Consider the following 72,089-nt stretch of genomic DNA (forward strand, 5'->3'; position numbering starts at 1 on the left):
CTGATATCTATAATTATTATCCAAGCAATGAGAGTCTTGCTTTCTCCAAAGCAAATTATCTTAGTGGACAATGGATCTATTGAACACAAAAATATTAAATTGTCTACAAATTGTTTTTATTAGATCTGCAGCAATTAATTAAGCATAGGTGTCTCACAAGAAGATGAAATAAAATGCATTCAGGGAATAGGATAAGGAATAATGACATCCTGAAATGCAGCACATCAAATGACAAAAATAATGTAAAATAAGGTCTGTGCATGTTCTGCCTTGCACAGATGCTTTGGGAGAGCATGTGGACCTTCAAGGCAGGTTGTTCATCTAGTATTCAAATCTGTACAATGCTGCTCCACAGATGCTCCACAACCTCTAAGGAGAGCACATTCAGTTGATTTGGAAGAATTGTATGTGCTGAGAGGTACAGCATGTGCAAGCTGGAAACATTCAGGATTTTTCATTTTTCCTAGTTGTTAAGAATTTCCCAGTAACTTCAGAGGAAGTCCTACAACATTTTAAAGGAATATTCAGGCACTCATTTCTTCTAATTGTGCCACTCTATTTCTTCACCAATTGGAAGCCACACAATAGGCCAATGGTAATCAGGCCATACCTTTACCACTGTACACATAGTGGGCATGCAGAACATGCAAATAGCTGACATTCCTTTAGCTTGGAGTCTCCTTCACAATCCCAGCTGTTGCGGAATTTAATCAAAATCAAGGCAGAACTGAAGTATAGAAATAAGTTTTCTCATTTAACTTTAATGAGTCATAGATAAATACAGAATATTAGACTGACAAATGGTTATTTTTTATGTGAAAGAAGTAATAAATTCAGCATGCCTCTAGTATCCTTAGGATTAAATGAAGTCTAGTGTAAGATTGTTAGTGAAATGAAGTGGGACAAGGATTCCAAAACAATTATGACCTCCATCAGAGCATATAGTAGTTACAGAGATATTTCTTTCTGCCCTATGAGCATTGACCCAGGAGTTGCAGACACTGCATATTGTATTACTAAGGACTGATTGAGAGTCTAATTATATCAACTGATAATAGTGCTTCTGTTAGACTGCTACCAGAAATACAGATAATAGCTGTACATGTAATATTAGTCAGTATTTTCTTTGCATTGGGGGTTTTTGGTACCAGCTTAGGACGGAGTCTAATTAACTGATGATTGCAAAAATGTATTTGGACATAAACAAAAATGTAAATGGAGACAGAAGAAGAATCATATAAAATACGGATATTAAATGACTGTAGAGTTCATATTATGTTGTAAATAATAAATGCAAAATCTTTACATTTCCACGGTGCACTGAAAACAATGGATTTATAGCAATAGAAATGTGCATACGTTATTTTAAGAAATATCATCCTGCTGTTCAGAATGTTGCCTGTACTTCCAAGTAGTTGTTCAGCGTGTAATAAGAACAAGAAAGATGTTAAGCTTCTGTTGAAACTTGAAATTTTTGGAAAAAAAAATAGTTCCCTTGCACTAGAAAATGAAATTTCACTACTCATTTTTGATCCAAGGAATGAGAATGTTTTGATCTAGAAAATGATCAGAATAATCTCAAAGAAGAGAAAGATTTTACCATTATTAAAAGTAAATTGTTCGGTCTTCCACCACCCCACCCCAGCACTGATCTATAAATAAACGTATTATTATTCCACTAAAGGTGGAAAAGGGTAAAGAATGTACAAGAAAAACTGTCAGTTAATAAAACTACTTTGTCATTGGATGAGACAGGAGTGGAAGGAGCAAAAAACAAGGCTGGGAAGAGAGAAAAAGGGAAAAGATAAAAGAAAGGCAATGCAAGGAGTGGAATAAATATTACAGTATTTATACAGTATTTATGGAGGAAGACAGACTTAGTTGCATGATGTCGAAATAGGTGGTCACATGCACTAAGGGCAGAAGTTGCCATACAGATGTTTTTGGTCTAATGGTCTCAAACAGCATGTGACACTGTTAGTGCATGAGTGATGGTCCACTGTCTCAAAGCATGACAAACAGTACTGCTATAACGTTAGCTTTTTTAATGATCCTAATGTCTCATTCCTACAGAGTTTATCCCCATCATCCTGCAGTTGTCACCTTTGTAACTTTGTACTGGGAATGGAACTGTATTTGGAGAAATTTTCTTCTGGACAAAGAAGATGAATAATTTTTTTTCTATATTACTGACAGAGGTAGGATCATAAAAGAGTATTTATATTTAATTATGTTTCCTATGAAAATGAGAAAATGGTCTGTCTCTGTGTTTCTATGAAATACTCTCATTATTTTTTGCCAATCAGTTTCAACTATACAGGGGTAGAAGTCTTAAATAAACGAAGTTTCTGCATGTTGTTTAACAAAAGGCAACTGGCTGAAGGGGAGAGACTGAAATTGGTGATCCTTGGGACAGATAGTTACAGGGGTAACTTAGGTCTGTTTGGAATCATAGTACCCAGTTATGTCCAAATGCAATCTCATTATTGCTCAGCAAGCTTTTTTGTTCTTCGTTTTCATGAAAACATTAATCTGGATGAACCCCTCTTGTTTCTGTGGATACATATACCAGCTCTTCATGTCTTCATGCCTGTATTGTCCGTGTTCTTATGCCACATGTTTGTGTGGTGCTCAGAATATCACAGTATTCAATGCTTTAGAGACCGGAGTGTGGACACATCCCAACATTAAAAGGTATGGAATAATTGAATCATAGTATGTAACTCTACACAGGCTTCTCCCATTTTTAGCTATGGGAGGGAAGCAGAGCAGGTGAGGAAAAAAGCCACTGAGGATCCATTGGACCGTTTCCCTCTACTTACACCAATAAATCTATTATCTGCTTTAGTACATTAGTACATTTATTACATATTTAACTTTTGTACATTATCTGCTATAGTTGTCTCATAGAGATGAAGATGTTGTAGTTGTTGTCGTTAGAGAATAATGAATAAATGATTCCAGAAAACCTACGAAGAGCTGGACTCTGCCTGCTTCTTCATATAGGGGGAAGACAGAGGAAGCGGTATTATTATCAGTGAGGGAGCAGTGAGAGCAGTGATGGAATGTTACTCTTATGTGAATACTACAAAAGACATAGATAGTTTTACATAGTTTAAAGAGCAGATTCAGCAGAACCAGAACAAGACAGAGTGACTCCATTTTCTTCCATTGTTCTTTTGTTCCATTTTGTTAATGATGCCATTTCACAGCCCTGCAATCACAGCCCCGGTTTCAACCCTTCTGACTCAAGAGCACCACTCCCTTCTGTCACATCAATGACCTCACAAAGAGTAGCCAACCCATTCAGTGACAGAAACTATAGACAGCATGACTGGACAAACCTATAAATAAAGGGGTTTGAAATGAAATTGCATCAAAATGAAAAAAATTAGTCAAAACAAAATGTTCTGTTACATGGTTGGACTCAATGATCCTGAGAGTCTCTTCCAACTGAAATAATTCTATGATTTTTAATGGATTCTTTTCTGTTTCTAAATTTTATAGTAGTTTTTTTTAAATTTTCTCTTAACAGAATTCTCATTAACTATTTTGAATGAGATGAAACTGAATTTCTAAGAGAAAAAGTAGTTCATCAGAAATATTTATACTTGATAGTTATGACAACTTGTTCACAGTAGTTTTCAAGGTATTTTACAATTGTCATTAAATATTGAAATATAATAGTGTTATAAGTTTGAAAATTCATTAATCGCAGTAGTATAATTCAGCATACACAAGCAATAGATCTGGTTCTCATATGCTGTGATTTTATGAATTGTACAATCCAAAAAATACTATAGGAAGACACTTCACACTGGCTTAATAACAGCTCAAAAGCTGGTGTACAGGGTTGTCAAAGTTCCCTGGAGAAACCAATCTATTACCAGCTGCTGATTGCTGAATCTGGAAAATAATGTTACAGGTTCATAATGCTGATTTTTTGGAAGTAATTGATTACAGATTACTCTTTCTTTGCTCAGTACAGCTGTGCCATGCTGGCTACTATGACCAAGTACAATGATATTGCACACAATCAAGACAGGAGTGGAAAGATTGCCAAGAAAAGTAACAGTAATTAGAGTTGTTTTTTCACTTGAAAAGTGCACAGATAACATTTTAAAGCAGCATTTCTCTTACTGTTCTCTATTTTGTCAAAGCTCCTCTAAGTAGTAGTCTACCTTCTTCATGTCTACTATTTTGGTGCTTTGGAAGGATTGCTGTTGTAAAACTGAGTAATGTAGGTACCCTATTAGACAGTCGTATCCATGTATTCATTCTTTTGTGATCTACCGCAACTTATACAGTCTTTTCAGTTATTTCTGTCTCCCAGGATTATCATATTTATCGATTCTGCAAGACTGAGTCTAGCCATATTGAAGAAGAGATATGTGTGATATGACACAGTACAGCTTCTCTCCTATGAAATTATGTGCAACATGTGACGCTCTGCACAGCATTGATGAGGGAACCACAGCATCCTGAATCACCTCCACTGATCATTATGTCTTCCACATCCCTTCCATCTCAACTTTTCTCTCTCAAACATTTATTAGTAGATGCCTGCATAACCATATGACCTCTAACTTAAGAAAGCTTGTTTTTGTAGGAAGATCTTGTGCTAAATGAACAAAAGATGACCTGATCTTAATTTATGTGAATGATCACAATAAGTTATGAATAAAGATTGCCCTTGCTATCTCCTCAGTCTGATGAAATTGCTCACTGAAAAAGACAAGTCAGACTGTCCAAGGACATGCCGGTTCTATTGCTTTTGCCTCGCTGATTTCCAAATGCTTGCTTTCTATCACCTGTAGAAATCTCTTAGCATTGTCAATAGTAATTTATCACATAAAGAGAAAAGATACCAAGATAAGATTATTAAGACTGAAATGGAACAGACTAAACTGTGTACCTCCCCTCAGCAAAAGCTTGGTCTATACTATGTATAGACTCAGAGAAGAGTGTAGTTGGAGCTTACTTTATACATTGGCTCAAAGAACCTTTTTTTCCGGTTCTGCTCCACAGAATCAATTCACCAGGACTTCTGTCTTGCTTTCGTTCTTATTCCAAAACTCCATCAGAACTGGTTTTGCAAAAGAACCAACAATACTATGCTGGAAAAACTATACAAATCAAGAACTCCAACCTCATCCACACTACCTTGATGTATATCTGTCTCTTCTGTACCTTCAACAATGAACCTGCTCACACTCAAAATGTCCAAAAGGAGTCTAACATAAGGCATATGAAACTGCAGGGGGATTGGACTAGATGGTCTTTCGAGGTCCCTTCCAATCCCTAACATTCCGTGATTCTGTGATTCTGTGACTCATATCCCACCTGGCTGGTGAAAGGTATATTATATAGTGTATTATAAATTAGTATGTTCATACAACTAACTTTAAACTTAATGTAGAACGTATTTCCAGCATAACTTAGATAACTTTATTACACTTGATTCTTACATTGAAAAAACCCACAATTTAACTGCTTATGTTTCACCTTAACAAATAAAGCAAAATGAAGTTCCTACCAATAATGGCAGCTAAGTTTAGGAAAAAAAAAAAAGAAATACAGAAATAAAGAAAAACTTTCTGAATAATGGTTTAGTATTTCTGGAGTAGAAGAAAGGGAGGACTAAATTGCTATTTGTCAAATTTCTAAAATGCCATCTTAATTAGCATGCAGTAACTAATACAGTTTTTCAGTACATTACAAGCTGGCAACGTCCTCTTTCACTGCTTTTTCTTTTCTTTTTTTTTTTTTATAATTTTTTCATGTGAATTATTTTAAAATAAATTTATTTTAAAAGACCCAGAAATTGTGTAAATGAATTCAGCTTTGGCACAAGGATGATGTATCCTTTTCAACAAAGAAAATACTTGAAAATAAGCCTTTATTGCACCTTACATTTGATGCAGAGGAGGCTTGCTTTTCTAATAGGCTTATTCATTTTAATATATGCTCACTTAGCTGGACCACACTTTCCATCAGTATATTATAAAGCATACAAGGTTATAGAAGTTGGCAACATAGCATAAACATATTTTTCTTAATGTTAACTATGAACTGGTGGCAAATTCATGCAGTAAAACTTGTGACTTCATCCTAGATAGTGTTATATAAAGAAATGTCTGTGAATGTGTTATTTGCTTTGTATTTCATTCTGCATGATAGATTCAGCCAAGGACTGCTATATTGTGTGATAAAAAAAGAGACATTAAATAAATGTCATTAACAATAGTTTACCACAGAATGGAATGATTGCTACAGAAAAAAGCAGTAGCAGATAATGCAGACAGTAATTGGTACAGGGTTTCAACACAGATAACAGTTACTAGTACTTTTAACACTGTTTTCATTGACCGCTAACAGCAAAACCAGTTCCTTGCTGTGGTGACACACATAAAGACAGGTGTAATGAGGTCCATTGTATCTAGGAATACAAATTTAGTGAATGGTGGTCAAAGTTAGCATATGATATTAAACCCATGCAATAAGATATTAAGCAAGTAATATTAAGAAATAATGTCTATGAATTGCAATATCTGATTGATTAGTCATCATTATCTTCTGAGGAAAGTACCTCAGGAAAGGGAATGAAGCAGCATAAGTAATAATTTTGTAGAGATAAAGCAGAGGTCACTAATGATATGGCTAAAGGCCAGTCCAGTGACAGCCAAAATGTAAGAACCTGGAATGAAAAGGAGATGATAACTTCTCCACCCAACACTATTGCCACTGTTCTTCAAGACTTTCAAGGTAGACTTATAAAATATAATTTTTTTCTTTTGTATGAAGATTCTATTGGGCCTTCCCAACCTGTGAACCTCATGCGTTCAATGTTGCAACTAATTGTATCTATCACTTAGGAAATTTGAGTTCATGGGAAGGGAGTATTTAGAAGACTGATAAATCAGATCTAATCTTTAAAATTAAACTTAACTAGGCTGGTATACATTAATGGCACACCACATGCTTATAGGTCTTCCATATTATTTATCATTATCATTACTTATTCCAAGAGTCAGTTTATAATAATAAATTCCTACATTAGTTGTGAACATGCAACGGTACACATAGCTAATGGCTACAGCCCCTCATAAATCCTAGTTGTCAAGATAGTCAACCTTCAGAGCTTGTTGATAAGTGAAGCTGGAAGTGAAGTAGTTGTTGGGGTTTTTTTGTTTCTTTGTGGTGGTTTGTTTGTTTCTTGTTTGTGGTGGGGTTTTATTATTATTTTTGTTGTGATTGTCTTTTTTTATTTTTTTTTTCTTCATCTTTCCCCCCAGCTCTCCAAATTTGGTATCTTTTCCTTTTGTAAGACAGTTGAGTTTCTAGATAACTGCTAACCCTTGGCCTCCACTCCCTCTAGACCAGGGGTGTCAAATTCATTTTGACCAGGGGCCACATCAGCCTGTGAATGCCTTCAAAGAGATGAATGTAATTTTAGGACTGTATAAACGTAGGAGTAGTTACATGCTCTAGACCATGCAGTCTACAGCACTGAGGCAGGATTATTTTCCCAGGACATGGAATGTGGTTTCTCCTGCTGCTCTTTTTTAACTTTGCTCGGTTGCTGCTCCTCTGAAAGCAAAACCTGTCTTCACTCAGCCCTCAAGGCTGCATTTTCTCAGAGATCAATAATTGACCATCAGTGAATTGTTTATCATTGTGGGGCCTCTGCTTTCAACCTGTGCTCATATTTTCAAAGTCTTTGTTGTTATCCCATGATAAAATTGTACATCATAAGAACAGGCAGCAGATACCAAGCTCTGGTTCGCACAGTAAGTTCTCACAACTAGTTGGTAACAGGTCTAATAGCCATGACTAGAGCCTTGCACAAAAGGTACAGTTAGCTTGAGGTCTCTGTCCTGCAACAAAGAATGGAAATTCTATTTTTACTGGACCACTGGGTACAAAAAGGTTTATACAATTGTAATATATTAGTGCGCTTAATGCTTAAGTGCAAAACGAGCTAGTGTTAAAGTCTGTTTAACATAATTCTAGTTTTACAGATGCATGTTGCCTCTGTTTTAGCTACACACATTTAAACTTTCCAAGTACCAGCCATTTACTACTGGCAATGTCTGTGGCAGTTCCTTATGAAGCATAATGTAAGTTCCTTGTTAGGACATGTTTTACAAACAGAGATCTTTGGACACTTAAATACACAGCTGTGATTCAAAGTGTCTGTTCTGCAGCCATCCAGCTCATCTTGTTTAGGCCAGGTAGTTCCTTGAGCACTTGAAATTCTTTGTAGAACTCATGCCTAGAATTGTACTGACAGAACAGCTGGAGATCTAGGTCCTGCATAACCACACGAGTGTTTAAAGAATAGACAGATTAGTTTATTCAATGGTCTGATCCATTAGCAGTCCAAACTTGTTGTTACACTGGTAGTCTTGTTTGAAATCATGGACTTACCGTTCATACTGCATGTGTATTAGGTAAAATGTGTAATCTGTTCTGGCCTAAACTGAACAATATAACCTGCTTAATATCTTAGTGCATGGCTGTCTTATTATTATTTCATGAAATACGAGCAGGAAATGCATCAACTAATTGTGCTTTAATATTTATTTGATAGAGTATTGTATGAAATCATATTATTCACAAGATCTGTTTACATACAGGGTTGTATCATGTGTTTTAGCCACAATCTAAAGTCACTGAACCTCTTACGATAATGTCGAGGGTTAAGATTGTGGGGTGACAATCAAACCCTGGCAGATGTATTGTTAACCTCCTCCCCCCCCACCACTACCCCCTTTTTGCCCCTCCCTCTCCCCCCTTCCCACTCAGGACAGGCGATCGAGAGGGAAAGAAGGACAGAGAGAAGAGAGTTGGAAAAATTAAAGATGTTTTACTAATGCTACTAGTAAGAATAGAGAAAATAATACAAAATATACAAAACCAATCTTGAAAGTCTCAGCAACTGCAGAGCCAGCACCCAAAGTCCTGGATTAGACTCTGTAGCCAACCGGAGCTGGATTCAGTCTCTCACTAGGCCTCAGTTCGCAGGGACGACCAGCAAGGTCCTCTCCTAATGTCACCCATGAGAAAAAAAAGGAAAAGGAAAAAGGGAAAGGCCAAAAGGAACGAGATCCTTGTGATCTCCCACTTTTATATGAAGTATTCACGTGAATGGGATGTTATACACCATTGGTCAGTCTCTCGGTCATCAGTTTCTCGTTGCCCCTCTTGCAAGATGTCCATCCGTGCTTATCAATACGTTTGCATTCCATTGCTAGGTTTAACCAAAACATGTGTTGGGTTCTCCAGGAAAATGCAGCTAACATGAAGGCTTTAGCTGACAGGCAAATTCACTAAAAGAGAAACTTGTTTTTAACAAAACCAGGACAGATAAGGAGAATGACTATGATATTACTTATGGAAGAAACTGTTCAGTTGCTGATCCAGTGTGTCCAAACAATGAACATTTAATATGAATCTGTCTAGTAAAAGACTGCATATTATCAAGGAGACTTTTACTTCCACTTCTAACTTTGACCATAATTTGAAAGAAAAACATGGTTAATTATTCTCAGAATTATGTCAGTATTCTGATTCTTGCTCTTTAAGGGGCAAAAAGAAACAGGGAAAGAAAAAAAAGATAAACAAAAACAATAGAACAGTAGAAAGCATTCCAACAGTAAATGTCACACAGAAATGCAGTACAATAATGAAAGCACTTTGTAAAATGTACCACCACAGGAAGAAGGAAATAGCTTTTATGTTTACAGTGTTTATGCATTTCTGCTTTCATCTGGTCTCCAGTATTATATTTCTCCAAAGCCTCAGTTTATATGCCCTGCTTTTTCATCTGGTGACAAACTATAAGCTTTCTCAGAATCCTCTCTCATGGAGCTCTGACAACTGCAGGAGACCATGTAATAGCAATCTGAATGGTTTGTTACAAAATATGCTCTCTTTCCATGGAGGGAAATAATGCATTTCTTTTAACGATAGTTTGCTAATTTCCATTTATTTTCTGCATATACTTTCACAGATTACAAGTATTACTGATTAATATTCAATGCTGAATAAAGTCCACATATAACCGTAAAAATAAAAAAATATCTAACGTTACAGATTTTTCCTTCTAAGGTTTCAAAGCAATTTGAGACATCCACCATGATTGTGGCTGTTCCTCATGTTTTCATTGAGTGCAGCTGATGAACTTTGGAGAGAAATTCAAGGCATGAAACAACATATTAAATGATAGCATTACAATAGTTCTCTTGGTAGTTTATTGAAAAACTGAAATAATGAAACCTATCTTCTTAAAAGTTCATACTTCAGAACTGATCTCTTACTCCTTTGAAATCTACTAAATGGTGAGTCCATTCACAGTTTTCCCCTGTGAAATGATCCCATGATCAAGCTCACTCCCTTGCTCTGACTTATTCTGCAGCATAAACATAACTTAATAAACTTTTTCACCTCTAATGTGGCCATCTATTTTAAAATAAGCATATGAAAATCTAATATTTTTGAAACTTCTTGTCCTCTGTCCGTTACAGTGAAAGTTATTTAACAAGCTGTTTAATGATGTTACATCATAGGTTGAATTCAATGTAGTTATGCCATTTTTGTACCAGCTAAGTGTTTGTTTTGCTTTTCCATAGTATGCTGCATTCACTATTGTGCAAACACACCATGCAATATATACTCATGATAACTATTTAAAACTAAAAGTTTTATGCTTTCACCCAAACATACTCACAAAAAATGGTTATGCGGTAGGCTATGCTGATCTAACATCATACTATCACTGAAAAAACCAGCTTTTTTCTTCACGGTATCCTTTTACCTTTCCCATACCCTTGTTATTGCCATTTATGTTGTACTAAAACTGGCCCACAACAGACCTCTTTCATGAATGAGTTTAAACTAATACCTTTCTGTGCTCTCTCCCTACCAAGAATGAATAGCATTCTTCTGAGTCAATGAGTTACCTAGTTATGGTATAAAGAAGAGAAAGAAAACGTACTGTCAGAACTAGAGCAAGAGGAAGGAAGGAGAGGGAGTAGGGGGCAGGGTAGCAATAAGACTCAAGACCTCTTCTTTTGACAGGAGGCTGGCTCAACCACCCTTGTCACTTCAGCCTCAAGTTGAAAGCTCAAATGTCATCTTTAATTCCCTGTATCCTCTTTAACAAAGAAAAAGATCTGGTGACATTTCCATTTAGAGACTTTTCATTTGAAGGTGCACTTCAAAATAATTCTTAATCCTTCCACAACCTGGTATCCAAAACTGACCTGAAACACTCTCAGAACTGAAACAGAAGACATTCCTTTGCATATGCCACTGAACTTGAGGACTGGTTTAGGGAGCAATTAAGAAATCTGGATATCCATAAATCCATGAGTCCTGATGGCAGGCACCCACAAGTGCTGAGGGAGCTCTCTTCATCGTCTCTGCTACGTCACGGGAAATGGGAGAGGTGCCTGAGGACCGGAGGAAAGCAAATGTCACTCCAGTCTTCAAAAAGGGCAAGAAGGAGGACCCGGGTAACTATAGACTGGTCAGCCTCACCTCCATCCCTGGAAAGGTGATGGAACAACTCAACCTTGGTGCCATCTCAAGGCATATCAAGGCAAAGAAGTTCATTAGAGGCAGTCAACATGGCTTCACCAATGGGAAATCATGCTTCACCAACCTTATAGCCTTTTATCAGGACTTAACGAGGTGGATAGATGATAGGAAAGCAGTGGATGTGGTCTACCTTGATTTCAGTAAAGCATTTGACAGAGTCTCCCACAGCATCCTCACAGCTAAACTGAGGAAGTGTGGTCTATGGATGATCAGGTAGTGAGGTAGACTGTGAACTGGCTGAAGGAAAGAAGCCAGAGAGTCATGGTCAATGGGACAGAGTCTAGTGGGAGGCCTGCATCTAGTGCAGTGCCTCAAGGGTCAGTACTGGGACCAGTACTATTCAATATATTCATCAACGACTTGGATGAGGAAATAGATTGCACTGTCAGCGAGTTTGCTGATGACACCAAGCTGGCAGGAGTGGCTGACACGCCAGAAGGCTGTGCTGCCATCCAGCGAGACCTGGACAGGCTGGAGAGTTGGGTGGGGAAAAATTTAATGAAATACAACAAGGGCAAGTGTAGTCTTGCATCTGGGTAGGAACAACCCCAGGTTCCAGTATAAGTTGGGGAACAGTGTTGGAGAGTAGTGTAGGGGAAAGGGACCTGGGGGTCCTGGTGGACAGCAGGATGACCATGAGCCAGCACTGTGCCCTTGTGGCCAAGAAGGCCAATGGCATTCTGGGGTGTATTAGAAGGGGGGTGGTTAGTGTGGAGGGGTTTCGTTAGAAGGAGAGATGTTGTTGAATTAGTTGAGATTCCCAAAGGAATCTCAAGACCACTTCGAGAAGCTGAGAACAGAATCTGTTGTGAGAAAGAGGGGCATTTCATCATTAACAGGGCCTCAGCATGGCTTGAGTCATCAGACCTATCATCGGTGGGGCTCCAGCGTGTGGACTGCCCATGATGTTCATTTAACGAATCCATGTTTGGAGCGTGGATTTGTGATCAGAAAATAGTTGCGTATATAAGGAGACATGTTTCTGTAATAAATGGCTTTGCGTGATTCACATTGAATCGGAGTGCTGAGTCCTTTATCGTTCCAACAGGTTAGTAGGTCGAGAAAGGTTCTCCTCCCCCCTCTACTCTGTCCTGGTAAGATCGCATCTGGAATATTGTGTCACATTCTGGACGCCTCAGTTCAGGAAGGACAGGGAATTGCTGGAGAGAGTCCAGCACAGAGCCACAAAGTTGATTAAAGGAGTGGAGCATCCCCCTTATGAGGGAAGGCTGAAGGAAGCTGGGTCTCTTTAGCCTGGAGAAGAGGAGACTGAGGGGCGACATCATTAATGTTCACAAATATATAAAGGGTGAGTGTCATGAGGATGGAGCCAGGCTCTTCTCAGTGACAACCACTGATAAGACAAGGGGCAATGGGTATATACTGGAACACAGGAGGTTCCGCTTAAATATGAGAAGAAACTTCTTCATTGTGAGAGTAACAGAACACTTGAACAGGCTGCTCAGGGAGGTTGTGGAGTCTCCTACTCTGGAGACATTCAAAACCTGTCTGGACGACTTCCTATGCAACCTCATCTAGGTTTTCCTGCTCTGGCGGGGCGATTGGACTAGGCGATCTTTCAAGGTGCCTTCCAATCCCTAGACTACTGTGATTCTGTGATTCTGTGAACTGGTATCTGGATACTGTACTACTCATCTGCCACAGTGTTTTGGGTTATGATACAGAATGTATTATTTGAAAATGACCCACGTATTTGAGGTGTCTCCTTATTATAGATTAGGCTAAATTTCATATCCAACCTAATGAGTCTGACTTTATGGCCATTTAATTGACAATTATTCAGTATAATGAATAAATATTCCTTAGTTGCAGGTTGAAAAACATTCTCCCTTGCCTAGGGAGCCTAGGCTTAGGTTATGGTATAATGAAGAATATTTAAATCCTTCCCTTGTAGCTACTACTGTTTTCTTTTTCTGTTAGGTTTTATTCTGAAGATGCTCACTCTATATGATCAGGATGATCAATTTCATGGAGCGCTGTCTATGTGAGGAGAGAAAAGTAGATTCCATATGTGAAGAGCTGACTGAAAGGAAATATCATTTTAAAAATCATAAATGGATGGAAAGGAAGTACCATTTCTAAAACCATGAATGAATGTAGACACTTCACATTAACCTGAACAAGTATTACATTCTTTATATGCTTCACTGGTAAAATTTATTATGAAAAAGTCAGCTTTCATTGATACATTTAGCCTATGTTTATATTCATATCGTACAGCTTTCAATTAAAATACCAAAGCTAATAGTTCTGTTTTATGGATTGCTAGAAAGTTAAACTGCAGCTATACCAAAAGCAACTAGAAATGCAGAATTAGAAATATATTCAGATACTCCTATGACTCAAATACAACATTTTTTTTCCTCAGTTTCTTTTGACTTGCACATCTGAAACAGAGATATATGTATATTTTTCCTTACTTCAGAGAGAAATATATAAAACCATGCCAAACCTTCCAGTCTAACACTTCTATTTAGGAGAGATAAGCATTTACTGTCACAGAATTTTGCACGTGTCATTGTCCCACCATCTTCTCCCTCAGTTTTAGAGGTGTTTTGGTGATTTGAAGAACAGCTAACATTTTGTATTTTCACAATGAGCTCAGTAGAGTATGTACTCCTCAACATTTTTAAAAATCCAGTTTTACTGTAGTAATTACAAGTATATCAGTTGTAAAGCATTTAAAATATCGTATGATCTCATGAACCTGTGAAATAGTGATCAATTAGTAAGCTCTTGATCAGCAGCTATTGAAGTTTTTAAAGGTCTATCACTTCCCAGAAGCCTTTGCCTGGCTTTCCAGATCCTGTAAGACAAATGAGAATTTTAAACTAATCAAAAGCAATAAATCATTGGGCTTTCTGCTAATTGGGAATCAAGTCTTCTACTTTTCAGGTTGGTTGTCAGCTAGTATCCTGCTGAAACACATAATGTCTCTCAAGGGGGTTTCTATGAAAAGTGTTGAAAAAAAACATTGTCTGCTGAGGAAAAACAAAACCAACCAAACAAACAAATAAGCAAAAAGAAAACAGATTGACAGTAAGTAATCTGAAAGAGAATTTGTTTAAATGTATCTATGTCCAAATTAGAATAATTTTACTTTGTTTGCTAATACTAATTAATTGAATTAAACCTAGTAAATGAAATGAAAACTATTTATTTTACACTAAAACAGATCTCAGACTTTTGTATGGCCAGACACTAAGTAATTACTGAATTGAATGCAAATTAAAGCCCCAGACATAACCATATTTCAGTATTTAAATATGTATGAAAGATTAGGTGCAGCTTTTAAGGATTTCCTGGTATTACTTAAGCTCCAGACAGTGTCTGACTGCTGAGTTTTTCACATACAATAAACCTATCGTACTGATAGACAAACAAAAGTAATGTGTTATGAAACAGGTGTTAATCTTTAGCAGAAGATATGGATGAGGTAGATATGCTTTGCTGTCAATGAATAATGTTTTATTAAATGATGGTTTTCAAATGTCTAGTATTTGAAATATGTGAAGGAAACTTTCAGATGTAAAAGTGAATCTTTGGAAAGAAGCTGATGAACAGTTCCGGTTTCTATAAGGAACATTAATATAAATAATATCCATTATTTATTTTTACATACTGAAAAGTATGAAGACGACTAAGTTTTCATAGACTATTTAGATCTGTACTGCTCTGATGCTGAATCCTGCTGAATCATATAGTACTATATAAAATGCATTTGCATGGACCTATTACCTTCTCCCACTCACCTCTCTCTTAAATAGAGTGGTGTTCGCTTCTGGCTGGCTGCGCCATTGATCTGAAAGGAAGGAGGAAGCACAAAATATTCTAAAAGAAAGGTGTAATTTGCAGGTTAAAAACATTTTTGATACAGATAAGGTCAGATGATACTATATCAAAAGTAAATAATGACAGTGAAAGTAAGTAGGAATAATAAGTACAGAATATTTTAGTGTTTTACTTTAGATGTTACATAGACATCATTTAGCTATTACACAATTAAAATCTGAGATTCACATCAGCATCCATGACCCTTTTGTCTTGATCTTTCACCCCACTTCTGCAACTTTATATATTGACTGTCCCTAAGTTAAAAGAATATGAACTTAAAGACAAAACATGCAATAAATGGACATAATGCAACATGCATGCATGGAGGGATAAACTTACATGACATGTTTGTTCTTCTTCAAAATGAAAAATCTTCAGAGTCACTCTCATAAATCTAAAATAATCTTTGAGGATGTACACCAAAATTGTTCACATCAAGTGGCTACAAAGTTTTCACTGATTAAGTCTTTTCTTTCTATAGCTACTTCGTAGGATTTTATTCTATGGTATACTTTAATTCGTAACTTTGTTTTTCTGCAGTGAAAAAATTGAAGATTCTAAGGGAAAGAACAAATAGGCACAAATACTTAAAAAAAAAAAAAAAAGACATCTACCTTAAGAAGTTTTATAGAAAACTAATTAACTATATAATCGTATCAATCTTGTCAGTGCTTTCTTTGTCTTTCATTTATTATTGTTTATTATTACTATTATTCCATATTATGGGTATGATTAAAAAAAAAAATGTTTTGCTTGTTTGCTGCATTCAGTATTTCTTTTCAGGTCTCTCCTGACTTCAAGAATTTGATAGACTGGTTTTCTCTCCAACTGCATGTGGGTATGGTCACGGAAATTTTTGTCTCTCTCTTGTACCATTTTGTGTTCCCGGTAAGGAAAACAGATTATTCTTCTTTGAATGGTTATCATTAAATACTTCATATTTCTTATCATGTTATAAGGTATCTTCAGGTTGGCTGTTAGGTATGTTGATATTCTTAAACCGCATGTGACTCTGTCAATACATTTTCTATCTATGAGATATTAAACTGTTTGTGTCCTAGTTGCATTTTGTGGTTCCATGACTCTCTTAATTGATTTATTTAGAATTTTTTAAATACCTGTATCATTGCAGAGAACTAATTCAGGATTATAATAAAATAGATAAAAAGGCCTTGAAGTTCTAAACAGGTTTTCTTCTTTACAGATAAAACATTTTTTTTCATCTCAATTTGTTTAGAAAATAGCAGGCAGTGGTCACAAAAGACCACTGAAAATCAGAAAAGCTTTTTCTAATACATGAATAGAAAGAACATGTCATAAGTAGAGATTAAAAAGGCCAGGAAAATTATACATATTCTAACAAATTTGCTAACCTATACGTGAGTCCTTTATTATAAATCAAGTAGATTTCACTGAAAATCAAGTTCAGATATATCTTTTGTTTTCATAGAATCACAGAATCACAGCAGCCTAGGGATTGGAAGGCACCTTGAAAGATCGCCTAGTCCAATCGCCCCGCCAGAGCAGGAAAACCTAGATGAGGTTGCATAGGAAGTCGTCCAGACAGGTTTTGAATGTCTCCAGAGTAGGAGACTCCACAACCTCCCTGAGCAGCCTGTTCAAGTGTTCTGTTACTCTCACAATGAAGAAGTTTCTTCTCATATTTAAGCGGAACCTCCTGTGTTCCAGTATATACCCATTGCCCCTTGTCTTATCAGTGGTTGTCACTGAGAAGAGCCTGGCTCCATCCTCATGACACTCACCCTTTATATATTTGTGAACATTAATGATGTCGCCCCTCAGTCTCCTCTTCTCCAGGCTAAAGAGACCCAGCTTCCTTTAGCCTTCCCTCATAAGGGGGATGCTCCACTCCCTTAATCAGACCTCCAACTGGACTCTGTCCCATTGACCACGACTCTCTGGCTTCTTTCCTTCAACCAGTTTACAGTCCACCTCAGTACCTGATCGTCCATAGACCGCATTTCCTCAGTTTAGCTGTGAGGATGCTGTTGGTGACTCTGTCAAATGCTTTACTGAAATCAAGGTAGACCACATCCACCATTCTGCCATTATCTAGCCACATTTTCCTAATGTGTCTGAGACATTTTATTTTATTTATCAGAGTGTTATTTTGCCTATTTGTATGTAAATTCCTATTTCCTTTTTAATGAAAGTTTCCAAAATAATGAGGGAAAGTGAACCATCATTTAGGTATAATGGAGATCATTATTCCCTACTTGTAAACAAAACAGAAGTTCAGAAGTATCTGCATAAATGCATATTAAGCTATATAATTGCTTAAAACAAACAAACAGAACAACAACAGCCAAGTATAAAGTATGAAGTTAGTAACAACTTGTGTTGGCTAGTTAGAAACAGCATGTATTTGGGAAATATCTAAATTACAAAGTACAACATTAAAATTAATTATTTAAATCAAGTTTAATTTCTTCTTTACTTAAGTCAGTCCACCCACAATGAGAGACCTCCAGAGAAATTCCTGCCCAATAAATTGTTGAAACCAGTAGCTTCAGGATCAGAAGTGAGTTGCATGAATCTGTATTCATAAACAAATAAAAGATCAGTAAAGCTTTCTGTTGAGAATGTATATTAAGGTATAGAGGAGGAAAGAAAATGTTTTTGCAGCTGTTTTATTTCCTTTATTATTGCCTTGAACAGATATTTTAGAGACAGTGGGAACAGGAGGAATTGGAAAGATTTCTAGGACATGGCCTGCTTTGGCTGCCGTGCCTGACACACGCAATTCATCTCCCCAAAATTGCAATCAGAAATAGATTTCATTGCTATAAATATGCACATTTTCCTTGTGAATACCAGTGAAAACATTAAAGTTATATTGAGTTACAACAGAGTCACTACATATTTACTTGGATCGATATTTACATATTTAAAGATTTATCAAGAAAAATAAATAAGAACTTAAGAGATCTGTTGCTTTATCTATTCTTACTTAAAAAATAGGAACAGAGAAAACTATTGTAGCATAGAATCAATAGATTACTTTTTAAAGTATCAAATGAAGTACATTGTCAAATACTCTGCAGCAGCTGTGGAGTACTTTACTATATGAAAGCATTAAGACAAACAACAAGTGAAAGTTATGAAATTTGTTTACAATTTAACTGGTCCAAAAGAATATTTGTATGTGGTAGACAAAATATTGCTTATATTGTTAAGACAATCTAGAGCGCTAAAGATTAATTGCAAGATAATAATCAAGATTTTGAGTAATTGATGACAAATCTAGTTTTCAGAGGTTCCTTCATTTTTAGGAATGTGATTACTTTAAGAAAGCACAAACAACTAAAACACAGAAACAGTATTTCAGTTTACCTTTTTAAAATAATAAAATACTACAATAAAGGCAATGATTACTTCAAAATTAATAACTATTTAAACTAAAGTAACAAAATCCCTAAGCTTATCTCATTTAAGCATTAGATCAGGATATTAGTAATATTAGTGAGACATCTAGGAAATTTGTAAGATGTATTTCTCAAATTGCAGTCACACCTACAGTAAAACCCAATGAAAGATTTTTACTGTTGTTAATTTCCTCTAAGTCAGTCAAATACAGTTAAATTTCTCATCACAAATAACAAAGTATTATCTAACGCTTGCATCTCAACTCCAATATCAATAATTAAAATGCACCTGGAGATTTAAAAGATTTCCAAATATGCAACTCAAGGTATACCGAAGAAAAAAAAAAAGAAAACGTGTTTTTCTACTGCATGGAAATAATTCAAGGGGGAAAAAAAAAATGGACACTGTGAAATCTTTGTGAAACCCATATCTATATTTAGAGATAGATTTAGAAATTAATATTGGATTTTACTGTTGTGTATAATTTAGTAGTTTTCTATACACAACTGCCATTTTATTGAACAATTTATAATTTAAACAATTTCAATAGTTATACAATTTAACCCACAGTTAAGTATTTGATCTCAAAACTTTTGGTTATATCCTGTACATATATATATATATATTAAAATCCACTTTAAATTTTAATTTCTGTGAGTACAGGACAAAATTTTATGAAAGCACATGAATTTTCTTTTTTCTTTTAACAAAAAAAAAATCAACAGCAACACTTTATTTTTTTTTTTTTCCTTCTTTCTGGGGACTCAGAGAAACAGACTATCAGTAAGTTCTTAGTATCATAACTCGTAATGGACAGAAAAGTTTGACTGTTCCTCTGGAATTAAGTGATGTATATCAGCACACTAACATTTTTATTTTGGGAATGTCCTGATTTGAAACAGCTTCATAAAACACCTAAATGCATGGATGCAGTAAAAGAATTATTATTTCCTGGTCATTAGCCACTTACATTCTGTTATGTGTCATGAATAAACTATGACTTCCAAATAAATATCCATCATGCTCCCCAATATTCACTAAGAGTAGCAGCAAGTGATAAGACTACTCAGTAGCTAAAGGACTAAAAGTCCAGACTAAAGTGAATGAGGAGGTTTTCATTTCTTAGATCGATTTTGATGAAAATGTGTTTTCTTTAAATTTCAGGTTCAAATCAACCAAATATCTCCTAACAAAATCTAGTTGCAGTTAATGGGAGGTTTAAGACATGATCTCAGAAACTTAGATGCTTTTAGCCAATAAATAGTTTACCTTCCTTCCTGTTCATAAAGAAGGTGTCAGAGAAACATGTTTTTGTATATACTAATAAATATAAATATAGTACTTATGATACTTGAGAAAAGTGTTTTAAGTTGCCTGTGAAGAACATGCATCTAAGTAGTAGCACAAATTTGGAGTGCATGTGAACTTTATAACAATGCTTTCCACCCAATTCCTTCTCCAGATTATCAAACAATTACTCACAGATTTACTGAAAAAGACTTATGAATATAATTTCTAGCTTTTCTACTGCTCTGTGGAGTTCTTTAATAAAGAAATAATGTAATAATAATAATCTCTAATCTCAATGTTTCAGGCTTCTATGATTTTTGCCTCAGTTAACAATCACAACTTTGTTAAGGTCCATTAGACACTTTTCACCTCCATTACAACCCAAAGAAAATGAATTTTAGATCATAAAAAAATGCAGTTAAATATGTGCCACTCTGCAAACTATTGAGGAAAAGTAATCAGGCACCAACTTGCTTTATTGCATCTTTCTTCTCTTTCTTCTTCTCACAAAGTCCTTAATATTCTTGATACACTGATGTTTAAATCTACAGTTGGAGTCAATGGTCTTAAAGGTCATTTCCAACCTAAATGATTCTGTGATTATATTTAGTTGTTACTCTTGTAATTGAGATATATCCTGCTCAGCTAGAGCAGTTGCAAACAGCCAGATGGGTGGAAATGTTCTTCATGTTTTGGTTGACACATTTTCAAGCTAAAGGATTCATCTATCTGATCTAATATTAGTTTAGATATTCAAGGCTACAAGCAAGGGGGCTACAACTACCTTTAGTGAGAACTGAGTTTTGATTTAATGAATCTAATTAATGTCTGTGAGTAGCTACATTGAAATTATTCAAGCTGTCAGTGAGAAGGTATCTCTTTGATATATATCTGGTCATCCGTATTTGGAAGCCTTGATTTACAGAATAGGGTCTGCTTTACAGAGGAATATGAAAACCGTTTAACAAAAACTATCCTGTGATCAACCTGCTGCATATATCATACAAGAACGATGTTTTTGGTTAAGCCTTCATGGCACAAAGCAAGGCTTCAGAAAGATGTCCTCCCTGTCTCAGGACAAGCAAGCCAGCATACAAGAGTGAAAGGACAATGTGCTAAACAAACAGAATATTATACAAACATGGAAATATTGCTACTTATAATCAGCATATCTGGCATGGCACAGCATTGAGTGAGGTGAACCTGCTGTTGATTAACTAACAAAATGAATTTTAGTTTCTATTCTTAACTTACTCATGGTCAGATATACTCTGACTTGAATAGAGACAAAATTTCATATTAATGTAATAACATGTAATTCCACTAAATGTGAAGCAGTGAATCTTGATTTCTGCATGGATTATAAAAGCAAAGCCTGTCTTCCTGCTTGGTTTCCTCTAAACATTCTTGTAGATATAGATGGTAGGTACTTTTAATTGTACAATCTAATCTTAGAATGAATTGGTAAAACCAGTTTTGTCCTTTCCATGCAAGGATGTAGGATGTCTGAATCTGCTACCCTAATACAATGTGCAGAGTTTAATCTAGTTTACTCAGATCTATTCACAAAATTGTTCATAAGTACTTAAATAATTCTGAACTTTCAATAGCATCCATTTGAGGAAATTAATTTTAAAATAAAAATTAAATATGAAAGCTGACACAATTCTATAAAAACAACCAATATGCATTAATAGTATCCTCAGCATTTACTTTTTTTTTTTTTTCCTAAGGTGCAAATGGATTTACAATAGCTGTACTTCGGGCTCGATAATGACTAATACTGTCCTTAAAAGAAATCTATATCCGTACATTTTATGGTTCAATAGCTCTTGATTGCAGGGTGACACAGGGATAGAACTAGGAACATAACACATACACCCTGACGACTAACTCGGTGCTAATGAAATTAGCTTTCATTAATAATAAATATTTCTTCAGAGGCTTCTTTTATGACCTCATTTAATGGCTACAAAACCCAAGACATTTCTGTTACTCCAAAGTGTTCTCATCAATCTGTCACCTGTGCATATATTAATGTACTTTATCTTTGTGAATTGATGCTACCTGACTGCACTTTTAGCTCTATGCCGTGATAACCTTTATCACATTGCATCTGCTTCTTATAATTTAAACATGAGTAGATTCTATTTTTCAGAGAATAAAATAAAAATGAATCCACCATTTCTTCAGAACATCATCAGTTTTCAAATGAACAGATGGTTCCTAGATCACCCAAAACACTACACAAGTGATTCTGCCATACTGTATTTCTCTTGCAAATATCTAATCTGCTGTTAGGATGAACCGAAGTCAGAACCCAGACCTCAGTAGTGAAGCTAAATCTATGGTAAATGATTACTGGGAAACTTTCTCCAAAATCCAATTTTCTTAATAGCTGTTGGGCAATATTTATATTTCAGGGCAATCCCAAATAAATAAATTCAGAGAAGAAATATGCTAATTGCCTTCACTTACATAGTTCTAAAAAGTTATAAAAGTTCTAAAAAGGATAACAATAAGAATTTTTGTAAGTGTATCTGTTAGTCTGCATGCACTACTAACAAGCATCACAACGGTGTATAAACACTTATTGTTTAAAAGCCCTCTGCTCCTTCGTGGCTCACACACACACATGATTCCATATAAATAAGATAAATGGTCTTGGTTTATTTCACTCCATTTGAAGTCTCATAAAAAGTGAGTGCTGAGCAAAATAGCAGCAAAAACACTTGAATTGCATAGAAATCATTTATCATTCACACAAAGTAGTTGAAATATGGCTTTGTTACTATTCATTGGCTTGTTTCATAATCTGTCTCTACCACTTTGCATGTAAATATAATAAAAGAAGTAGAGTAAGTAAAACGTTTGTGAATTATAGCATAGTTTTACATGGTGTTTAGGAGCTGTCCCAGTTGTATTCATCAAAACACAGATCTTGCATGTTCCAGTGAAGTCACCCCTTAAGAGCCATTCCTCACAGAACTATCATATTTTTTATACCATAAGGCAAGTCAATATTAAACGCTAGGGGAAAGCAGATCTTAAAGGGTTCCACTCCCTGTGTTCACCCCATTTTAACTCATATTTTAGTAACTTATTTGCTAGGTTCCTTCTTAGTTCTTCAGTCTAGTAGTTTAAATCCTTTTGACAAGTTATTTGAAAATTACTGCCTGGTCAGTAGAAACTTTTAAATGTCAAGCCTCACACAGCACCACCATATAGATTTACTTTTAAATATTCCTTGTTATAGGACTGGCTTCTTTCAAAAAAGCTAGGCTCTTTGCAGCACTAAAACATAAATAAATAAATAAATAAATAAATAAATAAATAAATAAATAAATAAATGGATAGATAGATAGATAGATAGATAGATAGATAGATAGATAGATAAATAAAAATTAGAAAGGTAAAAAGGCAGACTTCTCTAAAAGCTTTCATATATCAAAAAAGAGATACTGTTTGACATATCAATACAGATCACTGCAGTGCAGAAAACATCCTGTTTTCTGTGTGCTCATAGAATGAATCAAGCTGATTGTATATTACATACTACTTAAGTTTTAATTATTTACTGTCTTGCTGGGCTATTGCAAGTGCTTTAAAAAAAAAAAATATATATATATAGTAACCATCATGTTCACAATTTAATGATGGTTCTATGATAGATTTATCCATAAGGTCAATGGTAGAATAAGTGATTTAAAAAGGGATGGAAATGATTCCATTCTACAGTAACACATATATTTAATATCTTAGTTCACTTTAAGATCTTATGTGAATAACATCCATGAAACTAGTTTTTATTATTATTATTTTGATAATATCTTCTGTGAGTGCATGAGAAAGACAAATCTTTCCAAACAACTAATTACGTATAGTTATTGTTCAAAGGCTTTTATAATTTAGACAGGAAAATCTAGAACTACTGGTAAAATCAAACGGGGAATTAAAAAATTAAACCACTGCTTTTAATATTTCCATATTCCTGATTAAAATGCTTAGTGGTGTTCATATTAATTTATTTGCCAGTTTTGAGTGTGCGTGTTGCAGTCTTTGGGCTATCTAGGAGCTGTTGCACTCTTTTTTTCTCAAGAGGAAGGGACATAGCTAGGGTGTAGAGCTCTTATAGCCTGTCTTTCCTGTATTTTTTCTGTATTTTTTTTTTTTTTCACCTCAAGAACAATTTGTTGAAAGACAAAAATATTCCTTTGGTGCAGAGATTGCAGCCGAGGTGTTTAGTTGCATATGTGAGCAGTACTAGAGACCAGACTGATGCTCTTCCAGCTTGTTTGCCATTTTTCTCATCCCACAAGTGTAGAGTTGCTGGCTACAGAGAACTCTCAGCCTGAATCTCCTACGGACATTAATTCCAGAAGTGGGATGGGAGATTAATTCCTTAGTGCTGCGGTGGGAAAGTGTTCCCAGATTTTCTTTGGCATTTCTCTCAGCATTAACCATTCTGCAAAAGCTGAACAGAATCACTACTGGTTTTATGTGGCCTACTTTCCTAAGAAAAAAAAAACAACAAAACCAAAAACAAAATCAAAACCAAAGCCGAAACAATAAGGTTCAAATAGTACAAGTGACACCCATGCACAGCAAAATCATGGATTTGTCAAAGGGATAAAGATCTTAAATGAGAAATTTGTTGCCTTACTCCTGAGTAGTCACGGGAAATAAAGAGTTAGTACACATCTAGGGCTAAGCTTAAGGATCCGAGAAGAGGATCCTTTCTAAGGAAGTTCATCAGCTATTTGTTAGCTGTCTGCCTAAGACAAAATTCACCAACTGGTAAGTCGAAGTGTACAACACTGCATAAAGCTCTAGTCTACATGAAGATTATTTTCCACGTGACTTTGAAGAACTGCTTTGTGTTTGTGTAGATTTTGGTTGGTTGGTTGGTTCTGTGTATGTGGTTTTGGTTTATTTTTGGGTGGTTGGTTGGTTTTGTGGACTTTTTTTCTTGCTTGTGTTTTTTGTGGTTTTGTTTGGTTGGTTGTTTGTAGTACTCGTTCCCTGAAAAAGAAACCGGCAATGCTCAAGAAAATCTCATTCATCACCATAGCAGTATATACACCACAGTGCACCACAGATGAGTTGAGAAGCATAAGCATATGTATCCATCACAGGCTTTCTACCAATCAGGTATAAAAGGGAGTTTTGACATCCCTAAACATCTAAGCTTTTTGATTGCTATTTATTACTACCTGATTAAGTTTAGTTGCTTATGCTTTCAATGTCTGTGGCAAACTTCGCTCTCAATATCTTTTCCTTAACCAAGCAACACATAATAGTATTGAATTTGTTTGCAAATGTGTTGGAGTAAATTATACAGTCTTCTTAAATCAGAAATTTTTCAAATTCCATACTGCGATGTTACTCCACCACTTTTACAATTTACTATGTCCTTTATCCTTCTTTAAACCTTGGTTCAGGAGTAATCTACTAGGGAATTTTTAACTCACCTTAATCAAATGGTAGTAAAGAATGACCTACCTCTTTGTCACGTCCCGCCCTCAGGTATGAGTGGGGGAGGAGAAGTGACTCAGGTTCGTGGGTCCCCCCCAGTTGGAAAACAGCACACAGTACTTGAGCTCCGCAAACAAAAGGCTTTTATTTTGCAGCTTGGCCCAAATGGTATATGATTTGGTGGCAGAAGGATTTACATTATTGTAGGTTCGGTCAGTAAACATTAAAAGTTTGCAGCATATGCAGGGCTGTAAATCTTATGTTACTATGTTACATATAAAAAGGAAAGCAAAAAGGTAGAAGTGTGGGAAAGAAAGGAGAGAGAAAGACTTCATCATCCTTGTGGTTCTGCTTTATGTATGATGGAGTTTGCGGTCTTGGGTCCAGTGATGTGCAGCATCCTCTGGTGTCTCGTTCAGTTCACGTGGTGAGACTGGTTGGCAGAATGGTCCTCAGGATGGTGTGTGGGCGCTGCCAGTGCTTGTATGAGGTGGGCCTTTATAGACCTCTGGTTTGCCTGCTTTCATAACTTCTGGTCTTTTGTGGAGGTGTTATTGTAAAAGAGAGAAAAGTCTGGGGGGAAGAGGTGATTGCGAAAGTCTCTGGCCATGTTGAAGGGTCTCAGCCTTTAGCTTTTTGCCACGCTGGGCATATCAGAAGGTGGAGCTATGTGCCCTCCAGCACATGCCCCACCACCTGTATGGGCCAGCCGGCCTGGGCTGTGGCTCATTTGCTTGTTGTTGATATGTAAATTGCAATTCACCCTATGCTGAATGTATCATCACCTGTGGCTGGACGAACTGGTTTTGCCACAATATTTTGGCCGTTATCCTTATCAGTACATGAAACTCTTATTTTTTTTTTTTTTTTCACTTAAATGATAGATATTTACAGGTTTTTTGTGTGTGAGATTGTTTTGCATTTGTCCAGGTGTATATTGATTTTAGATTTTGCCATTTTGTCATTTAGATTTTGCCATCCATTCCTTTTATTTCAGCAAACTCTAATAGATGTGATGTTTCCTAGAAGAGAAGGATCAAGGGTCTGACACTGCTGCCACATAATATGTTCTTCTAGTGCTATTAGTCTGACAGTTTCAGCAAGCAATGATTTCATTTATTTCCCAAAACAGACACTGTTGAAAAGTCAGAAGTCCAGTGCTGGCATAAAAATTAGATAGTCCACAAACATGTAATATTATGACAGTAGTTTGCTCCTTTTCTTATAAACTTTAGCAAAATAATCCTCTTCAATATGATACCCCAAGTGAATGAGCACAATTTTAACATCGTGATACTACACAACAGATTGTAATGTAGTTATATGTTGAAAAAGGATAAATTGTAGAAAATTATACATGTATGTCATACTTATATCTGCACTATCCACTCTTGTAACACAGAAAAATTAATAAAATAAACAAATATAATTGGCTTCTGAAATATACTGTAGGTTTTATAAATATTCCTCCTTACTAAACTAGAAAAAATCTATACAACTAAAATCCTCTAATTTAATTAAATAACAACATTAAATAATACTGGAGTATATATTTTTTCTCAATTCTATTATACACTAAATCTTATCTAAAGGTTACTGGAATTGGGTCAAAAAATCTCACATTTTTTCAGTGAAAACTGGGTAGAGATCAGCATTGCATTGCATCTTGTGCCTATACTCAAATCAGGACCTAATGTATCTAATTTATGTTAATTTTGGGGACTAGGCTTAACGCTTGCTTCAATAAATAGGTTAAGAATTTGTTTTATTAGTTATTTTTTGGGCTTAATAACTTAACATGATCTTGATATTAAACTATTATTTGTAGAGCAATAACATCATTGTGCTGTTGTGACATTCCATTGTAACATAATACTATGAATTTAGTATTTTTATTTTGTGACTATGATTCTCGTCTAACCCCTTCTTTCTAACACATTGCTTCTATTAAAAAAAAAAAAAAAAAAAAAAGAAAAAGAGAAACAAAGGGAATTTAGAAGGTACATACAGAACACCTTTTCCATGAAGAAATTAAGGCATGGAGAGGGAACCTATGAATGAAAGAGTATAGGGAAAAAACACCAAGATACTTGTGAAGGCTAGGGGAAAGAAGTGTTGGTGGGCATTAGTAAATACAATACACTTGTCTGACAAAACTGCATAATTTTTCTTTTTTATTTTCTTTTTTATTTCCTTAAACTTTTTTATTTTTTTTCCTGTGATATTTTGTCACTGGGAAAGTCATGACTGTGCTTTTGATGAAGTGGATTTAAAACTCAATAATTGTCATATTTCATTTATTTTTTTCTTAATATTGTAGCTATCTTAGACACTAAACATCCAAGCAATAAAGAAAATTCTCTTTACTTGGGTAAGAAAGAAATATTACTAAAGCTGACCCTTCTATAAAAATGTTACATTTTGCTTATGTTCTTGAAGCTGCTACTGCTCAAAACAAGGTAGATGTCATATGCCCTTATATGTTAAATTCTATTTTAATTGTTTAATGATAACTAATATATATAAAATATATATAAAAATATGGCTAAATCACTCGTGCAAGTTCCAAAGTAATTCATGCTAAAAGAGGATTTTAATTAATTAACCACACTAATCTTATTATATGACATAATAAAAATCAGTGAATTTAAAGTAGCTGTTGACTGAGTTTCAGACATAAATACTGGTTGCCAAAATGCATGCAAATTACATTTCCTCCCCAGAAAAGCACAAATTGTGGGTTTTCCTAAAAATTAACTACAGTGAAGCAAAGCCATTCAGATTACATTCTGTCAGTATTATGCTTAAACGCTCTCTCTACAGATACACCTGAAGTGCTTAGGCAGAGGTTAGCTGAATATGGAACAATGTCAGCTTCTTCATACTCCACTTTTCAGCTTATACACAAACCCCACACTTTATTCAATTCAAAGTGACATTTCCTTAACACTGTACTTCTCTGATCTCTTGTCTTTTTCTTCCAAATTTTCTCCTTCAAAAACTAAACATAAACTTTAAAAGTAATATATATTTATTTTACGAGACTTTGGTTTTCATTGATAATAATAGAAAATGTAACATAAAGAAAGAAAGAAGAGAGATATTAAGGCTCTTGGAATTCAAACATAACATTAAAGGACACAGAGATTTTAGAGAATTCAAACAATGATCATTCGTGTTTCCTAGAAACAATGCAGCATCAATTTGATGCAAAGGCTAAATCTTCATTTCAGATTTGATAAGACTATTCTAATATAGTGTCCTTTTTAAAATATAGATAATTTCCTGATCATATTCTTTCAGTTTTCAATCTCATTTTTTAATTCAAAATCCTCAAATCCAAATTTTATCAAACCTTTTCTATGTATTCACCTAATTGATGCAGATAATAGATATATCTTAGTAATATGAAAAACTGGGAATAATAAGGAATGCAGAATGAAAAGTTTGTTCAATTTAATTTCCTATTCCAGTATCATGCAGCATAGGAAATATAATTTCTGCCAATATCAGCAAAAGGCCACTGATATTTTATTGGTCTGAACTGACTTCAGTTTGTAATAGCTGTGATAGCAGTTGTCTAGCAGACAAGTAACTATCACATAAAGTTGTTTCAGTTAAACTTCAGATTGTAGCAATGACAAGAATAATGTGTATACTGAACTGTTGACAGTGTTTGAAAGAAGAAAAGATGGAAACCCTGAGATGAACATAAGTTCTCTATTACAATCTATTAATTTTTTTTTGCATTATTTCATCACAAATACAAAATGACTGATATCATTAATATCACGTTGTCTTGATATGTGTAAGGCCTGTACATATATACACATATTTACTGCAAGTACAGATTTATACATAAGCTAACAAATACATTTACCACTCTCCAAACATAGTAGTTTGCTACTGTTTCTGTCTTAGAGGAACCTAGCCTATTTATTTATTTTCAATTTGTTTGCAATTCTTGTGTTTTAGTCATACTAGTTACTCTGAAAAGGATTAAAGCTGAGCGGGGTCTATTTTGGTGATTAACCATCAGTCATGTTCACTAACCTCTTACCAGTGTTATTGTATCTCATGGTCATTTTACATCATTTCTTTGGCTAAGTAATAGGCATAGGGAGAGAGTTGAAATTGTGTTAGGCCTCTAATTAAAAAACAGTTTTGGTTGCCCGATGATGTTGCAGAATTCACTAGATTCAGACTTCTGAAAACAGAGAAGTAATGTCTCTCAAACTGAAGCTACTTCAAGGAAGCAAATATAGCAAACACAAAGAGCTACTTTTCACAGTTGTCTTTATGAAGGCATTGGATATATTGCAAAGACATCTTTGTGTTCCTCCCAGTCTTTTCATTTCTCATCTAAATAAACCTGATTGTTCCTCAGTGATCATGTTTTCTCATCATCTTACCATTGGTGATATCCTCTGTGAATTATTTATTTTGGCAGAAGACCAACTGGTATTTTTTTGCAGATTAGGAATGTGTTCAAGTCACTGGTGTAACTGGGGATTTTAGTTAGATTACATTATGTACTGCTATGCATGACACTGAAACATTTTCATTACTGCTTGGAATGACAGATAAATTAAACTGCCCTTTCTGCTATATCTAATTACTTAAAATACCAGAGAGAGTCATTATATTATAGAAACATGTTAGGATAAATATGTTATGAAATCTAACACTGTTTGGCTTTAAGATGCAAACTGCACTCTTGAAGCCTCATTTATCCTTACTTCAGAGATTTGGGATATTTGGCCAGATTCCTCTTCTTATTCTTCAGTTGTTTGTGCAGGTTTTCTCTTTCTAGGGAGCAAAAGAAGCAGAAGCCATTATGAGTCAACTTGACAAGTCGTTGCAAACCACAGCTAAGGACGACAGTTATTAGTGCATTGACTTTTGGTCATTCTAAAGTTTAATGCTGAGCAGCTGAATCTCATAGTTCTTGACACCTATATCACATCCCGTTCCATATATCCTTGTCCTATATTTCCTCAGGAGTTTCTGCTTTTGTTGTTTCAATAGCAAGGAAAGAATTTGTATTGTTTATATCTAGTGAAATGCCATGTCTCTTTCTTTGAGTAACTTTAATCTGGTTTACATTCATTCATTGGCATTTTCAATTGCATAATTGCAAGTCTAAATATAACAATTGGTTAGCAGTGTTTGGATAGATGCGTGAATAGATAGACATGCATGCTTTAATTCTGATTTTTGTAAACTGTCAAAGAAATACAAGTTTCACACAATTAGGTATATCTTTAAAATATAGATAATTTCCCCAATTACTAGTATTATTTTGAAGAAAGACAGTCTCAGAACTGTACTTATATCATTGCACTCTTCTGTGTCAAATGTATGTACCTATTTATTAAGTCTACATTATCCTGTATCTGGATCTCTGAGTCTATACAAAATAATATACCTAAAGATTAGAGGCCTAAGGAAATCCTCATTTAAAAAAATAACACAATTTTTTATTCTAATATTTAATCATATAAGCTTTAAGAGATGCAACAATGCCCTGAGGAATATCTGTTCAAATTTATTTTTCCAACCTTTTGTTTCAAGATTCCTTCACATTTATTTAAACTGCAAATTAATCTTTAACCTCATAATTTATTAATTTTCTTACATGTGAGGCCTATTGTCACTGAAGCATTATTCTCACAGAAATTATTTCTTAGTACAATCTTTTGAACATAAGTAAATGCAAATTTACTGTAATCATATGAACTGATTAAAAAATAAAACTGTATTCTAAAGATGTTATTTTTAGAGACTATTTTATTATATATTAATAACTATTGTGTCAAGAGGGTTAATTTGGTAGAAATTAAACTCCCTTGCATTCCACTCAGTATTTCACTGGGGGCTGGGGCTGGCTGAGCTTAACTTCTGAGTGATGCCCAATCATACCAAATTACTTCAAGTTCGCACTATAAGTCCAATCATGTTCAACAGACAGTTCGCCATTATGTTGAATTCACACAATTTACAGATTCATTAATAGTGCAGGGTCAGGTTGTCATCATTTAATTTACGCTCTTGCAGAGATTCACGAATACTATAATATACATACTATAAGTCTGAATGCATCCGATGAGAAATTCTCACAACTAGATCCACAAATAATGAGGTTTATTAAAGCAACAGGTACAAGTTCTCTTAGATTGTTGTTGATAAAATACACTGTTTGCAAAAATACATTTTAGTTGCAAAAATACACTAGTCACAAAAAAAAAAAAAGTATGGGTACGAAATTTCTATATTCTAATATGACTACATAGCACTACTAATGTGATTACAAATACAGCGTTGAAGTCTAAGTGTCCTGGGGAAATACTTAATGTTACCAAGTGTGCAAATCTTATTCAAAAGCATCCTTTCGGGGGCCCGCGAACTGTTCCCAGAAGTCTGTGACACTATTTCCCTAACTTCTCAGCAATGGTGTCTTCCCTAACTTTCCCCTATCGATAGGGTATTTTATCCTGTTTTCTATGTTCAGGTGGAGCTTGAGTGACTCTAGTCATACATGACTTTGTTATTGATTTGTGTAAAATTCTTTGCTTTAGTTTTTAAAGTATAAACTCAAAAAAACATGCTCGAGGGAGAATAAGGCCATGATAGAGGTTGGTATCTTTTGGGTTGAAGGTGTATTTTGGTGTTATAATGAGATTACAATGAACAAAGTTCATCTACAGGATAAATTTTGAAACATTTGCTAGCTCAGCAACTAGCATTTGGATGAAATGGAACATTTATCTCTGTAATTGACAGCAGCTATGTGCACACTACCACCTAGTTCCTGCACCCACCTTGTACAGAGAGCCCGGCCATGGCATCTCCACACCACTCCTCGTGCTCTTCAGTGCCAGCACACTGGGCTCCCCTCATATATTAACACCCAAGAATGCAGGCCAGGTTGAGGGGATGGAACCATTCAGACCAGATTCCTTCCATGGTGAGCAGCTGCCTTATATACTGAAGATGTGGAGGTAACTTTATTCTCAATAAGTGTACCTTTGATGGTTATTTTCAATAATTTGCCCCCTCAGTAACTATTTCGCACAGTTGTCTACTGCAATATGTGTATACAATTTATGGAAGTTTACCTAAAACAAACTTTAACATTTCTTTTGCTCGTTTAAGTAAGTGATCAACACTGCACAAATTATTAGTTATTTGTCAGCAATAAGATATAAATATTTTTGTTGCATACATGTTTGTTAACAACAATGATGTGGAAAACTAAAATATAATACCAGGTGAAACTTCAACCGTGTTTTAACTATTGACTACTTATCTTTTACTAGTTTTTCAGTACTTTAGTGTGACTATAATATTTACATTTTTTGTTTATAATCTTTATTAGAGCATCTATATATTTCTGTATATTGTGTCTGGGTAATACATAAGCCTTATTTATATTCACATGAAACTCAGCGAAGAGTAAACGTTGCGATCCCTGTTTATGATAGCAAAAATCATATTTGTAAGTGATCTCAAATGGGCATCCACCAACATCTGGATTTTCCAGCCAAATATGACCTTTGATAGCAATGACAATAAGACTGTATTCTGCCCATTGCCACTATTAATTTACACACTGAGCATCCTAATAATATTCACTGTCCTTTTTTAAGTAACAATGAATTGAACAATACATTCAAAGTTTTCATGAAGTCAAAACTCTCAAAAATAATCAGAACTTGGGAGCATATTCATCAAGATTTGTATCAACTGTGATTTAGTTTTATAAAAACATCAACAAGAGAATCAAGAATTTATTTTGCTTACTTTAGAACTAATCTTACTACAACTGCTACTGAAATACATGAGAGAATGCACATTGGCAGTGCAGATTTAGTAAGTCAAAACCAGAGGTATTGTTTTAAATCATATAGTTATGTATGAGCCTAACATTTTCAGATTCTACAGTTTAGGTGTTGAAGAAACTACATAAAGAACTTGAAAAAGAAATGTAAATTTACAATAGAAGAATAACAACTTTCAAAGTTTATGCCTTATAGACTAATAAAAATAATAGTGATAAAAATTAAACTTGGATGCATGGTATCATTTGAGCTTCATTCTCCGTAACTGTCATACCTGATTTCAGAAACTACTGTTGTTCCTTTATCTATCAGCTAATTATATGCATTTCAATTTAAAATCAGTAATCTCTGCAGGAAATAAAAACACGACTATGTAGAAGTTGGGATCTCTTGTATCTTTCTAAAAATTATTCGTATGGAAATTACAGCAGTTTTCTGTGTAGTTTTACATCAGCTTTATCAGCTAAGAAAATCAGTGTAGAGCACAATATTTATTCACAAGAGACAGGAAAACTGAAGAGCCTTCAAGAGCATCCAACAGTTTCATCTCTAGCAGTTGTATGTGCACCCCAGAAAGCAAAATTAGTTAATCTTTAATACAAATATTGGAAATAGAGCTGTTAATTAAGTATCTTCTGCCTTTTGAAAGTTTTTCTTCTGACAGTTTCTTTAAACAGTAGTATTTTCCTTTCACTTTAAAATATTACATCAGTTCATGGGACAAAAAATTCCACTGAGCAAATACCCACAGGAAAAAAACAAAACAAAAAAAAAAAAAAAAACAAAACAAAACAAAACCAAACCAAACCAAACCAAACCAAAAAAAAACAAACAACAAACTAAACAAAACCAACCAAACAAACAAACAAAATGCAGAAATACATGTCCAAATAGATGCAGATATTGTTTGTTGTTCTGCTCTACTACAGTATATCTTAGCTTGTTTTTATATTACGTATTACAGAAAATTGAAGTCAAATGCTGTTTTAATTGGTTTCAACATTCAGCATATAATTAAAATGTGTGTGGAAATTTTAATTAAAATCAAATCAATTTCAGAGCTACATTTTTTTTATAAATCATTTAAGTTTTGATCCATTTAATCTAAGCCACCAATCTAAGGTCTAGCTCATTAGATCTAAATGTAACCTTTCAATCCAACTCAAGAAAAAAAAATTAAGTAGGCTGACTTATCTTTGAGAAATGTGTATTTCTCCCCATGAGTGATACAGAGAACAGCTGAAGTTAAACCATTTAATTTTTTCTCATCTAAATTTAAATGAGATAAAACCACTTTCAGTGGCCTCAGTAACATACACTCAAATACGAATTAAAAAAAAAAATCTCAATAGATAACTGTTAGGCAAAAGAAAATGGTCTTGAGAAAAAAAAAAGAAAAATTAAACCCTTGTTGTTAATCAACACAAGCTATGAAGATAGGACTAAATTCAATTATTGACAAGCTATACACAATAGGGGTATTTTAATGTAAAATATGACCCAGAGCAGAGACTTCTACAACCTTTGTCAAGTTAAAAACAAAATAAAATCATCATTAAATTGATTGGATAGTTTTATGATTCAGAACTGAAGAGTGAGGGCAAAACTTCATGTAGATTTTTGTGGGTTTACAGGAAGATTAAAATCTCCATGGCAACACTTCTCATATTAAAAAACTAGGAAAATAGATTTTGACTAGTTTAACATCTCCATCTTTATTATATGAGAAAAAAATTACTGTTGCAATTCATTAATCGTTACAACATCGTGCTTTTGCCTTAATTATTAAATAAAGTTATATATTTTGCGTAAATACATGAGACCTTAAAGATAAAAATCTTACAAAAGGTGTGACTAGAGTGTACTACAAAACAGCAGAAATAAATAAAGTTCTAAGAGTTTTCTCTGTTATCTAAACACTCCCATTTCTTAAAATGTCATCAATTTTTTCCAAGAAATAATACTATTTACAGAGAAGTCATCTCTATTACTCATCTGTCATATTCTGACAAATTTATTTACATGAAGTAGTGCTTTCTTCCTTGAGATGCTGCATTAACTTCAGAGATCACTCACTGAGCCTTGTAAACAAGGCTATCGAATATGAGTGTTTTTCATTGAGTACACGTTCCATTACCATTCAAGTGGAATCTGCACTGTATTCTCATGATTGAGATAGAATGGGTAGTGATTTGTGCTAGTCTTGCTAGCTCTGTCCCTTTCCTAATGTTTATTTCTGCAATAATTTAGTCTTAATTTTTTTTGTCATTTGAATGACCAAGACATTGTCTTGAATTATTTTTTTTGTCTTCTTTTTTTTCTACTTAAAACGAGTAAATAATTATATTTTTCAAGATGTAGTGATATCTTTCTTACATTTTTCTTGTGTCAACATTCCCTCACCAGAAATAAAGATCTCATACACCTCTAAAATACCCCAAAAGTGCAGATTGTCTTACAGGCTGAATTCTTTTTTTGAGAATCTTATTTATAAATGTGTGTGTTTGGTTGGTTTTAGATCTGAAGATTATATTTGTAACCTAATAAATTTTGAAAAATGCTTTAAAATGTAAAATGTTGGAAAACATTGGAAAACAACATTTGAAAGCTGATCTCACAATGAATCATTATAAATGAGAAATTACTCCACAAACTAAAATTGAGAAATAGATCATTTCTTGCAGGGGTCTGCAATGGCATCACAGTAAAAAAAAAAATATTAAATCTACAAAACACCTTCATGAAAGAGAAGACAATTCAATTAATAATTAATAAGTAATTAATAAATAATAAGTATTAATTAATAAACTTGCACCTTTAGTTACATATCTTATCCAATGATAGCTTTCCTCCTTTTTCATCCTCTTGCTTGAATTTTCCAAGATTTTTTAAAGTAGCTCATGACAACACAAACACTATAAAAGTTACTGCGGGAAGAGCACTCTCAGACTATGTTGCTTCCAACTGCTCACTGCTTATGTGATGAGAGTGACCACACAGTTCTCCTAGTTCTTTAATTCTATGTAGCACGATACATTTGTTCACTGATGATAGCATTCACACATTTCACTTGTTTAAATGCTTTTTTAATAGATTCTTAAGAATGACACTGAGTGGCTCTTACTCAAAAATAAATATCAAAACAGAACACTCTTTCGAAAATCCATTTTATACACTAACAACATTAAATAAAAATTTTGAATATACTACTAGATTTCATGTGTATTACAGACTTTATCACTCTTTAGTATTACAGTACATCATAGTCTACGCTTAATTGTTTTCTAGCATAAAGAGGTTTTACTTTGATTTGCATCTGAACTATGCAATGGACCTTTGCCAAAGTACTGTTGAAACCTAGGCATTATCTTGGTTGTACAGTGAGTTTATAACAACTCAGTGTCAGTTTTCCTCATATACGAAAATAGCTGTCACATTTCTTATTTGCCTGGCGGCTAGAATTTCAATGCAATTAAAATGGTCAAGGCCGCCCCTTTAAGTACAATGCTTGTCAGAGTGTGATAAAAGTCTGGATTTTTTTCACTTCTGTGTGTTTTCTGTCGTCAGAATAAATAGTAGGTAAAATTTTTCCCTTTTCCCCAAGTGTAACATATAAGCAATGTAGATCTTGCAAATCTCAAATTCAAGATGATAATTTTGGCAATGATCATTACATATTCATAGCCAAACGCTTTCTTTTACATCAATATTTACAGCTGTCTCGTTGATAATGTAAAAATTCCTAATTACAGTCTTCTGGACAGCTTTTATGTCCCCTTTGAATTCTGGGTATTCACTGTCACAATAAATGTGAAATATTTTCATCCAACTTCTTTTTTGTGAGGGGAGTTCACCGACTTATTTTACTTTAAATTTAATTGTAAATAATGGTTTAATTTTCTCTCTACAGAGATACCAAATATTTATTTAATATCTGATTTTAAAACATATTTATGTTTGATCTTTGCAATTATTCTACACTCTTATACTGCTTTTCAGTCATTCTTAACTCTAATTTTTTGTCCTAGTTTCCTAAACTTCCTAGCTCCATGTTACTGTATTATTTGGTACTATGCAGCAGGATTTGGCAGCTATTATATATTTGTTATATATTATATATCTATAATTAATAAATTATTGATTAATAAATATAAATAATAAAACATGCTATGTACCTATGCCTATTAGTGTGTTGCATAGCAAGAACCATCCTTGCTTACCAGCTACCCTGGTACCAGCACATGACACTTTTGAAGTGTGCTTCTAATGCTATTTTCAGTGTTTGCCTACAAGACAGGCCACTGGTCCTACATTGGAAATGCAACGAGTATAGATAAGTTGTAGCTGAGGTGTTAACATAAGACGAACATGGTGTACCAGGCCATTAACTGATTAGATCATTAATTGCCAGATGGATTTATGTGATATCAAAATTATTTCTACCATAAATACTAACAAATACTATACACAACAGAAGGCAATTCACTAGAAAATGAATGCATTGATGACTGTTTCTGGTTAAAGTCAGATTAATTTTTCACTTTTTTTTTCCAAACTAGTGGTTAGGTCAGGGTTGCTTGGAGAAGATTGGTTGATACATCAATCAGTCCAAGGAAGAAATCAGTCTGAAAAATAGTTTTTTAAAACACAACATCAAATAAATCATTATTCAGAACAGAAATCTTCAACAAAAAGAAAATTTTCACCATTTTAGAATTTAAAACTCATGCTCATCCATTAGTTTCATATTATTTTCTTACTGAAGGCTCTCCTTTTTTTTTTTTTTTTTGCATTTAAAGCAATTTATTTCATCAATATTGATATTTTTATTATATTATACTTCTAAATTTGATAAATGATCCAGTGGATTTCTATCTATGTATAAAGTACAGGTTTCAAGTGGATGTTCAAATAGTGTGTGGTCACAATCATCTGTATCTCAGTTTTGGTTTGATATTTGATAACATTATTTCTGTTATTCTTTTTGTGCATTCATGTATGTAGAATTGAAAAACATTTTTAAAAAGTCGTACAAAGTTTGTACTACTCCATGAAAGTTCCGTTCTTACTACAACAGTGCCAAAGAAACTCCAAACTAAATGTCTGGGTTTGCTGCTGAGTAAACAGAGGATAGATGAGTAACATTATGAAATTCAATATTTCAAATAACATTTTCATTAACATAAGACATCTGTAACACTGTGAGAACAGCTAAATATATTTCAGGATCTGTTGTAGACTGTGTAAAATCATATATTGTAAACTGTGGATAGGAAACAGTCATAGCAGCAAAGTATTCATAGTAGTTCTTCATAATGAAGAATAGGAATAAATATTTCTGACATATCAGAGCAAGAATTAGTGGGGTAATTAAAGCTATGCTTGGCAGAAACACTTAAATAAAATATATAAAATCCTAAACAATTAAAATATATGAAAAATTACTTAAAAATTTGAAACAGATGGTGTAAAGAGAGGAGGAAATCGGAATGAAGGAAAATGAATGAAGAGGAAAATGAATAAAGAAGGAATCTGAATTAAGAGATCAGTAAGGCTGAAAACACATAAGAAACACATGCAGAGGCCCTTGTGTTCTTTTTTTCCCCATTTTATAAAGGTAACTGCCTTTTAAAATGCATACAACAGGTTAAAAATAACTCACTTCTCCCTAGAATTTAGGCATACATATACAGTAGGAAAGTTAGCAGAGGGATGTCTCAAACTAAGAAAGGAAGTGAGTGGTGAGAAAATAAGAAAGGAAGAGCTGGTGTTGAGCAAGACTGAGATGCATGATTCTTGCTATTCTAAAAGGGAAATCAGTGAGAAAGAGTGAGGTTTGCTGCAGGTAGGTTTTAACAGCTTCTTGTGGAGATAAAGAAAATTGACAGATCAGTGCAGCTGAAAATGTACATGGAACTGTGCAGCCTGAGATGCTTTATATATTCTAGTATTCACACAAATATTTTGGTTGTGAATTATATTGCTTCCCCAAATATTTTGTGCTGAAATATATCCAGTCTATTTGTCAGAACTGTGTAATCATTTTGGCAAATAACAGAGCTCAGTCTCTAATGATGACAGCAATCTGTCATTATTAGGTTTTCACAGTGTGGAAGAATATACTTTGCAATCTGTTTTTCTCAATTGCTTCACATTCTCTATTTTACTCCACAGAACTTTTGTTGGCATCATTCATTCACTGTTAAAAACCATGTGCAAAAAAAAAAAAAAAAATTGTTCCTGTTAAAATGTTAATTATGGTACCTCAAAAGCAGATAGAAAATTTTAAAACCCTGTCCATTCACATCCCTTCAGACTAGGAATTACTAGTTTAAAGCAGCAGATTAAGTTTATTGTTTGTACTTTATTGAAATTACAGGCTTACTATCAGGACAACAGGTTGCTTGTTATATACATTAGCAAACTGGGAGATTATCATGGTAATTGTAAAGAAAGCATTTCACTTTTTTTTTTTTTTTCCTCCTAATCTGTTAGTTTATGTATTTTTACATCTTAAAATTAAGTGTCAAAACTTTTGTATTTAACCCTGATAGAAGTACTACTGTATGTTTGTAGATATGTCCTCCTTTTCAAGCTACAATCATTTTCCAAATAGTGAAGAAGATAATTCAGCTGCCTAAGTAGTCTTTCTGGGCTCCCAGCACTCTGCTAACGCTGTGAACAGACTGGCTTGAACTGGCTGGTACCTGAAACAGAACCCAAGCAAAGGGTTGGTTTACTTATTTCAGATCAACAGCATTTTCATAGAATCATAGAATCATAGAATGCCCTGAGTTGGAAGGGACCCACAATGATCATTAAGTCCAACTCCTGTCCCTGCATATGACAACTTCACAGTTCACACCATGAGTCTGAGAGTGTCGTCCAGTCTCTTCTTGAATACTGCTAGGTCTCCCCTTTATCTCCTCCAGGCTGAACAAACCAAGTGTTTTTAGTTGCTCCTCATACGGATTCCCCTTCAAACCCTTCACTGAGTTCGTGGCTCTCTTCAGCTTAATAATGTTTTTATACTGTGGCACCCAGAACTGCACACAGTGCTACAGGTGAGGCCGCACCAGTGCGGAGTTAGAATGGGACAATCACCTCCCTCAATCAGCTGGCAATGCTTTGCTTGATGCACCCCAGGACACGGTTGGCCCTCTTGGCTACCAGGGCACACTGTTGGTTATGTTCAACTTGCTGTCAACCAGAACCCCCAGATTCCTCTCTGCAGAGCTGCTTTTCAGCATCTTGTCCCCGAGTCTGTATATACAGTCAGGGTTGCTGTGTCTCAGGTGCAAAATCCAGCACTTGCCCTTATTGAACCTCCCGTGGTTGGTGACTTCCCAGTTCTCCAATTAGTCCAGATCCTTCTGCAGGGCCTCTCTGCCCTCGAGAGTGTCAATGGCTCCTTCTAATTTTGTGTCGGCGAACTTTCTTAGTATTCCTTCATGTCCTGAGTCATTTATAAAGACATTAAAGAGTACTGGCCCTAAGACGGACCCCTGCAGAGCCCAGCTAGTGACTGGTCACCAGGGCAACATAACCGCTTTTACTAGAACCCTTCAAATCTGGCCCATCAGTCAATTGATCATGTAGTGTATTGTGCATTTATTCAGCTGTATGTTGGACATTTGTCCAGGAGGACAGTGTGAGAGACAGTATCAAAAGTTTTACTGAAACCCAAAAAGATCACATCAACAGGCTTCCCTTGGTCAACTAGGTCAGTAACCTTGCCATAGAACAAAGTTTGTTAAGCAGGATTTTCCCCTCATGAACCTGTGCTGGCTGGTACCAATGACTGCGTTGTTGTTCATATGTTTTTCGGTAAGTCACTGAATAATCTTCTCCATGATTTTGCCAGGAACAGAAGTGAGGCTGACAGGCCTGTAATTTCCGGGGTCATCCCTGTTGCTCTTCTTGTAGATTGGGATGTTTGCCAGCTTCCAGTCATCTGGGACCTCTCCAGATTCCTAGGAGCATTGAAAAATCATGGAGAGAGGTCTTGCTATGACATCAGCCAGCTCTTTGAGTACATGTGCCTTCCCTTTCTCTGTATGTGAGAACAGTCAGACCTAATGTGTCTATCGTAGGTCAGCTATAGAATTTATACCTAGAAAATCTTTTCTGCTTGGTACCATGAAGTACCTGCACATCTCCTGTAGGCTTGGTCTGTTCAGTCACCATCTCTACAGTGCAGGAACAAACCTTTCTGTCTTGGGATTTTCCCTCTCTCTTAATTTCATTGAGTAAAATAACTAATTCTAATCTGAAATAGTAAGAAGCTTTCCAGAAAGTTTTAACATGGACTTGTAAATGACACTTTGTAATTCTTCTAGTACTAACTGTTTATTTACAAACTCAGTCAATGTTCAATTCAATTAAAGAGGACATTTTACAACAACGACAACAACAAACAACAACAAACAACAACAACAACAATAACTATTACTACTACTACTAATAATAATAATAATAAATCAGTTTCTAAACACTGGGTAAGAGATTGATAAAGGTTTACCTGTCCCTGTGAAACACAGATTTTTAAACAAACAGTAAAATTTAAATAATAAATATATATATATAATTGTCACTTCATACACTTTAACTAGTTAAATACCATGCAGTCTTTAATTTGCCAGTGCACATCTAGCTTCTGCCAACCATCTCTCAGACTATTAACAATAGTTCCTTGCCTTAGCGATTGCTTATGAACCTACTAGGATATCTTAATCATAGCCGAAATATCTCATTGACAAGACTGTTACTCTGCTACATACGGATTTTTGTATGAAAAGTCCTGTTCTGGCTTCTACCAGCTGTTTGCAAGTATTTACAGAGTTCAAAAAGCTAGAGAGTGTATGGATGACAGAAGAATTGCTTTAAGAGCTTTGTGCTCCAAAAAAATTCTTCAAGCTTTGTAAAAGAATAAATTAAATAAAAATAAAATTTTAAAGACAATTAAAATTTGTTTTATTCTCTTCTAAGCTGCAATAGTTTCTATGTATATTTCTGGTTTTTCTTAATATAAAAATCTAGATATGTCATGCCTGTTCTTAATGTTATATATAAACAGGTGGGTGTTGATTCTGAAATGTGTAGTGACATTGATACTGATGGTAGAAATGTTCAGTCTGTTCTGTTTTTTCAGATGGAACATACAAAATACTTGTCTTGATATTTGCAATAGAGCTTCTGGAAACAGTAAGGTGCATCACAGTTTCTTTTAACTGTGTCATAACAGCTAAGAAAAACTGCATTATCACAGTGGTTGTTAGTAAGCATGGTGATAAATCAAACAAAAATGTAACACAATATTAATATAGGCTTCTGAGTTTTTTAACATACCCTCTATAAGCAAGCTGACAACCATAGGATCTTCTCCTTCTGTACACTTATCTTCACAAGGTTACAATGCAAATCTTAGATGATGACCTTGAAAGTCTGAAAAATGTATATAAGCTTGCATTTACATTTGTGTACATTTACAAAAATTATGGTTTCAGTCTTCTTAAAAGATATTTTGGCATTAGATATTACCTATTAAAAAAACTTTTGAACCCTTGTCTTTCAGAGGCAGATTACAGATGCTGCAGAGTGCATCTTTTCCACAGGAAGCATGCATGTTCTCTAACATTGTTAGAATTCTCCTGCAAAATGAGATGTTTTGGGCTAGTCATGTCACTTCCTCATGAATCAAATCCTCAAGAAGAAGTAAATTTGAACCCAAGTGAATGTTTCAGTCACTGAATAGAATGCTTTGTCTTCTTGTTCCCTTTCTGTCTCTAAAGGAACTTCTGAAGATTAATTCACTGAATTCAGGAATGAATGCTGGAAACTCCTTTTGCCTGATACTCTGAGGCAGATAACCAGGAGAACCCTTATCTTAAATCTTAACCAGTTCTTAAAACATGTTGCTCCTGAAAAGAGATAGCTGCACTAACTTATCTATATGTAAGCTAAAATCATCTGTCTTCAGACTATATACTAGTGACTCTGTTACTCTGAAAAAGGCATGCAAACTCTTATTTCATGCAACATGTTCTCAGTCACCTTCTTAAGTAGCCATATGTACATTTTAGGTTCTGCTTGTTAAGTGTCTAGACAATTCCTTGGATACAGCTAATGTTTAATATCTAACCTTTAGGGGGTGTATGACTGTATGGTGGGTTGACTCTGGCTGGACACAAGGTGCTTATCAAGCTGTTTTATCACTCCCCCTCCTCAACTGGACAGGGAAGATAAAATATAACAAAAGGCTCATGGGTCAAGAAGGGAGATCTCTCACCAATTACGGTCACAGGCACAAGAAACTCAACTTGGGGAAACAAATGTAATTTATTACCAATCAAATCAGAGTAGGGTAATGAGAAATAAAACCAGATCTTAAAACATTTTCCCCACCCTCCCTTCTTCCCAGGCTCAACTTCACTCCAAATTGCTCTACTTTCTGCTTTGCAGTGGTGCAGAGGGACAGGGAATGCGGGTTGTGGTCAGTTCATCACACATTTTTTCTGTTGCTCCTTCCTCCTTCTTTTCTTCCTCTGCTCCAGCATGGGGTCCGTCTCATGAGAGACAGTCCTTCATGAACTTCTCTGACATTGATCTTTCCCACAAGCAGCAGTTCTTCACAAACTGGTCCAGAGTGGGTTCCTTTCTGTGGGGTGCAGTCCTTCAGAAAAAGACTGCTCCAGTGTGGGTCCCCAAAGGGTCGCATCTGCTGCCAGAAAACGTGTACCCTGGACACAACTGCACAGATTTAAAATCAGACAGTCAAATTCTTCTCAAGTTTAAGCATCCCCTAATTGAGAACTTCTCTTTGGACTGCAGTATCTTATCTAGTTGTTCAAGTTCTGCAAGCCTCCTGGTACCAACAATAGCTGAGGGTCCAGTAGTCCCATCTAAAAGAGGACAGCGTGTAATGTGCCTAGACTTGTTGACCAGAGGGACTGCAATGAAATAACTATCATCTATTCCTAATGCAAAAGATTACATACATATTTATAGCCCCTTTATACTAGATAACGTTCATGTAACAGAAACTCAAGTATCATTCTAGAGTGCTCAGAAAATGGAATTTAGATGAGTGACAAATGCTCCTACAGTCAGATTGGTGCCAGGGAGGACTGACAGCATCAGTGAATGAGTTACTAGCTACAGGGGGTTGCCACTGAGAATGAATTTCCCCCTTCATGAAGCTCTTTATAACAGAGCCAAGGGAACTAAGATGGTATGATCCTCAATGAAGCAGGAAATTGAGTAATCCTAGTCAGTATCCTTCTAAATAAAACTTTCTATTGAGAGCTGGCTGCACAAGTGACTAGTTTACTTTCCTGTTGCCTCAATCTTTTGCTACTTAACACCTTTGAGAACAGAGGTCAATGCTTTGTAATCAAGATAAAATTAAAAAAAAAAAAAAAAAAAAAGTATCAAAGACATTTATGATAAAATAGTCTCAATAAAGAGATACCAAAAACTGCTCAATTATAAAGTGTTCAGAGTGAGGTTACAGGTATCTTACTCTTTAAGATAATATTTAAGGATAGTATCAGAAAGACATTCCAGCAATAACTTTTTGCAAGAGGACAATTCTGTACTAAGGAAAGTAACACTCACAAAGAAAAGCTTTCCAGAAAGAGATAGGAGTTATGGTGGTTATTGGATTAGCCTGCTGTTACACTAGTACAGTATGAGCATATTGCAGTGTACCTTTATGTCTGGAAAATTTGATATTGCTTAGCTTTTAACTGAAAATACTATTAAAAGTTTATAAATGCTTTTAAAAAGACATTTAGCTAATAACACAGCTGAAGGCTATAAAAATAAAAGTTGCCCCTTCAAAAAAGGGAATTAAAACAAGTGACTCCTGGTGCTGAGAAAATCTGTACTTTACACTAAAAGATATGGAAGTGTGCTATTTACAAAAAAAAAAAAAAACAAACAAAAAACCTTTATGAAATTGTCAGCTTCCAATTGTCCTCAGTTACTAAATTCCTCAGAGACCTGAGAAAATTCTTCAGAGTGTGTAAAGAATCCTGAGAATTAAGTGCAAAAATTTTGTTTTCTCAAACTCTGACAGTCCTTCCGCACACTGAACTTCAGCTGACAGTACCATAGGTTTCACAGTGTCTCGCAGACATGATGGTGACTTCTGGAGCACAGGGGATGGGTCAGCATAGATTTGCAGTAAAACCCACTTAACCATCTGGCCTACCTTCTGGAAATCTCTTCCCTTGGTCTGGTATGGACTGAATAAAAATCTTCATTTATAATAATTTCCATAATGACTTACAATGCTGACAGTGAATACTCATAGTTTCCTCTATACGACCCAGCTAACACAACACCCTAAGATCATATACAATTAATCTTTTTTGTTTTAATTTTTCTCAAAAAAAAAAAAAAAAAAAATCAGATCTTCAATACAGGTTTTAAATAAAGTCCAAATATGCAAACCAAAAAATGTTCCAATTGCCTGTCTGTTGATACCATTTTAGCTGCAACCTTAAGTAAAAACAAATTCGCATTCTGCAACGTATCCCAAAAGAACACAATAATGGAAAATAAAAGCAATCAAGAATTCTACATTTTACAATCCTGATCTATTTTTCTAACACTTTTGTTTGTTTGTTTGTTACAAGTTAGATTAAAAAAAAACTCCTCTCAATATACTAAGCTTACCTCTCTAGCTGAAGAACAGACCTAATGTTTGCTCCAAAAACAATCTCACAAGTGGGTTTTCTTGATGTCAAAAGTGAAGTGATAGTTTATTTAATATATTTCTATGTAGGATTTAAAAGCATGTTTTCTAATAATTCATATTTAAAATAATTAAATTGACTAATTATTGACTGAATTCTCATTTACACCTACTATACTTCTACAGGAAAATTAATAATAAGGATAGTAAACAGTATGTTGCATATTAACATGAGCAACAATAGTGTGAATGTGGTCAAAATAACTTATCTCATAGATATTCGAAATTCAGTCACAGATATTGTTTTTCTTAGCTAAGAAGAGGTTCAGGGCACTGACAGGAGGTAGTTGTCATAAACTCCTAAGTTCATAATGAAGATTAAAGTGTTGTGATTGTCACCCAACACAGTAATCACCATTCCTTGACCAGACATAAGGTGCAGACTAAATTAGAAACACCTCTGTTAGATATACAACATATACAACAATAGTCATTTTAAGCACAGCTTGATATTAATAGATAAAAAATAACATGTAAATGTCCTTTAATATTAAACAATTAAATCAAATAAATTATTGATTCAAACAAACAACATAATCCATAAATAAGGAGTAGAAGGGAAGAAGAAAAGCAGCTGGAAAAGATATTAAGGAAGAAGAGGCAGAAAAAACTGGAACAAGTAAGCACTGTTCTCAAACTAAAGGTTAAAAGTAAATCCAGTATACACAAATTCCATCCAGTTTTATGGTGTTGAAGTCTCATAGAAGTTATGCTAGCATGCTTTATATTCCATAAACCAAAGTTCAAAATATTTTTTTTATTATTTCTCCTAAAATACATACAATTGGAGAAAAGGAGGCTTTATGAAAGAAGTCTTATAGATTTTTCTAAGTCACCATACAATACCATCTACTTATTTAATGTTATGAGCAAGAGAAGTTTAGCCATAAAATCACTATAAATCTTCACTGAGCCTTTTAGGTAACTGATTGATTTTCTGACTAATCTTACTGTCAAAAAATTATTATGGTATCTCAGCCAAACGTAGGCTTTTCAACTTCATTCCTATTGTGCCTTTTTTCCTCTGTTTTTAATCACAAATTTGAATAGATATGCATATTTTTACCTTAATATCATTATATGCCACTTTGCACTAGGATTTAGAAAAAAATAAAAACTTGAATAAAAATGTGTCATGAGAAAATTATATATGTAAGCAACCACTTAAAAAGTCACTATTTTCTGTATATTTTATAACATACATGAAATTTGTAGTATTTGCTCATGCAGTCATAGCATCAGCCAAATATTTGTTTAGCAGGTTTTTGATATTGTGACATATTACTATGCAATGAAATGAAACATTATAGCAGCTAGAGTAATTAGCAAATGCCCATTCTGAAAGATGAAATAGTGAACTACCTAATTTCTGAATGAAATCTTAATAGTATTATTGAGTGGTTAGTCTGTTATTAAGAACAACAATAAAACAAACAAACAAACACAAAAACAAACACAAACAAACAAAATCAACAAAAACTTAAGGGTGATAAAAAAATTTACAGCATGTATATTTGTATTGATACGAAGTATATGGAAGGCAACATTACGAATTTATACACAGCCATTTTTCATGTAAGAATTTATCAGTTTTTAAAGTTAGTTCATAATAATTCAGAAATTAAGTTAACAATGTATGATTATTGGACATAATTTATATTATGGTACTTAATGGTCAGAATTTACTCTTCAAATTTTACAGTCTATGTCCTTTTCTTTCAGACTTCAGTGGAACATTTTAGTTGCAAAGTAAGATCAAAGGTTATAGTAAGTGTAATATTTCTAAGTGTTTTAATCTTCAAAATAAATTTCAAAATTTCAGTTAACTATTTCCATTATTCAAATATTGCAATGACATTCTTAATTTAATTTTGTTATAAATAGTTTTATGTTTCTGTTTTTTGTGTGTTTGTTTGTTTGGAGGAAGGGGATACTGGCTAACTTCATTTTTCAGGATAATTCCTTATTGTGTCAACTGTTAGCCTAAAAAAATGTTAACCATTTTTATATCCTGTTCATATCTCGGGACTGTAACTTTTACCAGTAATTTTATTAACTTACAGGATGGATTCTGGATTGAAATTCCAGACTCTCAGTTCCTCAATGCAAATCATAACTTCTTATTAATTGCCAAGAAATGTCTTCTGTTTATGTGATAATTGCACAACAAAAAGTTTAGTTTATTCAGTTGATTCAAATAACATTATCACATATAGGTGTTTGTTTGTTTGTTTGTTTGTTTGTTTGTTTTAAACTGTACTGGCAAGATATTTGTTCGTCCTATACTTTTTCCTCCTTACTTGAAACATGCATGTATGACTATATCAACTGAAATTCCTGGAAAGATTTTCACCTCTTGCAAACTATCTAGACACAGTGTTTTCAGAAAAGAGGTAGATAGAATTTGGATTTTAGTTTGAAAAAATATCATATAAGTTTCTTAGACTTTGAAAAATAACGAAGTGTTAAATGGCTTAATTTTATTTTTCTTTCTCAACACTTTTTGAAAAACAACAAAGGATTGCAACAAAATATAATGCAACTTCTTCAGTAAAAATAATATTTTGTAAGAAAATCTGACATATATTTAAGACTTTATTTTTTCTTAAAGTTCATTATCTCTCAAAAGCATCTACTAGTATTTGAATATTTTTGAATATTTATTTGCATAAAATCAAATACCTTTGTAACCTAAAAGCAGTATTTTGAATACAATGTAAATAATCTCACATAGAACATAAGCAGAGTGAACTGGGAAAAACTGTGCACTTAAGCATATTAAAACATGGAGAAAAGGGACCCTTGTCTTCAAAAGTGACTACAAATTTTATGGCATTTGTCAGTATCCAAAACGTATTTTGCCTTTTTTTTTTCCTATCTGATACTCACTCTCTTTTTCTTAAGTCACAGGAGTTACTGATGTTAGGTTTGATACATTTACTAACTAAATGAGGTTTTTTTGAACCCAGAATCTTGAATGACTTGTAAGCAGGTTTTATTTAAATTATTTTGAAAATAGCCGACATGACTTTTATAATTAGTCATTGATGCAGGCAAGTATACTTTTTGATTTGATGTGAGTACTTTACCTGAGAATTCAAATATAAAGACACTGTGATCATTCGTTTATATATTTTTTGCAGTTCTTCTAAATATGTTCACTAACAAAAATTATCTTCTTAATGGAAATAATATTTAGGTGATACCAATAAAATGCATCTTATGATGTCTATTTAATGCATACACGCTAAAACTACTTGAATTCATGTAAGTGTTCTGAAAGATTATGGTATCTCTTTCATTAGAGTCACCAGCTAACTCATTTAGATACCCCACCCACTCCTCAAAAATGGGTTACTAGACAATAATAACCAGTCCAAATCTATATATCAAATGATTAATGATAACTCCAGAGGAAGAAGTAAGTACGGGTTAGACAGTACCTGCTGGCACTAACCTAGGAGGATACAGCTTCATATGATATCTTTAACTATTCAAAAGCTGCAATAAACTCAGTGTTTTTGGCTTCTGAATTTTTTTGCTGCTAATCTGTATAACAAAACATTCTAGTTTTAGACAGGCACCCACATGTATCTTTCTGGCTGGCAGCAAATCACTTTTCGACTCTCTTACTGCATATAAAACTACTGCTCTTATTCAAGATCCTATTCATGGTCTCATAATTCTCTTCAACATATTTCCAGAACAAAAATTAATGAAAACTTAGAGTCTCCCATTTTTACTCAAAGCCACTGAAACTCGTATGTGTTTAGGTTACAGCACACTTGAGCAGAGAGTTTAAGACACAAAGAACAGAGTATTTTAAATCAAAAGGAACGTTCTGGTCATACTGACCTTCAAGAATTTGAATTTAGTTATATTGTCAGAGTGGCATTTTCACAGTGCATTATGGAACAGTCAGTAGCAAACTGATCTTATTTGTTTAGTTTAAAATATGAACAAACTGGCACATTCACAACTAAAGTGACATGATTGATTGCCACATGGTTTAGAATTTGGGTACAGCCCAAGTTACACTTAATCTAATGCCATCCCAAATTGAGTGTTGTGAGGAAGATAAACAGGAGTCTTTTTTTTAACTTAAGAAAGTGGTGAGAAATTCAAAAGAATAGAGACATATACATAGAAGCTGAATGGTCAGAAAGGACAAAGGAATGCTGCTGCAGATCTAGATGGGAGAAGCCTTGTTGAAATTAGTCATAGTAACATGAAGTAAGGCAAAAGCAACAGGAAGTTATTCCAGTAAATGACAGCTACATATGTCTATGTAGCTTAAATAAAGCAAAATAATGGACCTTGGCATTTGCTGGGCTGTTGACTATGTTTCAGTTTCTCCAGTTTAAAAGTTGAAGCCCATCAAAACTTAATTAAGAATGGAAACACTTAGAAACGTTGTTTGCAATTTTGGGGAGAAGTGAAATTTTTTTCTGATCTATTCATAATTTTGCCCTACGCAGTCTCAATATAGAAAACACCTTACAATTTCCTACTAAACGGTGATTTGAGTACCATACAGAAAACATCACAAATGAGATTTGGAACTTTTTTTCTAACTTTCAGATCAAAGTTGTCAGGAAGCTCTGTACATTTACTGTTTGTTAATTACCTAAATGCAGACTATCATCATAATGCTAACCCTACCCCTAACTCTTTCAATTCTGCACTTATATAGGGCCACATTACATCTGATATTCCACCACAGATATTTTCTTAATCTTTTTAGCATAGTCATAATGTGTCCTGTATGTCATATGAACTCTTCAGGCTTGAGAGGCATGTCATGATGTTCATTCTTTTTCAGACCCTTCTAATGCTATGAGTAATTTGGCAGTTTAGAATCACCAAGTAACACTTTTATATTCAGATGATATTTGGCTAACTGATGGTCCTCTGCTAGCGAAGTAGATGTCTTTAGTCTTTATATATTATGGCATAGATTTCTTGGATGTCATATAAAAGGTCTCACACTAGGAACTATAATTCTTGTAGCAATATCTTTTCCTTGCTAGTTCAGAAAATCCAAGTAAATTATGTATGAAAGTCACATCAGCTTTTTTATCTAATTGCAAAGAAACTCAGCTAAAAGTAACATACTAACAATTAAGGATAATTAACTGTAGGGTACATATCCCTTCAGGTGGCAATTGCTTCTCTCTTAGCTTATCTTCTGCATCTATAAAACACACTTTTGTGGACTACACATTATAATTATGAAGGACTTCTGGAGTATGTAAAATTAGAATAGTATTTATGATGTATCTGAGCATCTAGAGTTTATTTACCTCTGTTAGTAGCCAGAGGATCATAATTTCCCATGCTAATTCTTTGGCCTGGTATTTGCAGAAATAAAAGGGAAATGAACAGTTTATGAGGAAAATTAGAAATATATAAACTAAAATATAGACCCCAATATTTTGACAAAAAGAAAGAAGAATTTTCAGAGAAAAGGATCAGTTTTCTGATTAATGTTTTTTTCTATTTGTTTCTTTGAAATAGGAAGAAGATGGACAACCTCCTGTTAATCTAATTATGTAAATTAGATAGTAGTCTTGTGTTTTGAAGTCCAACATCTGAATGTGAAAATATGGTAAGACAGATGTGAATAAATGCTGTTTGAAAAAATTTGATAAGTACTTTACATGAGTTTAGTTACATGCTGTAAATTGTATGGAGAAAGAAAAAAAAAAAAAAGAATTAAACTGTGAACAGTAATAAATAAGAGTACTTACACTGGATTATGTTATGACTAAATATACCATAAATCTATTGCTTACATTGATTGAGCCTTGAATGTCTATTATCATAAATGAGCCCATAAAAAATACTTCACACATTAAGAGTAAATTACTCACTGATTAAACAGTTGCCACACTTTAAGCACCATTTCCTTCACTTAATTCAAATATTTCACAAATATAAATCTGCCATCAGCTTCAGTAGACAAAATGAGTTCTTACATTGAGTTAGCTGTGCAAAGCATTTGCAGAAGTGCATAATTTAGCTTGGGTTCCATTGAAAAATATGCATAAGTAGGAATATTATGCTTTCTTCTATCAAAACCTAACTCTTTGTGTTCACAGAAGACATAGCACTTAATTAAAAATATGTGGTAGTCTGTGAAAATGAAGCAAATAGTTTAAGAATAATTCTTGTGCTCAAGATTTTTAATTTCATTCAGTTAATAATTCGGTAGTGATTCCTGATCATAGAATCACAAGGTGAAAATAGAATCACACAAAAAATATTTTTCCTTTTCTCTGAAAAAAAAAAAAAAAATCCCAGTTTTTGTGCCTATTGCCTTTTATACTACGACTTCGCACTCTCAAGAGTCTGAATCTGTGCTCTCTATAGCCTCCCATTAGGTAGCTGCAGACAACAAAAGGATCCGTTCATAGCCTTCTCATGTTACAGCCAAACACATCCAGCTCTTTCAGCCTCTCCGATTTCCTGTGTTCCAAACCCCTAACCACTGAGTACTCCCTCCAATTTGGTAGTATATATAAACTTGCTGAGAAAGCACTCCATTCCACTGGTCAGGTCATCAGCAAAGGTAATGTTGGGACCAAAACAGTGTTGCTCCCACTACTATTCCACAGGGGATGCCACGAGTAACAGTCTGCAAGGTGGACTTTGTACACAATACTTTGATTCTGGGACTCCTTCTGAAAACATTGTAGTCAAGGAGTCAGTGGCTTTGGACAGACCATGACTGCTCTGCTGGGGCTCGTACTTTGTTCTTGGGAAGCCTGTATGTTATTGATATAGTCTGTAACTTAAAAGTGGTTTTATGAAAGATGAAGTGTGTGTGGATCAAGGACTGTAATGCATTGATCCTGACCAGAAGACCATCGCACATTTGGGAGATAGTAAACCACACAGCAGTTAACCTGAACAGCCCCAGGCCTGTGCTGTGCTCCTCATCAATCATGGTCTTCAGCCCTATGTGGTGCTGGACATATTCCTAGGCCACAAAATAAACTCAGTCATGTTGATGTAACGGAAGAGCCTGCAGCCTCTTGCCACTTGGTACCAGGGATTACACCACCCACATGCCCTTGCCTTTACCTAAAAGTGCAGAAAAAAGCTCTCATGAGAGAATTCCTTAGGATTAGAGTTGTATTTTCATAAGGAAATTGTATGTCAGCTGGAATGCCTGAAAGGGAGTGCTTCTGTTCATGAATAGGGTCTGCTCTGCACAGTGCACCAGAAGAAAATCCACTTGGGCTCCATCTAATACTGCACAAATATGGGGTGACCAGCATCTGAAGGCATGTAAGATTTACTCACCATCTATATTCCTCTTCTTGTTCCATCTTATCAATGTAATTATCTTATTAAGCCATTTCTTGTTGGGCCTTTCTCACTTAGATCCAGAAAGAACCCTGCACCATTTCTCTTCTTTCACCTCACTCCCCTTTGCTCCTGGTCCAAAATACAGTCCAGACAATCTTTGACCCATCTTGTTGTCCACTTATCCGGGACATAATTCACGAGCTGACTATATGGATACTATGGAAGACTAGATGGAAGGCTTTCCCAAAGTAAAGATAAATAACATCCAGGGTTCGTTCTTGTTCACAGCACCAGCCATCTAATCATGAAAGGTAATCAGGTCTTAATGCTGGTTATGTTCTTGCTGGGGATGAAGGAAAATACAAGATGGTTGCATGAACAGACTCTTATTCTCTTTGTTCCTTGAAGTCAAGATTAAATACTGTCTGTAACATCACCTTTCAGTTTATTTTCACAGTATCTGGCAGTTTCCAGTGAAAACACAAAAATGTCATATCTTTTTGATACAAGAGCTGATGCAAGAGAATGTGAATTTCAACTTAGAGCCACTGAAATGGCTCCATAGCTAAGAATTTAAATGTTATTTTATAATAATTGATTATTCCCATCCCTATATCTGGTAGTTATGTGCACCCCATTGATTTTCATGCTGTAACACATTCAGTTTATTTCACGGATATCTACATATACATAAGGATTTCAAACTGAGACTCCTCATCTATGATTTATTTTTGGAGAAATTCTTGTTTGGGAGAGAAGAACTGCTTTAGCTTTACTCAGTATCTTTCTGTTAATATTTGCTATCATTGTTCTTCTAGGACAATTTTAGTGGACCATATCAAAAAGTGTTAGACAAATGAAAGTAAAAAAAATTGGAATATGACTCTTTTCCTTTCCATACATAGATGTAAGAAGAAATGTAAAATATGCTGTATTCACAGGGATCAAAGTTAAAAATATTTCAAACTGAAAATGCCTGAACATTTGAAGACATATTTGTTACAGGAGAAAGCTCATATATAGATACTACAGATTACAGGATCTCTAAACTGTTAGTCTTTTGGAATGAATGTCAGAGTTTACAATGACAATTGCAAGCTCAGCTGAGATAGTTTTCAGTAGTAAATCTCATGTAGAATTTATTATAGAAATCTGTTCTATTCTCTAGAAGTGTGGGAAGAAGCCAAACAGAATTCCTACAGAATTTGCCTGCTCCTTAGAAAGAACAAGATCCAAAACTAAGACTTCTTTTTGAAAACCACATTTTTATTTTGGAGGATTAGACAACATTAAACCAACCAAACAAAAACCGAAACCCAGTATTCAGTGGTGTCTGTTTCTGTATTTTAAGACTAATTATTTTAATTAGTTTAACAAGATGTTTTTCAGTTCAAAGGGAAAAAAAATACTCCAAACATCCACATTCGAGGAGCAAATCTTTCCAATAAGGAAGTATTATTTTTCTCAGTCACTGTTCACATTAGGATTGACTTTATCGAAGTGATCATGCCTGGCCATCTAATATCAGTGGGATGCACTGTCTTTTGGAGACACGTTTCAACAGGGATCTACAGTATCAAGTCCCCTGTTGCCCCTTTGAAAATTTTATATAAAGATGAGAGCACCTTCAATCTTTTTACAGTGGTTATATCATCTGTTAATGCACTACATAAGAATTAACCTTTCATCACATCTGAGCTTCCTTTACAACGGGCATCTCCAGATACATAAGATGCATGGAACAAAGATCATAGTGCATTCTTTATGATTATTTCTTCTTTTCATATCATGTAAACTGTATTCAATATTTTGTAAGGTCATTCATAGTCCTATTCATAGAAACAAACTTAATCTGTTCTGTGAGTGAGTTGAGCAGGTATCCTTCTGAATCCCATGTCCATATACCAAAAAAAGATGGAACCAGTTAAACTCTATTTTATAGGTAGTTATTAGGGATTTTCATTTTAAGTTCTGAAATTTCCTTCATGCTTTTCTTAAAACATATATTAAAGAATAAAGTTATTATCAATCAAAACCATATCATGTAGTAAATAATCTATTCAAGTCTTTAAAAATGTATTTGATTTGTTGAAAAACTACTATACCTGATGAATAATGCATAAACATTTTAGCTCAGAAAATTTATCTAAATAAGACATGGAAATCCATATCAAAGTATTAAAAAACAAACAAACAAAAAAAAAAAAACCGAAGAAATAGTATACTACGCAAAGGAATTTGCCAATGGAATTAAAACTAGCTGTTTTGCTAACATACAGCCATCAACTATGTGACCCACTACTAAAAGCCAAAATAATGTATTTTGAAATTTAAAATTTGCTCCCTCTATATAAAGCCATGAGTAAACTGATAAGAAAAATATTTAAAGACATTGCCTACTAAAATACTCTGTAAATGTTAATCTAATTTTAATCCATGGAGCTAAGGGTGCAGACCAAAATTAGGGAATTAGTTCAGAATAAAAAGATTATAAGTCTGAACAATCTCAATATTTCCTGTTTAAATTTCATTGAGCCCTTTAATAATTTCTAGAATCTTCACTGAAAAGGAAGAAGCCACTAGTTAACTGAGAAACAGCAAGGCAAGAAAGAGCAATGCAATAGAATAATTTCCTGATGCACCTATGAATTATCGTAGTATTATGCTGAGAAATCATGACCTTGCAACAATCCATTTCTCAGCATTAGAAAATAAGAAAATGTTTTCATGCATGTCATGTTTAATGCATGTAAGAAAATAATTATGTTTTTTATTTCTGCTGGTTAAATATAAAACAATATAAAGATTACTCGTTTAAACACTATCCTAAAAATCCTAGATGATGTCAGTAAAGAGACAGGAGATATGTGTGTGGATTTTTTTACTGTAGCCCACATTAACTTTTGGTACTCTACCCTCTCACATTTGTTTAATTCAATTATATTTCAAATAGAAGTTTTAAGTAACCCACAAATACCTGACACCTTGATCTGACTGCAGCCATTTTATCTGACATTTCTACCTACATACACTGTTTCTGAGGGGAAAAAAAAAAAAAAAAAAAAAATTAAATCTTTCACTATGCATTTTAGGGTTGTTTTCATTTTCAGCACTGTGAACTATCTTGTCCTAGTTCTGCCATTTAGAGAAGCGAACAAACTATGGTCTTAAAGGAGATTTTCAGGAGCACTTAAGTTGCTTAAGTACAGAAGACAGTGTGAAACTTGGAATGAATTCAAGAAAGTACTTTTTAAAAAGTACTGTTCCATTTAGTCATTTTTCTTTATAAATACTATTATATTTTGGCAAAATAAAAAATCAAATATGTTGAATTCTGGAGTAAGTACAATCAACAAAGCTGGAATTACTTCAACAGTCCATTTCACTTGAACTGATTAGCTGACCCTGTTACATTAGATATATATTGTTCTCCACTATTTATAAAGTATTTTGGAATAACTAAGTGATGTTCACCTCAGAGTCCAGCAGAACTCCTGAAGCTGAGATTTTGAACAGAATTTTCATGAAATGTCAGATTTAGTTCTCCTCAAAAGAAAATAGGCTTAGGAACTGATAACTTGGTTGTTGAAGAAGCAAAACTGATATCCTTCTCTTGAGTATGTTTGTATTTTTCACTACATGTACTTGAAAATAATTTGAATTTTCACTGAAATTTAAGACACGTCTATTTTGCTATCCTATGAAAGCAAACTCTTATGATAGAAGATGACATGATGACATCTTTAGGGTTCTCAAGGAGGTTTCAGGCAGAAAAAGCATACAGTAGATTATGCTAGATTACTGTCAATGAAGAACAAAACTGATGTCAGGTAAACATAGCATTAAGAAAGAGCTGGATTAAGATTTTCCCCTTATGCATTCTGGATTCAGTGCCTTCTCTTGTTTGACAAGCAAATGCATTTAAGGGGGGAAAGTATGGGATTTTTATGACAAAGTGCAACTAAAAGTAATTTCTTTGATAACTGTCCTGTTGCATGTATATGCGTATGCATGACTCCCAACATATAGGTATAATATATTCAAAGGAATCATGGTTTTGGCAAAACACATGAGGTGCCATTTATCTTGGGAAGCTCCCCATTACCGGTCTGACAGCTTTATAGTTTTGTTGGGAAATGAAGTATAACATCAGGTTACTAAGCAACTCCACAGTTTTCTAAAGTACTTCTTGGAACACACTTGTTTCTTCTAATTGATTCAGTCCACATCATTTTCAACATAAACGGGACATCATGTTTAGAAATATACTGTAAAACTACTAAATCAAGCACTGGCATATAAATGTCATATTGAAAGCAAATTTTTATCTTCTTCTTGAGTTGCATTGGCATTTAATATATATAAATTATTTTGACAGTTCAACTAGTCTCTGAAGCTGTCTGCCAACTGTCAGAAAATAACATGAAAGGCTAAGTATAAATTTCATTTTTCAAGTTTTACCTAGAAGTTTTAATTAGTCAATCTGACTTACCTCTAGTGAAATCATGTGCTTTAATACATCAGAATTAATAGGAGATCTATCTTTGTACACCATAATCATGTTGATACTTTTGTGAGTCACTAAACCTTTGAGTAAGATAGCATCTCATACTGTCTCTAAATATTAGTGATAAATATGCTGGTATATCACAACTTATGAAGTGTAAACTAGCCTTTTATCATTCCTGGCTTTTCTCCCCATTGTAGTAAAGGTGAACAATAAGTAATGAAACACCACAGATAGGCTGACTTTGTTCTTTCCTCAAGCTAACATACATGTTTCTTTCTTTATACCCTTTCTTATTTTTCAAAAAAAATTTAACACTTTTTAAATGAGTGAATACATACTGACTGGCAAAAAAAAAAGAGAGGCAGTTTGAAGATCAACTAACAACATATTTTACTCCTGATATCTTAAACCCTCCTTTTTTTAGGTTGCTTATTTTGCTGATTGGCCCCTCTTACACCTTCTGCCACCCAGTCTTCTGTTTCCCTGAAGGTATATTTTACTTTTAAAATTTTCATTCAGTTACATAGGAAACAGCTTTCCACCAACTGTAACTGGAAAGAAAAAGAAAAAAAGAAAAGATTGTTTTATCTTGATGATCACTTACATCTGTAATACTGTTGGAAACTTAAATATAAGATGAGCCATTAGGGATTTGGTTCAGTAAACTAACGTAATTCAAGATTATAGGTTTAAATAATAAATTAAGACATAGAATGCATTTTAAAACTGCTGAAATGACATTCTTCTCCTCTTAATGAAGCATACATTCCACTTATGGGAAATGCTTTTTGCTTACTGAGACTTATACAAGTTTCTCTGTCTTCCGGGAGTCATGTATGCATCTTATTTAAATTTATATATACATTAGATTATGAGATATCCCCTGTAATGGAATAAACTTTTTGCATGCCTCCAATATGAACAATTTATTGAACCATACTTAGGATTCACTTCAACTTGAGTCACAAGGTTGCAGCACTCCAGTTCAGAAGGAATCCTCTTCCAGTTGAGGAAGAGGAATTCACAGTACCTCTGTTGTTCGTGGGACCATATACTTGATCACTAGTCAGGGCAGCCTGTGGAAAACCTGGTATCTTGCAAGTATTAATGATGCCAGAACTGTAGTGAGAGAACAGGAAGCTAATTTCATAGTCAGGTTTTATACAAATTCAGACGGAGAAGTATTTAAAAGTCCACTGAAAAGCACAACATGAGAATGAGGTGGGTCTCTGAGGAGAAAATGAAAAACATTAACTGTTATGCAGATAGTATATACGTTCATGTTTTGCATTTATCTTATAGCTTTTAACCATTGTTCTTAGGAAAAAAATCCCTGTGAAGGTCTGACAATGGTATGACTCATACGTGGTCTGACACCGCAAAATCAGGCTATGTAAGACAGAATTTGCAAGTCAGACAGTGTCAGCGACTAGAAAGTATTCAGGATGCAACCATTAAAAGGGATCTTTCAAACCAACGAGGTGTGTGCAATTCTCACTCAATTCAATTACTATATTTGTTTCAGAAAAATTATTAGAAAATGTATTTATAATACAAAAAACAGAATACTTTGATATTTAGGAAATCAGAAAATATATTCTTACAGGGTGAGGGATGTCATAAATAGTCACTCAGAGTTAAAACATATAAATCATTCTTTAATCCAGGTTACATCTATTATGCTTACTATCAAGTAAACATCCATGCCAAACATGATAGATTGTCAAAGCTAAGTATCTCTTGGAATCCCTCAGTATTCCATAGGTCTTTGAACTATTTGGGTCATTTTTCCTCTTGCATGTTCCTGGCATTTAATAAATCACAAAGGCTTACCATACAACAGTTGCCTTTTAGCCAGATATGCATTCACCTCCTCTACAATGAACATCTGTCTTTTAAATACATCCTTTAGGGGATGACAGCTGCCACAGGCTTATTTATTTATTTATTTATTTATTTATTTTCCAGATGCTTATAGCTATGGTGGTCTAAACAATCAGTGAACAAGATTTATCCAGATCTGAAAATAACTTTCAGTCCAGATAGTAAAGAATGAAACATAATAAATAATTCTGTAGAAGACAGAGTAGATAAAATAGATGGAAGTAACTCATGAAGTGTCCAGAGAAGCTGCAGCTATCCTCTGATGTTTGTAATTCAACAATATGGTATGTGGGCTCAGATTAATATTTGAGATATATGTATCTCCACTTTGCTGAAACTAGTCAAGAATGAGGTAATCAGAATTCGTCAAACTAAAAAGAGGTTAGAAAAACCTGGTTGTGTTTATAGCCCTGCCAAACTTCAAATGTGATGATAGACAAGCCACTTAGGATGTAGTGGTATGTTAAAAGGTGCTAGGGTCCAAAAAAATACAGCAACTCAACTCTCAAGTGTGTTGAACAGATTATCAAAAAAGATCAGTTACCAAGAAAATTAGAGAGAAACTACTTTTGTTCTCTAAGGGAAGGATTTGTTGCATCTATAACTTCCCAATGGCAAGCAGGAGGATAACAGCTAAAGTTTTGATCACAATAAACTAGTTGATTTTGCTGAGACATAGTGGGGTGGTTAAACTGAGCACTGAACCACTTTTCATTGTTCTAGTAGGAATTCCCAGGTGTGCTTACTGCAATAAGTTTTGCATATGCTGTAGTCTCATCCACTTGACGTATGAGCAAAGTCTTCTGTTTACAAAGGCCTGTTTTTAAAGATTCAACTTGCTAAAGGCTAACTCAAATTTCTCATTATCATATTAAAAATGAACAAAAAGAAGTTAACTATTATTGTCAGTGTTCTAGAAATCCAGTACATAGAAGTAATACACACATATTTATATAAAAAATATACCTATAAGGAACAAACATTTATTGCATGCTTACAGCACTGTTAATTCCAGAAGATGGGCTGTCCACAGATAGTAAGAAGCAAGCTATGAAAAACTGCAAGGTTTCAGGGCATTAAGAATAATGGTACATACATCTCAGCATGCTCATAAAAGGGCTCTGATACTCACATGTTTTGACTGGCACTACCCTCTCCTTTTTACTCAGTGTATGGGACACACGGTCAACAAATGCCTTCTTCCCCGCCCTGCACATTTTTACCTCTATTTAATAAGAAGCCCTCTCTCTTTCTCCATCTTGCTTTCACCTTTTCCTAATCACTGTCTTGCATCTTGGCTGCTGGGAGAAGGGGAAAGGTCGAAGCCTTTTCCACTACAGGAGGGAGAGATCAAAGACCTGACACTGCAATCTTTTTCTTGTGGCATCATGAAAATTAATAGCTTTTAGTTTTTAGGAATACTTTTCTAACTTGCCTGTCAGTATACAATGTCACAAAGTTGATACCATACAGTTAGCACTAATGACTGCAGTCCTTGGTGATTCTTAGTCATTGAGATTTGGGTGATCAGACTTGAAAGCTGTTTGATGAGAGACATGAAAGCCAAAGTGCACTTATATTCTTTCTCCTCCAGTTTTCCTTGTTTATACCTGATGCTTTTATGCTATTGGTCTTCATTCCCAAAGGGGGAGTGGGAGGTGATGTCTCACCAGCTCTCAATATTGCTTATCTTGTTTTTCTTTTCTCTTGGTAGTCGTTCTTCTTGAATATTCATTAGGATGTCCTGCCTATTTGCAGTTCCTTGTGCTTATCTTTTTCTTTGCCTGGAAATTTTTGTTTACTTTGATGTCCTTTGTATGCAATTACATCTCTCTTTCTTTGACATTTTGGTGGCCACATTCCTCACTATTCACATAGGAAAATTATATCTAGATACACAATCATAGTGTTGCAAAGTACTTATATACTGTTGTTAATTACACTATCTCAGTATGCTTACCTTCAGGATCAAGACAAGATAATATTAATGATTTCCTAGTTAGGAGATTTATAGTCTGTAGATGTCACAGGCCACTGCTTTGGCTACAGATAACTTACTGGCAGAGGAATTATGATAACCAGCATATAATGTCCATTTTTTTTTATGACATGTGTGTCCTGCTTAGAAAAGAATGCTAGTTAAAAAGTCAGGTCAACTGAGGGATGTCTTCTGAGTGTATTTTGCAACGATATAGGAACTTAGATTCCAGTATTGGTAATTGTAATGTATTATTTCAGAAAACCCTCAGTGTTTTGCTCTTGCAAAAATCTCCAAGAGAACTAGCCTTTCCCTGAAAATCATAGGAACACTGAATAATTAAATGTTAACTATATTTTGTTCCAGTAGTTCTCACCTAACCCAGGTGGGTGGAAAAGAGAAGAAAAACAAGTTTGAAGCATGTTTGAAACACTAAAGTGTTTCACTTGGAGTACCTAACCACAAAGTGATGCTATTTTAACTGTGTTGAAGAACAAATAGAATGACTTGATAATCTTTACCAGATACTAAACCTGCAGCATGCAGAGGCAATATTACTCGAGATTTCATGTAGTTTCATTTAAACATCGCTAATAAAGAGAGGTCAACACCTCCCATACAGTTAAATGGGACTGGTGACACATAGGTCTGTATTCATAGAATTCCCTAGTAATATTTTGCTGTATACAGGAAAAAAATTGTCTTTGGTTTATGACAACAAATCAATGTTTCAAGTAACTATCCTGTGATATAGGTACACTGGTGTCTTTATAGGAATCACCAGATTTTTGAGTTCACAGGTGTCCAGATTAGCCACAGGATTGTCCATATTTTCCTGAACATCACAGCTTGTCAGTGAAACCTTCAAACTCACTCTAGTGGTTAAACTCCTTCACACAGAAGCTTTCTGAGTCAATGTCATAAATCCTTGACCATCAGGAATTCTTGATACAAGGAGAGATGTTAAGGACTATATGCAGCTGGGGTAGAGAGAACAGAATCAATGCAATAATAAATTGCTTGGAGGGGCTGAATAATTGGCTGGAGAAGCTACTACTTTCTACACTTCTCCATTAGCCCAGAGGAAATAATTGCACAGCATAATTTCCTTCATAACCAAGAGAGAAATCAAATTCCAAAGTGTTTCAAGGAGAAACAAGCCCCCAAATCAAGAGAAACAAGACCTCCAAACTGAGTTGTCAAAATAACCTTCCTAGAATATTAGCAGTAAACATGTCTTCCTCTTCACTCTTGGAGTCTACCTGGTGTTATCTTTATACAATTTCTTAATACAGACTGCTTCATTAGTTCAGAGTCGCTCAGTTTGCTGCTCTCTTAAGTTGTCTCTAAAACAGTCTCACCTGATTCACAAGGTCACCTTTCTGGGACTTCCTGTATCATCCTCTGTATGTGCTCTTCCATGTCACTTCTTATTCTAGAGCTGAAGACTATTCAGTCTGTACAGAATTCCTTCTACTGTTATGTCATTCGTATAAACTAAACGTTAGTTAACACAGGGCAGCGGTTATTTAACCATTAGAAAATCACAACTGCAGCTGAAACAAGAGTTCCGAGATCCCTGCACTGTCAAAGTAAATAGAAAATCACTGGTCCTTTACTAGTAATTGAAAGAATCTACTGGGCTGCAATGGGCTTTCTCTTTAAGGACCACAGAAGGAGACTCTTCCAGACCATGAAGTAGACCAAATCAGAGCAGATATTAACACTGCAGCACATGGAGGACCCCATGCCAGAACAGGTGCATGTGCCCTAAAGAAAGCTGCAGTCTGTGGACAGGAGCTCATGCAGGAGCAGATTTTCTGGCAGGGATTATGGGCTGTGAAGGACCCATGCTGAAATGTTTATCCTTAAGGACTGCAGCCCACGGGAAGAGCCCACACTGGAGCAAGAGAAAACTGTAATGAGGAAGGAGGAGGAAAGATCGACTGACCACTGACCCCATTGTGTATCTCCTGTGAGCTGCTGGTGGGAGGAGGCTGAAGAGTCAGCAGTGGAGGTGAGCCAGGGAAGAAGGGTGGTCTGGAGGGGAGGTGGTTTAGTTTTGGTCTTTCTTTCTTACCACCCAACTCCATTGTAATTGGCAATAAATTAAATTAATCTTTCTCAAGTTGAGTCTGTTTTGCTTGTGACAGTAGTTGGTGAGTGAAATCCCTATCTTCATTTCAACTCACAAGCTTTTTCACCTTATTTTCTCCTCCTGTCCTGTTGAGGAGGGGAAGTGAAAGAGTGGTAGGGTGGGCATCCAGCAGCTGGACAATGTCAGACTTCCACAAATATTAAGCATTATTCAGCAAGCCAAGCTGAAGAGAAAAAATAACAGAAACCAAACCAAACAATAACAAAAAATCCCACATCTATTACATTCCAGATTTCTATAGTATTTATATGATCTACAAGATAACATAAAATGTTATACAGTATTTATTTAAGACAGATAATAATCTGTTCTATTACTTTCAAAAACATAGATTACTGTGGTACAGTAATCTTAATTTCCCTATCTCAAAATATTACACCTGTATTAAACACAACTTTCAAATTATAATCTATGCAGAAATTTTCCTTAGGTTTATATATATATACACATAAAATATTATTCTAGGACTAAAATTGCCATGATCTAAATCAGTTTCCCAAATCTTTTGACATTCTGGTGGCCACAAACCCAGGAAGATTTTTTTCTTTCACTTTCTCTTTTGTAATGATAAGTAACTGTTGTCAGGCCAAAGACAAATTGAAAAAGATAAAAAAGGTATCTCAGAAATTTTCAAGCTACGTGAGATATTATTGTCATCTTTACTAGAAATTTCTGACAGGTGAAAACCACATCAGCCTTCCAAACTGACGAAGAGAAAGATGAAAGTGGTCTTTTCACTTCCACTTACTGACTGGGGTTCTTGGTTTTATCTTTTTTTTTCTTTAGTTTTTTTCTTTTCTTGTTTTGGTTTTACTTTTCTTCTAAGACGAGACCAGTCTTTTTTTTTTTTTTTTTTCCCATTTCAAAGTCTTAAATACATTCTGGATCGAAACAGAGAGAATAATACAACTTGCTTTTTGAACAGTGAATTTTATTTTTTCCTGATCTACACTGACATTTATAACCCTTACGAAAACCTAGAGTACATCTGTTGCCACTTATGTATCACAGTGTAGATAAGGTTTTTAAGAGTATCACAAAGAAAGACGGACTGTACTTCCATCACAGTTTTACTTTACTGTTGGAAGTTGGACAGAAAAGCCTGTCACACACACAAAAAAAAACTTTTATAAAATATTTTGAGGTAGTTTATCAAATTCTGACCTTTATTTTATTTATAGAATTTTATATACAGTGCAAGGCCTTTGTATTATCTCATCCTGAACCCAGCATATTACATTTCCAGGCACTAGATCAGAAGTTATTTCTATGGGATCGCATTTCTTTTTTCTCCTTTTATTTTCTTTCTCCAAATGATATTGTTCCAGGTTTATAGTGGTTTGTTCTCTGTCCTGTAGTCCTTCAGCCATTGTCCAAAAAATTAATACGCCAGACTCTGCCCTGTTCAATGATTCTGCACCTTACACAACCTCTGATATTAAAAAGCTGCCTGAGCAGCCATTAAGTACGATGTCTACGCTGCAATTCCTTTGTCTACTTTGGCAATGATAGTCTTATAGAACTAAAGATTTAGTAAGGCATAACCTTCCTATTCCAACCTTTGTTTAATCAAGTTGTGCTTTTCTAAGCATTTTCTGAAGTGGTGGCTTAAAATAGTTCCTAATACTTTCCTGCAAATTGAAGTTAAACTATTTGGTCTTTAATTTCCTTCTGTGTCCTTAGGCTTTTTCTTAAAAAAGGGTATTGTATTGGCTTCTCTAATTTCTCTTCCCCTTCCCTTTAGCATCTCTTGGGAGATGACTGCTTCTGGAGCCTTGATCAACGTTCAGGGCTTCTCATACTTAATAAGTTTAAGGTTTTAATTGTCACTTTCATAATTTAATATAATTTCTCTCCTGTAAATTTTATTTCTAAATTAGTAAACGCATATTTCAAGACTAATTGTTTTGTAGACACCTGTAAGATTTTTTTTTATTTTTACAGTATTCACTTTTTATTTGTACATGCAGTACACCAGACTCCTTTATTAATTTTCAAGTTTATTATATAAACAAATTAACTTCGAACCAATTTATATGAAGGTGTTTGTCAGAACATATTCTGATGTGTTTTCCGTCTCTCCTCATACATTTTAGCTTAATTTTAACATTTATTTCTAAGATTTTTCCAACCTTTCTGCTACTAAATTCAAGATCTGCTGCAAAAGCAACTACATAACAAGCCTTACCGATTCTTTGTTAATTACCTCTCTTGCACTTACTGAACTAAGTCTTTATTTGATACTGCAGACAATTGACCCAGTTCATCTTGTTCTTAGATTTAAATTTCTAAAATAAGAATTTGGAGGTTTCATTTTATAAGACAAAATAAAAGTACCCACAAAACAAACAAACAAATAACAACAAAACCAACAACAACTAACCAAACAAAAAAGTAGCAATTGCGCTATATAATACTCCAAATGACAGTCATGGAATAAAACTTTGAATGTCATAGGCATGTAATCACTGACACTCAATCCATCACACACACTATATGTATAGGTATATGTGTGCATATACCTACACTGTATGTGTAGGTATATGCATATGCATATGTATATGTATATGTGTACATATATATCCTTTGTACTTTCCATCTATGATTCCAAGAAAGACTACAAAGAAATACTTTTAATTCTACAACTTTAGAAGGCTAAACAAATGAGAATGGTCTAGTAAAAAGAAAGAAGATTCTCATATATGAACAAGCATTCCTTCTTCATTACTCTTCCCTTCCTTTCCTTTTTTTCCAGAGGATCTGACTTCAAAATTATTATTTTTTTTTTTAAGCATACAAGAAATGATACTTCCTACTGGTTCATTGTAAGTATCTTGTTCAAGTAAAGTGTTAAAGTTTTTTTCAAATCCCCTACGTTTCTGCTTGTTTGGACTGTCTTAATACATGGGTCATTTAGGAACTAGGTTCCTGAAATTTGGTTTTTCACTAGATATGGTCTCCAATGTACTCAGTCCTAGAAAGCTTTGAAATCTAAGAACATTAAGATACAACTTCATCAATAGAAGGAACTATATTTGCTTTTCCTTTTTACATATTTCCACATTCAGACAGATCCCTATAATAAAACTCCTTACAAGGGAACAATGTTTTATAAAGAGTCAGCAATTAAAAAAAGCATGAAAACAACAATTCTCTTCCATACTAATTTCCTAAGTTATCTGATAATATCAGGGTATGCTGTTAAGCCAGAGTGATCACTGTTCATGCAATATTTAGTGACATTTCGAGTACAAATACCAAGATTATTATCTTTTAATATTAAACATTATGTGAGTGTTTAAAGTGTCTGTGAAGTATATTCATATCAAACATTATTGCTGACATTTGGAAAAGGTCAAATGGGATGCCCTTATGCAAAAACATATTAGCAGCAAGACAAAATTATTACCATTATTAACGATAATAATTTGATTTGAAAAAGATCAAGTTTGGGAACCTTCTTGCCTCTTCACAAGTTAACCCAATTACCTGTTTAAGTTTGGTCAAAATTGCAATCTCTTGAACACACTAATGTCAACATCAGACTTTTATTTGAATTCCACTGGGCATACTTACTTCCTTACCAGCCACATATTGAAAAAATAAAGCCACAGAATGGAGTATATCCGTCTTTCTCTTACACAGCAGATATAATTACTAAGCTCCTTATGCATATAACAACGGTGAGCAGGTGAAGCCAATGCAGATGTTTGTTTACCAATCTCTGTGGCGTAAAAAGCTAACATTCTATAACTAATCTAATTCTATGCTTGAACAGAGGTCTGGATCCTGTGCAGTCATCAGCCTTTTTCACTAGACAATCAAACTCCTGTCTGCAATCTGAAACTTTGTTTTGCTTAGAATCTTTATTAGCACTAAACTCATTTTAAATTAAGGTAATAAAAGAACTGGAGAGGAAACACCAGATACATTAGCTGCAGCTTCTTCCTTCTTCTTCCCCCTCTGAATTTTCACAAGACAGAAAATTATTTATCTTAATTTTCTGCCTCAACTTCTTGTCATCAAGGGTGGTATTTTATTGAGTTGTCTATGTTCTGTTTCCTTTTACTATAAGATTACAAAATCCTCTTTTGTTTGGAGATTCAGATTCCAGAACTGCCTGTTCAGATGCCAGAGTATAGTGTCTAACCTAGAAATAGAAGTGGGTTATTTTGGTTTCCAAAAAGAAAGTGGTAAATAAAGCTTACAGATATAAATTGGCATCAAAGATCTTGCTTTTTACCTATATCCATGCACAAATTAGTAATGGAGAATAGTGAACTATAACTCAGTGTAAAACAACTAGTAGCCTCACCTTTCTCTAAAAATGATATGTTGCACAGCTGCTTTATCTCCTGCTGAGAAGAATTTTTACTTCATGTCTGATATGTATATGGAATCTTAAATTGTCATTGGTAATGATGAGGTATTAATGTACATAGTATAATCTAATGAGGTAGTTCAAGAACTGATCTTAGGTATACCAGTAATGCTCTTTTATCAATGATCTAGACTGATGATCTAAATATCTTTGAGAATAAGATTTGCTTATGACAGAGACGAGAAGGAAACTAAAAAAAATAAGAGAGCAGGATGGTGCTACCATAGTGTAAACACCTTGCCTAAATGCATTGAATCCAAACCCATGAATTTCAGTACAATCAAATACATATGTGAAGACAGGTTATATCTGTAAAGTTCTGAGGGAATTTTTAGAGAATAGTATTCCAGATGGTAATAGAAAAGGGTATTATCTTGGAAATCCCATAAGTAGTCTCTGTAGTATAGAAGAACTGATTGCATTGATCACATTAGATACTTGAAGAACAGATGGAACTAGAGAAAGTGATCTATCTGCTCAGGTACAGCATTGCTGTGGCCACTACTATGCAATTACAAAACATGAGTGTAGAAGAAAGACATCTTTGAAACCTTTCATGTACCCTTAAAATAACAAATGGCTGGGACCTGAGTCATCATCAGGGTCACTTTGTTAATGAAGACCAGCGAGAGTTCATGTAGAAGATACATACACCTCCTGGACAACTTGAAAAAAAAATGGAAATGTTCATAGGGAAAGAAGTATAACAGCTTTCAGTTTCTAAAATTAAGCTTTTGGTCATTCATTCAATTCCCAGATATTCCAAGGATGAAAAAAAAAAAGAAGAAACAAACAGGTATCTCATGGTAGGAAGTGGTAACATCATATTTCCATGGAGTTCAACTGCTTAACCTCTTACTTTCTTGTGAGGTTAAGAATATCTGCAGTAATATTGATATGGATCAGCCCAAATCATGGGACAGAACTATTTAGATGATAATGTAGGAATCCACCATCTATCTCTTAGAATGCCAGCAACTCAACAGAAGGCTGCTTTTATTCACAAAATTCTACCAATTTTCGAACATAATACCAGTTAGATTTTCATTGTTATAAACAGCATTGGATAAAGCCATGAAAATATACAGTTGAGTTTTTGTAGCCAGCTATATGCCAGTGATGCCGCATCTTCTCCAGAAATAAAATGCCCTTGAAGCAGTACGTAAAGAAACGTAAGTGTCTTATTAATATTCTGTTAAAAGTCATTATCTTTATGCCTGTTTGTGACTCTCGGGAGGAAATGCATGTACTTGCATGCCACTCTGAATAATTGTCCTGGTTTTCCATATTTTGTTTTTGTTTTTATTGTTTACAATTTTAAATAGTTATTAAAGATCTTTTTGCCCTCTTGTTTAAATAGCTCACTACAGGGATGAGAGGCATATGAGTCTTCACTTCCAGAACATTTTGTGCAAAGTCAAAATGCTGTTTTCAAAAGTCTGTCCTTGCCTTATTGATTTTTGCATGTTTTTGGACTAACATCTTTTATATCCCTTAAACTATGTATGCAATCCCTCAAAAGAGAATCCATATTTATCTGACTGAATGTGAACACAACTTCATTGAATTTTTTCCACAAATATGGTAGATTTTCTTTCTCCCTCCACTCCAAAGATATCTAGGCTAAGAAATATATTTAAGAAAGAGTTCTCCACATCCTGATGTTCAGAACTTTTTGAATTACCTCATTCAAACAAGGGTAGGTTTCTGATAGGTAAAGTATAAAATAAAACATAAGAAACACAAACCATGGAAAAACTGAAAAAGATTCACAATATCATTCTACAGAGCTGTGATAAAGTATATTAGTATGGCTTATAGCTATCTTGCACCTACAGCAGTAAGAAAACAGAAATTATTAATAATATATTCATGTTACATCTCAAAACAAAAAGAATATTCCCGCATGTCTTTGCTTGCATATACAATATTATATGTGTGTCTGACTGATTTAGTTAATGTTTAAGGGACTACAGCATTTACTTGGAATATGTGAACTCATGTATATACAGAAATATGAGAACGCTTTCTCATTCTTTGAGTATAGGACTTCCAAAGCTTGGGACTTCTTCAAATGTGAATTTTTAAAATTATTCTTTCTCTCATGGAATATATTAATGGAATTTAGTCTTCCTCATTGTTTCACTTGGTTGGTTTTGATCAAAGACCTCAAAATTATCAGAGGTAAGGAGGGAAGCAGACAGCCTAATCAACTAATCTTTTTCTCCTTAGGAAACAAACTTTTAAAATTCTCACATATGTTAAATTTAAATCTCATTACCAAGTTTTCTTTCGCCAGTGAATCAGTAGCCATATGTGATATTTTCTTCTGTGGATTTCTGCTGCTAAATAAACATTCCTTTGACTCAGATTCCTCTCCCAGTCCTTGAGTCTACCCCTTCTCTCCAGGAACTGAACTATAAATTTGTACTCAAGCTGCACAGTAGAAGCTCCGGGTTGTCTATACTACTTTTGAGGTTGCAAATGAGAGGGTGTGAATGCATTAAATCTATTAGAGAGTGAGTGTGAGAAAGTGTCTGCATTACAGAAACTCAATAAGAGATTTTGTGGATAAGTATGACTTTGCCCTTCCGTAAGATTTTGCATTGAATTTCAAAAGGACTTTTAAAATCTCCTCTAAAAGGAAGAAGAGAAATATTAATTTTTGAGAGGGTACATGTTGTAGTTTTTAATAATTATTAAGAGATAAGTAGATCTCTGTTGAAGAGGAGGGTTATTTTAATAAAGATTTTTTTTTTTCCTTCTAGATATAGGTCTGGAGAAGTCTTCTTCAAGACATTGTACCCCAAAGCTTCAGAATAATTAGTTCTAAAAAAAAAAGAAATCTCACAAAATTGATTGGAAATCCGATAGCATCAAGAACTACTTGATATTAAGCTTTCCAGAGTAATTTTTTCACATGGTTACTATAACACAATAAAGGACATTAATTGTTGACCACATGTGAATTTATTAGGAAGAAATGGAGAAATGTCACTAATAACAGAGACTGCTTCAGGTAAGCAGCTTGTCACACCTGCATTAAAGCATAAGCAAGAAAAAATGTTACTAAATATGAAATTGTTCTAAACCTCCACAGTGGACACAATAGAAACTTTATAACTGATTGTCAGGAATGTCACAAGAAAACTGAAAATCTTAAGTAAATGTGCAAGGCTGTTTTCATTATTTTTATAATAATTTTAAGAAGACTTTTCAGGCAGCACTTTTTAATGTCATTAATCTTTGAGAAGCTATAGTCCCTCTTTCTTCAGTCTTCTGCCAAAAAAATTTACCTGAGGCATCATATAATCATCCAGAAATGTACTGTCTATTGTATATTAGAATGAATTAGGAAATGAACAGGAGTAATTGAACTTCTCGTGAGATGATAAAAATTGTGAGAATGAGCTTCACACAGCAGAAATGCACCTCAGGAACACTTTTTTTCACAGCATACTTTCTTCTGAGACAAATATTTGTGCATTAGAATCCCGCACTACAGGTCTGTTTCTTTGTTCACATCAGAGTAAATAACGTTTTGCAAAATGATAAACCTGATTATAATATAATTAAAGGGAGTTCAAAGTTGGAGTATGTTAGGAAGTTTTTGACACAATTTTTTTCCATAAGAAAATCTTAGTTCAATAAA

This window comes from Patagioenas fasciata, chromosome 4 (assembly GCF_037038585.1).
Source record: "Patagioenas fasciata isolate bPatFas1 chromosome 4, bPatFas1.hap1, whole genome shotgun sequence".
Classification (NCBI taxonomy): domain Eukaryota; kingdom Metazoa; phylum Chordata; class Aves; order Columbiformes; family Columbidae; genus Patagioenas; species Patagioenas fasciata.